Source organism: Uloborus diversus, chromosome 3 (genome assembly GCF_026930045.1).
Source record: "Uloborus diversus isolate 005 chromosome 3, Udiv.v.3.1, whole genome shotgun sequence".
NCBI classification, from domain to species: Eukaryota; Metazoa; Arthropoda; class Arachnida; order Araneae; family Uloboridae; genus Uloborus; species Uloborus diversus.
In genome coordinates, this window is record NC_072733.1 from 43,931,667 (window position 1) to 43,994,189 (window position 62,523).

The 62,523-nt window shown below is 33.1% G+C and overlaps 1 protein-coding gene across 1 annotated transcript; it reads left to right on the forward strand.

Annotated features, from left to right (window-relative positions):
* The first annotated feature begins 29,175 nt into the window (after positions 1–29,175).
* LOC129218637 (uncharacterized) lies at positions 29,176–60,688 on the forward strand. Its single transcript, XM_054852955.1, has 5 exons — positions 29,176–29,319; positions 34,262–34,436; positions 45,684–45,783; positions 55,275–55,433; positions 60,424–60,688. The coding sequence occupies exons 2-5, from the start codon at positions 34,263–34,265 to the stop codon at positions 60,477–60,479; spliced, it is 489 nt and encodes a 162-aa protein (XP_054708930.1). The 5' UTR covers positions 29,176–29,319; position 34,262; the 3' UTR covers positions 60,480–60,688.
* The last annotated feature ends 1,835 nt before the right edge of the window (positions 60,689–62,523 follow it).

A 62,523-nucleotide genomic window follows, 5' to 3' on the forward strand; every position in this document is an offset into this window, starting at 1 on the left:
AAAACTAATTAGAAAACAGTTTATTGTATATATGAAAGCACTACTTAGTTAAAAAACAAATGCAAATGCTTGATAGTATTCAAATTTTACGAAGGATAAAATGAGAATAGCAAACTTCAAGTAAATTGCTAAGAGGGACAAAAAAAAGTTTACTTTAAAAAAAAACATTTTTTTAAACATCTGTTTTATTCTACATATTCTAAAAATTAAAACTATTTTTATAAGACAAAATATTCTGAACTAATTAAACAACATTTAAACAGGACATTTAAAATTTAATCAACAATAGGAATTACCAGGGATTTCAATAGAACTAATTAACCGCTAAATGTTTATTTTTATCAAAATTTAACTATAGTTCACATTCAAAATTTACATTTTGATTTACATTCAAAACAAAATTATGCATGGCTTACTTAAGATTAAAAAAGGGGGAAGGGGGGAATTCAAGTGGCTAACTAACACCGTAATATGTATATTAAGATCTATTTTTCTTTTGTACTAATGGCAGTATCTATGGACACACATACAAAATGTGGAATGATTTTAGGAGTATCGATTTGACACATTTAATTAGACTTATGCTATTTTATGTATAATACTTGTATGTATACATTTTTAACACCGCTTCCTTATACAGTAAACTTGCTGGAAAATCGATAGAATACATGTTGTGGACAAGGTACAGAAATGACATTTTACCTGCATTTTATTTTTTAAAACAAATTTTAAAAACAAAATGAGAGTGATAAAATATTTTTATCACTCGTTGTGAGTATTTTAAGTAAAATATACCAGTATGTATTTTTTATTGAATGCTTAAGAAAACTAATCTCAAAAAAAAAAAAAGAAAAAAGAAAAACTAGATTCTATTCATTCCTTAGATTAGTGGGCAGATAGGTGATATTTAATGTCAAAAAAAAAAAATAAATAAATAATAATAATAATAAGAAGAAGAAGAAAAGAACTTCAGTCTTTTTACATTATCTGCTTTGAGTGGACCCTTTGTGTAAATATTGGAAGTCTGAACGGAATAGAAATGGTAGTACCACACTCATCATTCATGGTTTACAGTGGTGTAGCCATGGAGGGGATAGGGTGGTCAGAACCCCCTCCCCCCATGAGCCCACAAAAATCATTTTTCAGTTGAACCTGAAGGGTTCTGTTTATAAGCTAAAAGATTTTTATTTAATATAATAGCTTTTATGATGGTAAAAAGCTTGTCTTCCTGTTTTGCGCAACATTTTTTTCTCTTGGAGACAGGGCTTTCCTTCTTATGACGACAGTATTGATCAAGGTATTTTCAAATAAGAGAGATTCGTTTATAATGTCCTTTGTTGTTTAATTGATAAAGAGTAATATATATATATATATATATATATATATATACACTTCAGAAAAAATTACCCCCCCCCCCCAAGGATTTTTTTTCGCTACGCCACTGATGGTTTAATCGATATTTTGTCTTCAATAAGACGAAAATAGTTACAATAATGATTTAGTAAATAAAGATGAATTTAAAAAAAACAAAGATGAATGTACAATAAATAAACAAATGAATAAAACAATATAAAATAAATAAACATTAAATAAGGGCAATTCCATGGTGTCAGACATAAAAAATAAAGAAAAATTTCTTAGTTTTAATTCCATTTACCAAATATAAATAAACTGTTTCAAAATGATCAAATTTATTTACAAGATACTTACTACATCCCACGGAATGAAAAATCATGTTAGTTTTTCACAATAGATCCCTGAAGTACAAATTTAAAAAATGTTAAGAGTTGGTGTCGGACGTAAACACACAAATAGTAAAATTGATGGTTCACTCAAAAATTATCAAAAGTCTGTGAATTGGCTTACATTTTAATTTTAAAAACAGCATAATTATAAAGTATACTTATTATTGAAGCATATTTCACAGTTTTCAAATGATATCATAAGGAATAAAATTATTTTAAAAAATATTTTTAGCTTGGTGTCGGACCTAAATTGTTCATATTGGACGTAAACTATTGCTCTTAAATGTAAATACATAACAATGATTACAGTTATAAAATGTAAATTGTAGGTTACATATACTGAAACAAAATTTACCAAGTAAATTCAAAAGTAGGGTTGATTGGGGGAAATGGGACTCTGGGGTAAGAGGTTAACCCCCAAAAACTGAAATATCCATATGGTTTTTACACTTTTTTACATTGATCATGTTATCGTTCATCACAGTGATTAGTTTTGCATATACTTTGGTTACGTGGCATTTTTTTCCTAGGTCAGAGAACTTAGTCAAAAAAAAAATCTGAAAAATATTTTTTGGCCAGTTTAAGCAGCATTTTTCAAAGAAGTGTTTCCCGGATAGCATTTTTTTTTTTTTTTTGTGATCATTAAACACTCATGTACAGATTAACTTATAGTGCCTACTGCAATCAGAATTTTTGAGTAAAATATCATTAAAAATCGTTTTAGAAGGAGGGGCCGCACTTATCCCATAAATTTTTGCTATAAGAGGTCCCCCACTATGGGGTAAGTGGTTCCCCCCATAACAGTGAGGATTTGAAAATCAAAAGCAACTCTGATGAAATATTTGTATTAGTGAAATACAAGACAACTATGATGACTTAGTAGGAATTGATAGTTCAGCTACAAAAGCTGGTGATTAGTTATTTGTGAAACTTAACGGATAGAAAACCATCAAGATTTATACGGATTGAATGTTGATAATGGTTCTTCATTAGCCAACTTTAAATAGACGCAGTCATTTAGTGTTTCCAATTGCTATTTCCAATCATAGTTTTGGCAAATTTGCCAAAATTGAACTTAATCAATTGTATTACATTCATCCTACACACCTTTTCTCAAAAGGGGTCCTACTTACCCTAGCAACCCTAAATGTTATACAGTAAATTCACTAAGTTTTTTTTTTATGCATGTTTCACTTAACTTTGAAATCAAAGGCAAAAAAAGGAGAAACACATTTTAAAACATATGGTGTTTAAAGGAATGTAACAGTGTCGTACGTAAAACATTTTTTACGTCCAACACTTAGATTTTAGTAAAAAATATTCACTTGTTACAAAATAAAAATAGGTTACATCAATGAGATTGAAAATCTTACTTCGTACCCAAAAATACATGTATGTTGTTTTAAAATTATTAGCTCAGCATAATTAACTGCACATTTTGGTGTCGGAGGTAAAACACTTAATGTACCCCACAGGATTTTTTACAAATCAAAATGAATTATATTTTGCCACATTTTTGCAACATCACCAGCAACACATTGTATCTTTAAATGATTATTCATCTCAATTCATATTAGTATGTATTTTTTGGGAAAAACAGAATTTCTTTGACAGTCGCCAAATACGGTTTAAAAATACTCAAGATGTTGACTTGAGTTTAACCTCCTGTAACTTATATATAACTGAAGTGATCAAATTTTAGACAGGCATTTCAAAATATACAACTTTTTACCTTTACAATGACACCTTATTTGTTTAAAAATCTCAATTTTGAAAATTTAATCATCTGGTTGACCTTGCTTATAAGCACATCTCTTGTACAGGATGCTATCTTTTTGAGACAGCAGACCACAAAGTCGGGATCCTGTCGAGGTAGTAAGGAGGTGTCGAGGTAGTCAAGTTTCAGTAAGGTTCTGTGAAAAGCATAAAAGAGTACAACATATTTAGCGCAGCATTTGGACATAAAATGTATCTTAAAATGGAGTAGCTAATTAAAACCCAGATAAAGATAATGGGGGGAAAAAAAGAAATAGAAATGCAAAAAAGGGCAAAGTTGGAAAGCAACAGGTATTACTAAGGTGACCATATGTTCCGCTTAAACATGACTCCCGTGGTCCCTGGACATGCTCAAATGTATCGTTCTCCGAGGTGACAATACGGAAATCTGAATGCTTCAACTGAAGGTCATTCGTACAGCAATTTAAGCCTTTTCAAGGCGATAATTTAATCATGAATAACAATTGAATTTATTTTAAGGTTCCTCGGCCCTCATACACCTGTGTACGCAGGTTGAAATTTCGCTTTGTGGAAAAGGGTATCTATACGATTTTTTTATGAACATAACTATTATTTTAGACAAATTGCTTTAACCCATTTTTTAACTTCCTATTACCGAATTTAAACATAGAACTGAAATTTTACTGTATTTAAATTAATGCTCTGTTATTGAATAAAAATACGGTTAGAATGCACAAAATCAATGGGAGAGACTGGCATAAAATTTGACGGTACATATAGTATGTAACAATAATAAAATGCAGTACTACAATAGTATTGTACAGTAGATACAGTAATTATATTTGAAGCACTTTTTAGTTGTTCAAGCATATCGACATTTTTTAAATTTCTTTAGTTGTCGGAAACTTTCAATTTTTACTTCCATTTAAAAAATTTAGATAAACAGCCCACTCATGTGAAATTATGCTTCATCAACTTCATATTTAAAATGAAAAAGATGCGGAGTGGCAATTTATAAATTAACAAAGCGATGTTTCAGGCTAGTACAGTGCAGGGTACTTTTGCTTTCAGTGATGGTCAAGGCTAAGTCCATTTACGAAACTGATATTTAGTACCCAATAAAGAAGGTGATACCTAAGCCTTGCGATTCCCTTCCGTAAACTTTCGTGTTGCGGGATGAGAAATTTGCGTGAGCTCCAAAATTCGTTATTCGAGAAAAGTTCGCTATTTATCCATTTCGAGTAAAGTCGAATCGCGTTGGAGCGCGAGTCCACTGCAGTTTAAAATTGCACATTGGAGTAAAATAAGCATTCTTAGTTATGTTTCATCTTTCATATTGGTTTTTGATTATAAATACTGGAGTACCGTTTGGGATATTTTCCCCATTTCTTTATTTTCTCTTTTTTATTGATTGAGTGTTGATATATCAGTTAAATAAAAGTGAATTATCAAAAAATTAGTTTTTGAGGTCATTCGGTAAAATTGAAAACTGCTCTTACTTCATTTTATCAGCAGCGTAAAAAAGGAGATGGTGTCCAGGTCCGAATCCTTAGCTTGAAGCTCAAAATTCTGCAAAATATTAAGACTGGATATATAGATAGACAGCTATATATAGATAGGAGCTTATATTTTGCAGGCTCCTGCAAAATATAAGCTCCTATAAAATTAACTCCTATAATGAAAATTAAAGTTTTTCTCTCTTGTTTAAAAGACGTTTTTCACCATCTAAATCAATTTTATGTAAATATAGTATGTATGCCTATATAACATTTTAATCAAATTATGAGCGCATCTATTTACATTTTCTTTGCACTTCTTGAATGAAATATTCACTGTCAGGAAAGGATTAAAAACGTGAAGGTTGAATTCCTTCAACTTTTTCAATCCTATCTTGCAGCGAATATTTGTAAAAATCGTAGAAAATGTTTGGAATGACAAAGTGGCTCAGTATTGGCTCAATAAAGGAATGAAAGAATAAATAATTCTTTGTTATATTCCATGTTCAAATGAGCCACTTTATTAATCTAAACCACTTTTTGAATTTTTTTGTTCAATCCTCAAACGGTGTATATGTGCATGCTTTTATTTATTTATTTTTTTAAAAGTAGCGAAGTAGCGACTACTTTTCAAAAGTAGTTTGTAGCTGCTACATTTTGAAAAAAGTAGTTGTAGTTGAAGTTAACTACATTTGTAATAAAGTAGTTGTAGTTCTCTCTACGAAAAAAAAGTAGTTTTTCCAACCACTGTTCAAACCATGAGTCTACAAACAGGCACACACTTACTATAAGCAAAGCTCAAAATATAATACAGCTAAGCCTAAGCGAATCTTTAAATGCATTACTAAAGTCAAAATAATGAAGGTTATACAAATATTTTACAGTCTAAATTATCTGCGTTTGTGATATTTAAAATATGGAAACATAAAGTAATCATAGTAACATCAAGTACATCAAAATATTACAAACCTTCGGATTGCAGCTTTAAATTCTGCGCTGCGCCCATTGAGCTCAATGGCTGCGCCGCGGAAAGTAAATAAAGATACACGAAGGCCGGTGAGTAACTTCATTTCACTTCGTTAGTTGAACTGAAATACGGTGAGATCCGTAATTTCGAGCGGTTGCACCAAGATTTCGAGCCATCATCGCTTCTGAAAAATTTTAGTTGAACCTCTTTTTCGCGATATTTGTACAAGTGCACCATAAATTGGTTCAAAATAGTACGGATATTTTTTACAGTGCACATGTGGCAAGGAGTGACCCTAAATCTTGAATTTTAGTTCATGATGCAAATTTTTGTGCATGAGCCGCTTTTACGATGCAGATTTTTGTGAAGGGGCCTCAAAGCTGACCCAATTCCAGTCGGGGATCGACCCTATTTTGGTGAGCGCAGGGCCGCATAGAGCCGATGCGGGCCCATTGTCATTTCGTTCGCCAGGTCTCCATCTTCTCATACAATTTGAACATTTTTATGTCTCAGATTCCAAGATGGGCCCTTATTTCCCGACTAGGCTGACATGACTTCTGGGCGAGCAACAAATGTTGTTCGTTAATTTTGTGTTTCTCCCAATTAATAATGTTGAAAAAAGAGCAATTATAATTAAAAAAAAACATGCTGGTATCATTGTGGTACACTACTCACTGACATTTTTGCTGTTGGTTATGATATGGCACTGGAGACTCTGGAGAAATACAGCGGTTTTTTGAGAAATTTAAGAGAATTTGAATTCACCGTTTTAAATTTTATCAAGATCTTGGTTGAGGTTGTATTCTACTGTAAAGTATTGTTTCTGAATTCAATGAAATCCATCAACTTAAAACAGCAAAACATGCAACAAAAAATTCAGGTAACTTCAATTGTTAATGGAGTTTTTTACAATAACAACAAACAATATCAATAATCCTGATTATTACATTACAAAATCAAATGAAACTAATGTAAAAATTTGAGCATCAAAACACCATAATTGAAATAACATTGGACGAGAACTATTCTTACCTACCTGTCACAATCCAAAAAATTGTAGCTTACAGAACAAAAAAGTCAGCAATAGAAAAGTATACTAGCACTCTCTTTTGCTGCCCATTTTGTTATCGATGTTTACAAAACAAAGTTCGTTTGATGCAGTAGCGTAATATACAGAATAACTTTATATTCAAAAAAAACGATGCAGGAATGACAACAAAAAAGGCTTGTAAACATTTTTTTTTAAAACCTTTCTTTGATTCTGAAGCCCTATTATGCATATTCAATAATATCAAAAATAAGAACTAAATAGAAGACCACAGAATACTTAAGACGAATCCGATTGACTTTTTACATGCTTTTTCTTAAGACTATGGATCGAGCAAATGTCAGGTATGGAAGCTTCTACATTTTACGCTACAACATGATCTTCATTCCCTATTCCCACATTCGAGTGCCAAACAGAAGCGCGGCACAATGAAATCTTTCTCCCAAACCAAAAATATAGCATGAAAGCAACAAAAACATATTTTTAATCCTGAATTTTAACGGCGAACTTTTCCAGTACTTAGCATAGATATTCAAAATGTTAACTCACGGAGCACGTGATTCCCCTAGCCTCGAACCCAAATCGTGAATAGACCCCTTTTCCCTAAAATTTTCCCTGCCGTTAAGAAAAACCCCTAAAGATTCAGTTACGGTTCATTGATTTGCAGTGTTTCCCCCTCTCCTGCAAAGCAGACACGCCGCCTTCTTTGTGAGCGCCGTGGATGGCGAATATGCGGAGAGGGCGAATTTGGGGTAGAATCATTACAAACTTCTCCCATGAGAGAAAAAAAGATACGAGCTCCTCAAAATCAAGGAGCTCGTATCTTTTTTTCTCTCATAGGAGAAGTTTGTAATGACCACCTACAACTTAAGGTAGCTATGGTCTTTCTCTTCTCCTGCTATTTCCCTCGTCCTTACAATCCACCCACTTTGAATTCCTTTCTGTTGTCCCTCTTATCAAAGTCTGAAACCTGTACCTTTCAGAACTTATCTACTCGTCCCCCACCATTTTTGAGGTGTGTCTGGTCTGTCTGAGTCCGAAATTCCTACAACAAACATTTCCACGGAAATGTTGTTTTCCTTATTTTACGGAAAATTTTTCAATTGCAAAGAAATATTTGATCCAATCTGCGCAGCTAGAAGTGTCGTCGTAACCGGAGTTGTTCAAAAAAAAAACTGTCGTAAAACCCGGAGCCACTTAATATTTAAAACTGAGTTGCATATGTTCGGGACTTTGAAATGTGACGTGACATCCGGAGTGTTGTGAAATTCGGGTGTCGCGACAACGAGGTTTGACTGACCATTATGAGTTATTTCTGACTATTAAAGATAGTTTAATCAAGATTTGTTAGATTATTTATTTTTGAAAATAAATTACAGAATGTTATATAAAGGCAACACTCATGAGAAAAACGGTGACTTTCCAAGAAGTTTTTTTTTGGAATTGCTAAAATATAAGCAAATTTACTCATAAATAATATCCTGGTTAGCAAGCCATAAATTGTAAGGAATTTGAACCTAGGAAAGTTTTAATGTTTATAACAGCAAAATTTCTAACTTTTGTTGAACCTAATGTGTCAATTCATTTGAAAATCACCCAATAACGTGTCTACTAGGGTGGGTCATCGTCCTATGGTAGAAAAAAAAGTATCCGATTTCCATCCGGCAGGGCGAGAAAAATGTGCCAAATGATGTTTTAAGGTTATATATAAAATTTCAGTGGATTGAGAGTTCATTTTCTGTCTCCAGATTGAGTTTGAAAAACCGGTATCTAAGGGGAAAAATCTATTTTCATTAAAAAACAGAAAAGAAAATTACAAATATATATAATTACATAAGGTGGTCCAAATATTAATAATTTATTTAAGAACACGTTTACGATAATCATTAATTTTCAAAATTAATTTTATTCATCTTAAAATTAGCTTGAAAGTCCTTACTATCTAGTTCTGGCATAAGTTTCATGGACTCCAGTCTGTTCTTTAAAAAGCTTATCTTTTTACACAATTTAGTTGAAGCTTATGTAATTTTAACTAACCGTCCACAGGGGTGCCCATCCCTAAAGGGTATGTATGATGCAACCCCCCCCCCCCCCAATGCTGTTAAGTATCCCCCAGAACGAGAGTCCCCCCCCCCAAAAAAAATAAGGTCAAAAATCTAAAATCAACCCTCTTAAAAATTTTAATGCCGCAGTCTGCGCCATAAACTCACCTGGTGGCCCCCCTCTGCCTTTCAATAGCCTGTGTGTATGACACGGCAGGCATAGTAAACAGTTCTTTTTCGCCTGAAACAAACAGTTGAATATCTTCTTCAGAGATTGATTTCAGTAGTGGTGGATCAGATACATTTTTCCAGTCATTGAGATCAATGTAAGACTCTGCATCAAATTAAACAACAAGAATGTGAAATGTATTTGTCTTTTGCGAGTCTATTTTGCTGAGCACTACGAGCTTCTAAAATCCAACGGGCTTCCGATTCACGGATATGCTGTTCCAAGTATGTCAGTATTGCAATAAAGTGATTTTCAGGACATGCGAAAACACTTGTTTCTTTGGATTACGGGGATTTATCTATTTTGCACTTCAACTTAGTGGATAAATATCTAGTTGCAGTGATTTTGAACAACTGCAGAGCTAATCTGCACATAAAAGGTAACTTTTGATAGCAAACCAGATTAGAGCCTGAACTTTGACGACTTCTATTGCAAGAATTTTTAAATATTCAGAAGGAGATTCCACTGATACACACAATCGTCGAGTTCGATTAGCACGAGTTAGCCAAAGAACATGAGACATTTTGCTAGACTTTGGCTCTTGCCAGGGCAGACAGACTTCGTGCTATTCTGCGCTTTCGACGAAGCATGTTTTTCTCAATTTCTGAAGTGGTGGGGTAAAGTACTGTTGAAGCAATGGCTACTCCAGCCAGGAGCGTGCAGAAAAATTTCGGGGCCCGTCACAGATGACATTTACGGCCCCCTCCATGTTGTTTACCTCTGTATTTCACCCCTTATACTAAAAATATTGTGCCCCCTTCAAGCTCTGGCCCGGGCCAACAGGTGCCCCCCCCCCCCTCCCCCCTGTGCACGCTCCTGACTCCAACGCTGTCATATTTCGTATCTATCACATGCCCGTGAAAGCAAATTAAAGTCCAGTTGTAGTAGTAAATCTATCGATAGATAAGCATTTGTAGTTTGAAGCTTGTAAAGTGCCCTTGAATTCATCCTCACTGTTCATATCCGATAGAAGAGATGTGATGAAGTAATGATACTAAAACTCTCTTGCCTTTCTTCTTGAGGCTGAGAGAGAGAGAAGCTGCGATTTCTCTCCCTCTCTTATTATTATTGTTTTCCCGGGCAAATGTAGTCGTTAATATCTTTGTATTTGCAAGATGAAGTGTCAAATAGCAATTTAATCGTTTGGTAAAATTATTCTGATTATTTCCTTAGTTTTTTTCGGATAGGATTTCAAAAGACAGCTGCTGCATTTCAAGAGGTAGATTTAGCATCTCTTACTCATTTATGTTGCACAATAGGCAGGGAGCGTTTGACCAAATTCACACATTTCAGCCAATTTCAACACCTAAAATGGCAAGTGTGAATTTAAACCAGGTGCAAATTGAAAGTTTTATCACTTTTTATACTGTAAACTAAGTAACATTTACTATTATTGCAATCTTACATGGAACGCATCCTATTTGGGTAAGGAACTCAATCCGGAGCAAAAAGACTTATCAGAATGGAATAAAATTTCACACATGTTAGTTTGAGACCATTTAGCACCTTTTTAATCCTCTGCCCCTTAACATTTCGAAAAAAATTTTTTTGACCCACCCTATGTCTACTCCGTATTATGTAAAATCTGTAATTATTTCTTGTTTAATAGTATACGGCGAAATTACTACTAACTACCAGTCAGAAGTGTATGAAAATTACTAGCGCAAAAGGCAGGTAAACAGCAGTATCTGTCTTAGCCAAAATTTTGATTGCAAAATCAAAATAAAACCTACAACCCAAAAAAATTTTCAACATACAACAGTATCTGCTTTAGCCAAAATTTTAATTGCAAAATCAAAATGAAACCTACAGCCCAAAAAATGCTTCAACTTAGAGTCGAATATCGAAAACTGGAATATTCCTTTGTCTAGAAATTTTCATTGGTCCCAAACTCTTGAGACTGTTGTGGAAACTTTCCGTAACTCGAGCTACCAATAACTCGAATGTTTTAGCAGGTTCCTTGAGACTTTAAGTTATCGTGAGTTAACTGTAAACATATACATAGAATCGTCTAAATTCAAATTTCAGTATTTTATTGATGTTTGTTGGGGAAATAAAAAACTCCTTTCTTCAACTATCTTGAAAACTCACTTTTGTATATATTGCCGTTTACCTGCACGCGGCAGTATATTTCTGAATCTAGAGTTGTCAGCATAACTGAAATGTCTGCATTTAACGGTATATGATACTAAATAAATGAGCTGACAGTTTTTTAAACTCAAGACGTATTTTTGGAATGTATTTTAGCATCAAAAGATTTGACTTCTCATTTAATAGAATTGTTACGTCACAGGTAAACCTTAAAACACAGACACACACACACACAGGGAATTAACGAATTAATTAAAAAACCTGGGAAATCCTGGTAGTTATGAAAATGTCCTCAAAAACCTGGAAAATGAAGGGAATTTTTAAATTGAAGTTGCAAAATCAATGCCCAAATATATTAGCAACCAAAATAAATAAATATAACACTGGCAATATTCTTACTAAAGTTCATAAATAAAATAAGAAATGGTAATTTTACTTAGTTTTTTTTTTTTTTTTGGTTTTTATGTTTTTGTAAATATAAAAATATCTATCCGAAAAAGCAAAAGCTATCGTTTTATTTGACATGCATCTAGAATTTTATGCTAATTTAATTTCGGGAGCATGAAATTAGTCGTCAATATTCATTGTTCCGCTAAAACTTTTACACTTTTAACTTATTAGGTCTTAGTAATCAATGATTGCGAGAAGGCTTTTTTTCTTCGCGTATTAAAAGTCCATATATTCAATCACCACGTTATTATTTCAATTAAGAAATTCTTTAATATCCCTTATTTTTTCCCTTGTGATGAAATTATCAAGATATATTATTTCTTAAATGTCAGTGTACGCTTCTTTGTAACGTTGCATACAGGGAAATTTGTTTTTTCAAAATTGAACCTCTCTGGTTTCGAATTCAATGGAACGTAATATGTGTCGCAATTCATCCATTATTCTTCTTTGATAGAATCAATAATTAACATTTTTAAAAAATGTGCAGCGGTACTAAAAAGAGCCATTTTGATCCAAGAAAACTATTTACTAAACAATAGATTTCTTTTCAGCTTATAAAAATGCTAAGTGAAAAAAATCACAGGGTAGTTTCTTGTCAAAACCACATTAATGGGAACGGCATTTAGTATCAAAATATCATGGTTTTAAGAACAAATCAGCTATAACCTTTGCCCTCGTATTATAATTATTATGACAATGTTCTTAATTAAAACCGCTCATTTTATAGCATCTCGGTGAGATTATATAAAGTTTAGTATTTAATTGGCTTGAAATGTTAAAGGTGTATTACCTCCACATTCAAAGTATATTATTGCACAGTATTTATGTACTCAAAAGTAGATTAATCAGCGTCACGGGATCCTTAAAAAAAAAATAAATAAATAAAGTAATGAAAACTTTATCACGAAACATTGTTTGCGAGGGGAGGGGTGCGTTTTTAAATTTTTGGACCTCCTCCAAAAGTTATTTCTGTATCCGCCCCTGGCGGTCAGTGCCGCCTGGGTGACCCTGGACGGTCTAGGAAGATTGGGCACGGGAACATTGAGCTCCCAGTATTTGTATTTGGGCGCGTAAAATTTTCCAAAATGAGATCTTAACATTCCATTTTCAGGCGATCTTTGAAGAATGATGTCTTTGTAACTTCATTTTTAATATCAATAAAATTGAAAATTAAAAGAATCTTTACCTTTTTGGTCCCCTCCTTGCGGTGCAGTCGCCAGCGGCAAATTTCACCTCGAGATCTCCCTTAATCCAGCCTCTGCAATACTTTTTCAACTTAATGTAATAAAAAACCAAAAAATTATAAAAAGTGAAAAAAAAAAAATACGAATTTTTCATATAAATTTGTACCCAAAAATGGAAAGGAGTAAATCATTGAAAACAGAACACTCATATGCATGTTTCCATGTATGCATATAAAAATAGTCGCAAAAAGGATATCCGTTGAACAGAATACTTATGACTTACATTGAAAAAGCTAATAAATAAATAAATCGAAGTGATTTAAACAATAAAAAATGCACTTTTTAAAGTCCCATTTATTGTTAACATTCTGTAGCGTAGTCTGTTTCTTAACTTGTAGTGTCTTCAAAAGAGAGTTGCTGGCGAAAACATAATATGAATTTTTGAGTAATTTACAAGCAAAAAAAAAAAAAAAATCAAAACTGCATTGTTTGAAGCAATACTACAATCTGGAGGATAGTCCACTCTTGGACATTCTATGCATTTTTAGGAGCTACGTCATATGAAAAAAAAAGTCACAAAGCACTTATGCAGTCACAAAGATCCCTCGTGCTTAGTCAAGGCTTAATTTAAGTAGGATCTCACGGAACCTACATCCTGCACTTTTCCATTTTATAGGACTTTTTTACCTATAAAACGGAATTCAAACTAATTACGCATGAAGTGAATTATTCAAGACTCGGATACCTGTACTTAATTTTTAGAGATTTTGTCATGTATTCTCCTAAACCATCTTTCGCTACGCTACTCCTTGAAAATGGATTGTTTGGGGGGGGGGGGAAGCTTGTTTGATCAATATTTTTGCTTGGGCCTCGGTTAAGCTCTCGACTGCCCTTTTTAAGTAAAATTCGCTGGTTGCATCATGCAAATGACATAAGTCTCCCCCCCTCCAGATTTAGTTTTTGATGATTTATTTTTGATGATAATGTGGGAATTATTTTAAAGTTCCCTGGGAAAGAAGATGAAGGTTTTATTGACTCTGATCAAATTAATGAGAAATTAAAGAATCCGGAAATTGTAACAAATGGCTCAGGCAGTAGAGTTCCATGTAAATTTGAATTTCAGAATGTTTTACTAACTGAATAAATCATATTAAATTGAAATCTATCAAGTTTTATTGCTTTGAACCTCTTGTCCTTCCGTTACTACACTGCTGTTTTTGAAAATTGCAACACCACGAAGGACTTACGCGAGTGAGCTGAAAATTGTAGGAAATGTAAAGTAGGGCATGATATGCAAAAGATTAGAATTGCAGACCAGTACCGCATGCGTATGATGAGCAGCGCCCTCTGAACGGCGGATCGAACCGAATATAAATAGACGGCTGTAGCGAGGCGTGTATTACGAGTATTATTGGTGATGGTTATATGCTAGAGTAAACGTTAACTAAATTTTTACTACGCCTCTTCGATGAATGAAAGCGAAATTTGAGCAAATTTCGGAGTTTGAAAGGGGCAGAGTCGTCGGCCTTTGCAAAGCTGGATTGTCTTATCGTGCATTAGCCGCTTGTGTGTAGCGTAACAGCAGCACAATCATGCGTGTTTAGAAGCAGTGGACGGACGAGGGCCGGAAATCCAGAAGTGGACCCCGAAATGTGACGTCAGTTCGCGATGACAGACACCTGGTGCTATGGCGCTGACGGACCGCACAGCTTCTTTTATACAATTGGCAGCACAGTGGTCAACAGCTACAGGTGTTTCATTGTATGCTTCATCAATTCGGAGACGTTCTGCTGCCTCGTGGGGTGCGCCCAAGGATTCCTTTATACAGGATTCCTCTCACGCAAAACCATCGCCGCCTGCGGCTACAATAGGCCAATGTGCGTAGGAGCTGGCGTGCTGATTGGCAGCAGGTCGTCTTTTCTGACGAATCCTGCTTCAATTTGTGGCACCATGATGGCCGAATTCGTGTCAGGCGCTATGCCGGTGAACGGCACATTCCGGAGTGCATTATCGAACGCCACAGTGAACGAACACCCGGAGTTATGGTCTGGGGTGCCATATCATATCATGGACGATCACAAATACTACGAATTGTGGGCAATTTGAACAGTACCCGATACATAAACGAGGTTTTACAGCCCCAAGCTATTCCTTTCCTGCAAGGATTGCCAGGGGCTGTATTCCAGCAGGATAATGCCCATCCACATGTCGCCAGGAGTGTCAAATCCTACCTTGATTCGCAGCAGGTACAGCTTCTTCTTTGGCCTGCATATTCCCCGGATATGTCGCCGATTGAACATGTGTGGAATTTCGTTGGGCGGCGCACAGTGGTTCAAGGGCGGAAAAAATAGCCATTTTTAAGTTTTAAGATAAAAAATATTTCATGCCGTAATTACTTAGCCCTTGAGTTGTAGTAACTTACTCCATAAGAGTTTTTTGAAAAAAAAAATCCTTTTTCACAAAAATAAGCCAAGATTGTTGAACAATTATGTTTTTACTTTTTTCGGACGTACGCCTTATACTTCAGTTTTAATTCATTCGTTCAGTAAGGCGGACTAAAATTTAATAAAAGTCATTTCTGATTGATTTTTCACACTTATAGGATGCATATTACATCGTAATTAAAAATTAAAAATTCATCAAAATTGAAAACTACCTGAATTAAAAAAACATTATTTTCTTGAAAATCTAATGAAAAGTATTGTGGAATATAGTTTTATCGGCGGCTTCCGGTGGGCTAAAATTTACATATATCGATAGTTTAATCCTTCCTGTAAATAAGCAACAACATTTTAGCTGCGACCACCTACGACTGCAGTCGTGGCAGATGTGTTTATTTGATCTTCGCTATTTACGAATACCAATATAGTAAGTTACAAATAACTCGTAACGGTATGACGGGGGTAAATTGCTTTTTATCAAAGAAATTGGTCATCAAATTTGACATGCTCCAGACTAACGTATGTCACACTTTCACTACTTTGCAGGAGAGCCTAAAAACGTTTGTTTACTGTTTCCGAAAGTTGGGGCTTTTGAAACATTCATGAATAAATATAGAGGATTTTTTAAAAACAGATTTACGTTGCTTAATGCAGAGCATTATTCTACATGCAATGCAGTAGTAACCTGAAAATAACAATTTTCGGACCCGTTTGGCTTTAAAGAAAATACATATAAGAAAGAAATTTTTAAAATTCATACATAATTCTATGTAAAAAGTTAAATAACCATTCTGTTCGTAAAACAATGAAATTAGAAAATCATTAAACGTTTGAAATTTCTGATTTCCTTTTCGAAATCATTCTAGTATAAAGTTGTTCTCAGTTTGTCAACATTGCCAGAAAATATTGTTCGAGGGTATCAATTGCAATAAATAAACCTTCCGTGTGGCATACGACTGATTTAATTTATATTTTTCACTAAAAACAGAAATGAATTTGAACTACAGAGAAACCCCGATTTCACGTTTCTCAGAGGCCTGAATCAAACGTAAAATACATAAAATATGAGAAAACGTCAATTCAAATCCAAAAACATAAAATATGGGAAAACGAAAAATACGGGAAATGTATAAAAAACAAAAATTAGATAAGGAAACAAAAATAGTAATAAAGGTTGCTACGATGATGCTTATAAAATGTAAAAATACGATATTTTACGACAAAAACATTATTGTACACACCAGTTTAGATTATTCTAACACATTAAATAACGAATTCGGGCGTTTAGGTTGAAAATAGTCAGTAATAATGAGTTATTGAATCCAAAGTAAATACAGCATCTTCCAGGGGATTGGAACACTTTGCAAAGTTTTTTCCTGTTCTTTATGATAAAGAAAAGAGTCTTTCACTATTAGTAAGCTATTAAATGAAGTATTGAAAGAAGAGACGAGTTGTGTTTCCTCTTCTTCTTGTTCATCTTCATTGGCGGCTTAAAAGTCCATAAGGTCAGCTATGGATGGAGCAGAAGCGTTTCTGTTTTCATGGTTTAACTTTCAACAGAATGAATTAGGTTTAAAAATGCACAGAGGGAAACACTTTTCTTAATTTTAAAACACTTTTTCTCTTTTTTTTTAACTGCCAAGGGAAAACGTAAAATGCGTGAAATTCATAAATAGCAAACTTTCCATCCGGGTTTAATTAATATTATTAGTGCACGGAAAAACAGAGACCTGATGATAAAAAACGTATAATGTGGGGAAAACGTAGATTCGAGGGACGTAAAATCGGTGTTTCGCAGTGAATACGATCAACAAGCATGAAGATAAATACCATGCAACAATTTTAACAATTTTCCAAAGCATTTTTTGAGAATATTCAAAGTTATTGAATTTTTTCCGATTTTTTGTCGTTTTGAACCACTGTGCGGCGCTCGTGATCCTCGTCCTGTTGCTTCGACAGACGAACTTTGGTTGCGCATACAAACAATATGGAATACTCTTCCGCAGGCAGATATTCAAACTTTGTTCCACTCCATGCCGAAGCTCTTACTGCAGCGCGTGGTGGCCACACAAAATACTAATTTCTATCTATTTTTATTGCTTGTTTGGTTTAAAAATGTAATCATTTATTTGTACCATTACCACTCAACTGTATTAAATTTCATTCAACTATGATGCTTCTTTCATGGTGTTGCAATTTTCACAAACAAGAGTGTATTAACAAGTACGTAATTTCTTTGCTTGAAATAATTATTTTTAAAAACTAAGGGTCAAATCATAGTGATCAAACACTCCCGTTAAGTGCTTTTGTGATTTCAGAATTTTCTCTTTAATAGTTCAGCTGAAATTTTGGGGGAAAATATGATAAAGAGAAAATCATGTGGAAAAATGTCCTTCCGTTGCTGTTTTTTAAATTTTAACTTTAAAAAAAGTTTACAAACAAAAAAATTCCTAGCTTTGGCTTGTTTGCCGTAATGTGCATAAGAATTTACGTATACTTTATTTTTTGAAAAAAATACGTTTTTTTTTTTTTTTTTTGTTCATAGGTATGTGTATGTAATAATTAATTATAATTATGACTGCTTCTATTTACATGTTCAAATAGCTGAGTTGCACTTCTGGAATTAAATATTCGCTGTTAAGAAAGAATTAAAAACTTGAAGGTTGAATTATTTCAACTTTTTAATTTTTTCTTGCATCGAATATCCGTTTTTTTTTTTTTTTTTAAATGATTTAAAATGACAAATTGGCTCAAACAAACATAATAAAAAATGAAGAAATAAAGAGAAGAGACAACTCTTAGTAATATTCCTTGTTCAAATAAACTAATTAAATTAAACCACTTTTCGAATGTTTTTGTTCAGTCCTCAAACGGTGTGTGTATGTTTATTTATTTATTTAATTTTATTTATTTATTTATTTATTATTATTATTATTATTATTATTATTTTTTTTTTTTTTTGAAGTAGCAAAGTAGCGACTACATTTCAAAAACTGGTTTTAGTTGCTACGTTCAAATAAATGTAGTTGTAGTTGACTACATTTGTTATAAAGTTAGTTGCTGTTGTGGTTCGCCGCTAAAAAAAAATAGTTTTTATAATCACTGATTTTAATTATTTTTAGTTTAAAATAGTTAATGTTGAAGAAGTGTAAGAATACATAATTTAATTAAAACCTAGCGACATAGCTCCTGGTTGAACGAAAAAGCGAAAATGAAACGCGAATAAAGCACAAATTTTCAAAAAAAGGAACAATTTCTCTCACAAAAGACAAACACATTTTCTTGACCGTGCGCTTTTTTCACAGTTATTTCACGATTTTTCATTTGAATCATATTTTAGCACAAAATATTTTTGATCACTTCTCATTTGACCTAATTCCCCTGATAGAGAGAATTATCCATTGTTAAACCTTCCACCATACCAAGTCAAAAAAGTTTCTAATAACGTAACTAAGAACCCAGAGAATTTAGTTCTCAGCAAAGAATGGTAGTTTTTCAATTCCAGTTTTCACGTAGCTAACACCCCAAATTGACATTTATTTTTCTGTATAGGATTTCGCGCCATGATTCTCAATGGGATTCAGAATAAACGGCTTTTCTCTGTCTCCTTATCAACCGATAACGAGCGTCTCATCTTTTGGGAACGGGTGGAGAATTTTCCAGAAAATCTTTTTCTGCTGTAATCTTGTTAAAGTCGCGTTTCCTCTACCCGCCCCCTCCTCCTCAGCACTTCTTCCCTTGAACTTTCTCTCTGCTTTTGCCCAGATACTTTTCAGCCAATTTAAAACAAAAAAGCTCGGAAAGAAAATTTCAGTGTCATACAAAAAGAAGGTAATTCAGTTTTATACGAAGAAATGCTTCAACTCTCCCAATTATGTCAGACAGCAAGCTAAATTGATTTTGTCTCTTTACTACTAACAAATAGGAATCGGTTTGAAATAATGCTCTACAAAGGATTTGCTGTATTTATTTTAAGAGAAAATTTTTTACGAACGCTAAATGGAATTTTTAACCGAGGTTTTATTTATTAAATTACTGTTCACGGTAATTATTTCTCATAATCTATCAAAAATTAGGCTTTTAGTATTAAAACCAGCTTAATCTACTTTTAAAATATTTTAGAGGAAAGAAAAAAAAAAGAAAAATCACTCTTCTCTTGCCGTTTTAGAATGCAATTAAATTATTATGGTTTCTCAATTTAATGCCCAGTAAAATAGAAAATTGGAGTTGATTTAGCAATTTTTTATAATTCTGTTTATGTTTGACATGCATTTTTAGAGTGACCATTCAGTAAAGGCACATTGGTTGAGCTGGTTTTAAGCTAAAACCGTTTTCTCCCCTTCGTGTTTTTTTTTTTTTTTTTTTTTTTTTTTTTTTACGTTGTGCTTCAGACAGATCCATCTGAAAAATGCAAATTTGTTTTTTCAGAAAGTTTGAGTTAGGTTTTGAAGGTACAGTCGAATTCGCTTATAACGAGACCTGATTTAACGAGAACTCGGTTTTAATGAAGAAATCAGAAATATTTGGTTGGTACCATGTTTAGTCTACTGGAGCAAAACTCACTTTTAACGAGAAAACACCACTTAAAGCGAGCAATATTTTTGTTTTTCATAAATTTTCTGTTGACCTGTAGCAAAATGATGAGGCTAAAATTCTTAAAACAAGCGATAACGGTTTTTTTTTTTTCATTTGTAGTTCGAGAAGCGTTGAACAATTACACATTTGTAGACATCAATGTTATCGCTTCTGACATACTTACTTCTGATTATATTGTAGCTCACGCTCAAGCTAATTTAAATTAGAAAATCAATGAAAGCGGCGATGATAACAAATATTGTGAAGAGTTTGAAGCTGAACTACCATCAACATACTCAATGTCTTTTGATATGCAGAAAAACTTCAACCGTTTTGCGAAGCCAGGAGTGAAAATGACTATGTTTTGAATAATCTTGGAAAAACATCAATAGCTCAAGAAAGAAAGAGTAAAACAGTTCAAAGGAATTTACTAATTTCTTTGGCACTGTAGAGAAACTGAAAAGAAGCAAAATCAGCATGTAAGAATTCCAATGATTTTTTTCCCGAACCCACTTTTACGAGCACTCGGTTATAACGAGCAAATATCGTGATCCCTTCTCTCTCGTTATAACGTTATAAGCGAGTTCGACTGTATTCACGAAAACTGTGCTGTTGGGAATTGAAAAATTAATAGAAATTTTGTCCTTCATCTTGTGAAGCTACACTGTAATTTTCAGAGAATACCTTTTTTCATTTGGAAATATTAGTTACCATTTTACAACTCCCATCTACTTAAGGCTCTTCGATACCGTCCATCTTGGTTTTCGACGCTAATACTTTATCTACGGGAAAATCTGCTACCAATTCCAAGCATAATACGAGAAATTATTGGAATACTTTCATGCAGTTTGTTTTAAACGATGACTATGAAACAGAACTAGCGATGCGCTTTTTTTTTTCTGTGGTGATTTTGAAACATTTTTTATAACATTTTAAAACTTTAAATGACTATTCTCACACGTTTTAAAAATGGTATGGAAAAACTGAAAAAGGGGCGCAAAAGATTGAACATTTCTCTATAAAAACATATTTTAAGTTTGTTTCTGAGACAATTTGTTTGTTTAATATTCTCCGCGTTGTAAAGCCCTGTTTTCGAAAAACTGAAAAACTGTCAAAATCACGCCTTCCATCAGACTCCACCCATTTCGTCCCACTTTGAGGGACTCTCTTCTCCCCACCGTCTCAAGTGATAGGACAGGCAATAAATTACTGAATCTCTACTGATCCTTCATCCTTTTGTCGTTTTGCGGTTTCCGTTCTTACCAATCAAGTTCTTTTTTGGAGGTCGAAAATGCCGACTAAAATGTAAACACTCCTAAGAAATGCGAATTGAGATTGAGATGAGAAAAAGGTTTGATTTAAGGGACCGAAAAGTAATGTCGTTTTATTCAAACACTTTTTTTTTTTTGAAGTTTCTATTAGTTCGAAGTCAATGTAATGACAAATTAATGAAAAAAAAAAAACTATATATTTTATATATTTTGCATGAAAAACAAAATTATATTTTATATATTTTGGATGAAAGAAAAAAAAAAGCAGATCTGATCATTTGAGGCTTGCAACATAGTCTCGGCAACATCTTGAATTTTATCCGACTTCTTTTACTACATCGAACTTAAAGCAAATTTTTTATTTATTTATTTTCTTTTTCGAATTCTATTTGATAACTTTCCGAAGTTATTTCATAAACTTTTATTAATGTATTTATTTTTTAATACTTTCTTAAAATTAGTATTGAGAATGTTAACACATAAAATTTAATCCATGTTTTTTATGATTGGCATAGGTTTCAGATTACATGCTCAATTATGTGATTTTAAACAGTTTTAACCAGTGGCGTACACTGTAAAAAAAATCCGGAAACGTTTCTGAGTATATCGTGCAGCTGTGGTTCATGAAAGTTTCAAAAACGTTTCTGAGTATTTCGGAATCCTCTTTCTGTAATGTCCAGAAACGTGTCTGAGTATTTCGGAATCCTCTTTCTGTAATTTTCAGAAACGTTTCTGAGTATTTCGGAATCCTCTTTCTGTAATGTCCAGAACGTGTCTGAGTATTTCGGAATCCTCTTTCCGTAATTTCCAGAAATGTTTCTGAGTATTCTGTGCAGCTGTGGTTCATGAAAGTTTCGAAAACGTTTCCGAGTATTTCGGAATTCTCCAAACAATTTTCAAAAACGTTTCCGAGAATTTCGGAATCCTTTTTCCGTTATTTTTTCTAAAATATAATTCTTTATTATAGTATTGCATACCATATCAGTTTCAATTCTTTCATATCTAAGAGCAATAATACAAGCAATTTTAGAATCATTCGTGGATTTTTTTTTTTTTTTTGGAATTTCTAATGACAAATAGCAAGGTTAACAGCATAACATATGCACAGTTATAAATTTTTGAAAAATTATGAAATAATCTAGTAGTTTCATTCCTAATCACAAAATCGTCGGGGAATTGGAGTGGGGGTACCTTCTGAAAAGTGGGGATTGTTTGTTAAACAATCTTAAACTTCAGTTTTTCTCTCAATATTTTCAAGACAAAACTATCAACATATTGTATTTTTAATGCAGAACTTAAAAACATATCTTGTATCAAACTTGATAGCTTTTATCTTCGGATAAAATTTGACAGGACTTACCTACCCTTCGCGTTCCTAAATTCGTTCACCTCAAGTCAATTTCTCTGACGAACAAAGTGTACCGAAAAGTATCAATAGAGAAATTGATGAATTTAAATATGACACCAAGTCCCCCTGCTGGAACCATTCGGGTTGATTCTTCTGTTCTTGCCCTTTTCCATCTCATCACAAATATAAATACTTATTCAAAATAGGTTACTGATTTTATTTTTACAGTGTGCGCAAAATGCATTATATATTTTATTTATTAAAACATTGAACTCTATTACATGATTATTCCACTTCATATATACAAGAATACCCCCCCCCCACCATAAGAGTGATGGTGCACCCATAAAATGCTATGAAGCGCCCACCCCCCCTTGAAAAAGCAACATCATATACATTATAAATCAAAGTATCATATACATTATAAATCAAAGTATCATATAAATTATAAGTCAAATACTTTAATATGGTGTAAAAATACAAAATTATTTTATTAAGTCTTTTTTTTTTTTTTTTTTTTTTTTTTTGCTTTTGGTAAAATTGAGGCTCGTAAAACGAAAAAAATGAAGACACTTTTAAATACATATATGTATCTATTTGTTAAATAAATTAATACACATTTAACTAATTTAAAGCGTTTCGCTAATGCAAATATTTAAAGAGATATCGTCATTTAGATAATACTGAAGCACTATGTTCCTAATTACAAGAGATAGTTTTTTTTTTTTACTTCATGGGGCATTCCAAGGTATTTTTGACATTTATATAGAGTCCGTAACGGGACCTTTTTTGCCATAACTTTTTAATTTACTGTTTGATTAGCATATTATTTTATTTTGATCTTTTCCTACCAACACACCAGCTCAAATTAAAATAATTTGCAAATCTAACGGTAAATTAAAAAGTTATGGCAAAAAAAGGTCACGTTACGGACTCTACATAATGTCCAAAATACCGTGGAATGCCCCTCATACAATCTAGATACACTGTTTACAAGAGAATGAAAACATGCAACCTTAAAGGCGAACTATCAAACCTGACAATTTGCATATTATAACATTTAATTCATAATGCTTGATACATAAATGTTCAGCCAAATATTAACTGAGATTGACACATAAAAACAAAGTACACAATAACACTTATTTAAATTTTTTTATAATCTTCAATTCATAAATTTTACAGAATAAAACTAGACACACTTGCACTTTAAATATGTGTTCTATATAATGTAAAATATTTTCAAATTGCAATAGTTCACAACAAAAAAATAATACTGAAGAAAATAGTTTTTTTTTTTAACGAGATTTATATGAACTAAATCTCTTTAAAGTAATAGAGTTGCAAAGCGACTTACCTATTCGTCGGTGGTGGTCTTTTGCAGGCTTTGGTCACCAAAAAGGTGATTTTTATGACAGAATAAAATTCTGCCATCAAAAATTACCCATTTGGTGTAGAAAGAAGAAAAGTATCCAAGAAAAAAGTGAATTACCTACACAAGTTATGCGACGCAATGAATTTAGATGGCGTCCTCTCGGCAGTTATTTGGTTTTTAATTTCAGTTTGTATTCCTTCCGCGAGCATGCGTCGAGAATTTGCACTTCGTACTTAAAAATAAGTGACATAGCTTCAAATTCAATCTCATGACGATACATATGCAAGAAAATATAAGACTTTAAAATTATCTTCAGTGAATTCAAGCGAGGAACAAAACTTCTACTAATCCCCTTGATGAGTGTTACTTCGCATACATGAGTCAGCACTTGTTTTCATTGCGTGCTTTCGAAAGTTTCAGTTTAGTTTTGCTGCTGGACTATAAAATTGCCGTGAGAGCTGCGCATGCGTCGACTCTTACTTTCTTGCTAAACGGGAAACGTTTTTGATTATAGCAGAAAACTGCGGAGGGCGTACGAATCTGTGTATTACGGAAAACTTTTTTGTATATTCAGAGAGTTTTCCGAGATTTTTTACAGTGTAGCTAGGGAGGAGCGGAGGGGGCGGTCCACCCCGGGCGGCACTTTTCGAGGGGCGGCAAATTAACCCTTTTGATGTGGGAAAAAAACGTATTTTTCAAACAAGGAAATTATGGTTTTAATCTGTTACTGCAGGCAAAAAGAAAATATTCGAATTATAAGACTTTTGTGTCACTACCAAATTAAAATTACTTATATACAATACTTTTTGATTTCTTTAAGAAACTTTCAAAGGTCTTTCTTGCTAGCATATCAGTACAATTCCTTGTTTTATTTCTGAAGGGGCGGCAGTGGATCGTCATGGAACCAATGTTTTTTTTAGACTGTAGAAGTTAACTCCAAGAAGAAGAAAAGAATGAAGCTTTCCAATTTTCGTTATAGGAAAGAGTTAACAATTTTTAAAGTTTCTTGAAAACCTCCTAATGAAACAAAACCTTTTTTTCTAACTTCAAGAAAATGGTGACAAGAGTAAAACGGGGAGGGGAAAGTAAAAAATGGTACACTTTATTCCTTAACATAGGGGTGGCTTATGTGTTGCAGGATTTACTTTGATGTCTCATTCATTAGAAGAGTTCTCCATTTCCAAAAAAGTAAAAGGGATTTCTGTTTTCTCGCGCTTGAGAGTAGAAAATCCATCCGACAACTTTGGATCACATGTTCGTCTATTCCAAGTGAAAGTTAAGCGAATTTCATTCTTCAACATCTGGTTTGGTCCCCCAACTTGGCCAAGCATAGTCTTTTTTTTTTTTTTAGCGTATTCAGCTTCAAATAATTCCGGTTGGGAACTTCTCCCACCTCCACTCTGTAGTCTAACAGCGTGAAAGATAGCTTCAAAATGTTTTTAGAAAGGAGAGCTATCGAATCTTTCTTCTCTTTTACTGATATCATAACAAATAGCTTAGAAATACGGTTTTGGATCTCAATGTTTAAAAATTTCTGAGTAGAACCCCGAACCCTGTGTTTTCCTCTAAAGTAGCAAACACAGCTAAAAAGGACATATTTAAAACTTTATTTTGAAAACTTTCCTGGAGAAAACTCCTCCCTCTCTCTTAAAGTCTAAAATTACGTTTTTAACACTTTGGTACTTCAATATCAATTTTAGAAAACAGCATTTGAACTTTGGCTATGCTTGATCTAAGCCTATTTTTTTTATCCTAGCGTGATCAAAAATAGCTTAAAATACGTTTTTAGGACAAAAGTTTTGGAATTGTTTCAAGAAAGATACCTTAATTCCCCCCCCCTTCATCTAAGATTAAAACTGCGTTTTGAAAACTTCAACTTTGAAAATTTTCCGAGGAAGAAAAGCCGAAATCCCAGAGCTTTCCCTAACATTCCCAAAGATAGCCCAAAATTTCGCTCATAGAAATTTGCTCGTGTGTGGGTGGGAGAGCTCGCTAATTCTTCCTTCTCAAAGATAGCCTAAAATGAACTTCAGGTCAAATAAAGATTTTGGGAGGGAAGCCACCCTGTACCCCTTGTTGCTCCTAACATTATAATCATTATATCAAACAAAGTCTAAAGTCGGGCGTCAATTACGGAAAGTTTCCATTAGAGAGCCGCCTGGCTTCACACCATTTTTTGTGCCATTAAATGTTAGAAAACCCTTTAACGTCACCAAAGATATCCTAGAATTGCGTTTTTGAGACTTTGGCGCTGAACAAATTTCAAAGAAAGAAACCAAACCTTTCCCATTCCAGTAAATCGCCAAAGATACCCTTACTCAGCGCCCCTCCTTCACCTAACACTTACAACAATGAAAGGGCGGGAAATCGAAGAACCGCCCGGGGCGGCAAACACTGTAGCTACGCCACTGGTTTTAACCTGGTTCAAAGTTATCCTGACGGAAAGAGTGAGTTTGAGCTATGTGGAATAAATTATTTCAATAAAAGAAGTGCTATACATCAGAAGAATAAAAGTGTTAAAATATCAAGGCGTCAATGATATAAATGAAGTTATTTAAATTGGTGGTTTTAACCCTAAATGATTCTCTTTTTGCCAGCGTGAGAGAATTATATCCCCGAATATCTTATAATCCCGAAATCCCGCGGGACTGAATTCAGCGCGGGATTGAAAACCCCAGTTCTCGTACTTTTTCGATCTGCGGCACTCTTTGAAGAATTAGAATTTTCTTACGGCAATCTAGTCTCTCCCTAGTTTTTAAAATAAATGCCTAAGTTTCAAATAAGTGCCGAATAAGACTCTGACTTGGGTTTTCGCACAACATTGTACCCACTATACGTTACGGTTGCCAAACCATTTGTTTCCTACCTCGGGGGGAACTACACGACAGGCACCACTCTCATAGTTTACCCATAATCACATGTCATTAAAAATTAGGACTTAGTACCACTAGCTTTTCTCCAAATTTATGCATTTTTAACACTCTTTTAGATTTTTTGTTGCAAAGATGCTACGTAAAGATCATAGGAAGGTTGGAGGAGTGGGGGCGCGAATATCGGAAGTTCAGTGATGAACTCCTTGAAAGAATGTTGACTGACATCAGGGAGAAGAGAAATTTCCGTACTGGAGGGGAAAAGATCTTGAAATTCATCCCAACTCACTTGCATTTGTCTTAAGAAGTAAGAAGAAAGCTGAAGAACTGCAGAAAAATCCACGGAGCCATGATACGAAGTTTTTATAATTATTTTTTCTTTTTTAGCCTTTTTTTAGCAGCTATAATAGTATGATGCTTTCATTTGTTTTGTATGCCATATTTTTTTACTGTTAAAAATTATAACTATTATTAGTTTTAGTGTTTTATTTTAAACCTAGCTTTAGCAACAGATATTTATTAAAGCTTGTTTTCATTGTTTTCCATCATTTTTGACTTTTCAATTTATAAAGGAACGTAAATAAAGTTTTGAAAAAAATGTTGGGTGAAAAGTTTGGAAGGGTTTTAGCTTTTCAGAAAAAGAAGAATATCTAGCATCCAGCTCCTGGTATTAATTTCCTAATGACGTCTTGAATTCATATTACGATTTTCGCAATCACAAACTGCAATAGGACCCTACTCGTTGGGTTTCTTGTTTCTACTAGTGGCTCCTATTGCAGCCATGCTTGCGATAAACAAAATTTTGAATTCGTCGAAATTCAAATTAGTGCCATAGACTGGATGATAGATTTTGTATGATGGATGTTGTGTGTTAGATGCTGAATTTTAAGTGCTGGATGCTGTTTTTGTTTAAAGAGGATTGTGTAAAGTCGAAAGGATTGGATATAAATGAAGTCGATTCCAGAGGACATGGACGCCACCACCCAGGAGGAGGTTCCGCTTGCGGAGTCAATGGACAGTGCTGCTTGTGGAGACCGAAGACTTAAAAGCACCTGGAACGTTAACTTCAATCAAGTGAGGACAGTTAGCAACTCGTGATTGCTCAAAAAAAAAAAAAAAAAAAAGTACTTTTAACTTTTAGTTTTAGTGTATTAAATTAATAGGAAAAAGAAACTTTTTTAAATGTTTGATGTAAAGAGAGTAACAGATAATCACCACTTGAAATCCAACGCACAATTTCTTTTCCTTTCCCAGAAGCGATTTAATTTTGCGTCACAAATATTTCCCCATTGTATACTGCAATTTAAAATTTTAAAAACTTTAATATGATACTCAAAGTCTTTACTATTAGTTTTTGTTTTTAAAATACTAGCGAATTAAATTAAGCTTCATTATTAAATTAAGTTTTGCTTAAAAATCAGACTTTTCTTTCTCTCCATATGTTACAATTTTATTTCGAAATGAAGCGGAAAAAAGTTATGTTTTAACTTTCAAACTAAAGAGAGCAACATATAATTATTACTAGAAACAAAACTCAATTTATTTTCCTTTCCCAGAATCGATTTAATTATTATTCTTAAATTATTTCTCCTAGTAACTGCAATTACAAATTTTAAAGTATTTGATCTAATTTTTATTGCAACAAAGTTTTTACACTTACGATTTTTATTTTTGAAATACTAGGGAATATAATTCTGCTACACAGTTTATCATTATGAATCACTTTTCTTTCTTTTCATGTGTTACAATTTTATTTCTAAACTAACAGGATTTTTTTTTTTTTTTAACCCTCAATGGAAAGAGAGCAAAAATATAATGCACAATTTCTTTTCCTCTCCCAAAATCGATTTAATTATGCTTCACAAATTATTTCTCCCTTTTACAATGACAAATTTTTAAAACTTAAACCCGATATTTATTGTAGCAAACATCAACTAAACGCACGTAGGATAATTTACGAATTTTCGTACATTTCCGAAGCTTTTCGCTCAGCCATATGGTCGGTGGTCTGAGGAAATGAATCTGTAAGTTCACTTTTCATTGGTTTCTCAGAACGCGAGGTTATTACGAAAATAACCGAGAAAGAGTAATAGTTTTCTTTTTCCCGGGTAAACAATCTACACTCATTTCCCAGACCCAGTACAGTTCTATTGTTGATTTCAAAAAAGAAAAACAGCAAGCGGCTATTCTTACTCTCGGATGCGAGAAGCTCTCCGGAACTACATTTCCTTCGCAAAAAATCCTCTCTGCGCACTTCTCCGCAGCGCGGAGCGATACGCGAGCGCTGATTGGTGAGAATCCGGAACTTGCGGCGAGCTTCAACGTTTGTAAACACATGGTTGCTCACCTGTTCGGCATTGCTTGTCAAACCGACCGAATCGCAAGATCACTGATTGAAGCTGTCATACAAAGATTCATCGGATCTTAAACTCAACATCAACTGAAGGGAGGTAAGATTGATCCGGAAACTATTCACGTTTTCTGCTTCAATCATTGACCAGTGCCTGCTGATAGTCGTGGCTTATCTGTCAAACAGCTGGTGACTGGCACAGGCTTTAAAATATTTAAACTTTTGAGGGATAGAGCGTTTTGCACTTATCATATGAAATTTATAATGATGTCACATCAGATTTGTACCATATGGAATGTAACAACCATATGGTGCATCGTTTTGGTACGTCTCTTGTACCATATGGAACCAATTATCATTCGCTAAATGTAAATATTAGTCTGAGAATATAGTTTGAGAAAATTTATTTTGATTTTGAAATTTTATGCATGCAGTTATGAATTTCTAACAATTTGGAAGATTAATTGCGTTGACAATTTCATTTTAGAGTACGTATGCTAATTGTATGCTATATTTAACCACAAAGCTACTGCAATTTATTACTCGAATTTAAAATGATGTTGAAAAAACTATAACCTTTGCTTGTCATTTAAGTTTTTACCTGTGAGTAAATAATTTTTATTTTTTTAAATATTACGATGCGATGACAGTTGATTTAATGCATGCGGTAATCAACAAAACGTAATCTCAAGGAAAAAAAATTTAGATAACAATATTACTGAAAAATATTTACGCTTTCTGATATGTATTTTTATTTATTTATTTATTTATTTTTTTGCATTAAATGTGTTCAGATTTTAGCTACTTATTTGTTTTTAAGATTTTACAATAGTTATCTGTGTTGGTTTTATGAAAAATTTCTAAAACATATGGCTCCATGTCAAAACCATATGGTTGGTAGAAACAACGTGGTTATTATTTTGTTGCAGTTTAAAGATACTTTTCTCGTATTTGTGTGTAAAATGCAAAGTTGTTTCTTTCAAATGAAAATTAATCCTGCATTTTGTTTGACTATTATGCGGAAAAAAAGATTGCATGAAAAATAGTTTAAAATAGTATATTTGAATTTCTTACCGCGCTGCACTGAAACATATGGTAAAATTTTCAAAGCCATATGGAAGAAAATAATTTTATCCAATATGCTTTCGTGGCTTTTAATTATTCATGATTACTTACTAATAAAAATGTCTTGCGTTTTTTTAAATAAAAAAATAAAGTATTAAATATTTTGTTTATGCTTAAAAAAAGGGCATAAACATTGTCAGGTGCTAAGTATGGTTTATGAAATACTTTTCTTAACAAGCTATAAAATACTATTTGATTTTTTTTCTTAGTACGATATTGTGAATATATATGTAAATCTACATAAATTACTCTCGTGAAAATGTTTTCTCAGAAAAATATGGTTATTAAATTACAGGCAGCGATTATTAACCATATGTTACACTTTAAAACACTCAAACACTCGTCACATTTATTACTTTACTAATCACACAGATTGTATACATAGGCATTTAATGTAAAATCAAACTACGAATTAAAGGAATTAAGTGCATTTGATTTCTCAACGTGCGTGCTAATAATTTATATATTTGATATTTATACACTGAATCCGAAAAAATTTTTGCGCTTACACTAATCCTTTTGTCAACTATACACATACACACGTGGTCGCTTGGTGCGTATGGGTTGTAAAAATATGCTCGTACTCAGACGTATTGTAAGTGGGCTTCGGAGTCGGATGGAAAATGACCGACTCCGGGAGTTTTATAACCTCCAACTCTCTGATTCCGCAGAAAGAAACAGTTTTGCGGACTATGAGAGAAAATGACCAACTCTCTTGGAAGTTTTTAAATCTTTAACTCCGGACTCCGACTTCTTTACTTCAAAATTCGTCCGACTCCGCAGCCCTGATTTTTAACGTCTTTTCAAGCGTATTCCATGCGCATGCATTGAAAATCGAAAATACTCTTTAAAATTTCAGTATTTATATTTTAAATAAAAATTTAAAGTCTTAACAAGTTAGAGGGGGTTGGAGCAATTGGAATTGACAAACATTCTAAACGTTAAAACACCAAAATAGTAAACATCTTTTCTTTACCTTCCATCTTCAATCTTATCCTTCGGAAGTTAGTTTTTCGTCGGATTTAGGAGTTTCATCGAATCCTGATTGCGGCACCACGTGTTGTTTTTTGTAAATGGTAAGAGGAGTGGAGAAGAAAAAATAAGGGGGGGGGGGAGTATATTTTCTCGGATGAAGAATTAAAATTTATAACACAGCTGAGCGTCAATACAAAGTAAATTCCTTCTCAGTCTTAAAAATAAATAAATAAATAAAATAATGATAATAAATAAATAAATCATTATCTATATGAGTCTACTTCCTCCTAGCTCTCTCTCTCTCCTTGTTCCCTTATCAGTTTATATTCACGTATAATTTATTATTTAAAACAATTTTCATCAAAATTTTTCTCTATGTCATTGCGAATGATCTAAAGTAATCTAGTAAAGTTGTATATTTGGACATTTTACGAGCTATATGCCCAGTTTAATGTCATATAGCTCGTACATTTCAATGGTTTGATGTTTACTCCCACTTACACTTTCACTTGATTTTTTTCTCGATGTTCGCTTGGTTTGATCTCTTTTTATAATTCCCAGTAAACATCTCTTTATATATCACAGGACTGTAGTGCTTTACTGTTACAAATTCAAACTTCTGCTAAATTCGAGAGTAAGAATGTTATACACCTAATAAAAAGAATTTTTTTTCAAGCGAAATGAAGCATTAGCATACATTTTTAATCTAATTTGCATTAAAAATGTATGCCACGAAAGATTTTGCTTCAATTAAGAAAATAATGAAATCTTTGTCAGTTTTAATCTTTTAGCAGTCATTGTAAATGTATTGTGGACTGTCATATCAACTGTATTGTGGCGTAAACAATTTTCAGTCGATACTTTTTATTCATGTGTTTAAGAAATTAAAATTTATGTTGATTTCATAAAAATAAAAATGCTCTTTAAGGCACCAATTTTCAATATAAATTGCATATTCTTTTATACAAAAATCGAGACCATAAGTTAATAATAGTTTGAGATATATAGCTGTAGTTTTTAATTTATGTGTATGTCTTAAAAGAATAAAATGTATTTTGCACATTTTGGCAATAAAATGCAATTTTTTTCCAAACTTGTGCCTGAAAAATTTTAATGTAAATTGTAAAGATGTGAATTCAAAAGGAAAAAAAAATCACATAAAAGTGGCAAATTTTTAGTTCTCAAATTAAAATTTTTGTCCAAAATCAAAATTTATGCAAAATTAAAGTTTTATTTTAAACATACAGCCAGAACAATCGAACATAGCCAATATCTATCAAGAAAGTATTTATTTTGATTATTTAACGATACTTTTTACTCAAACTACTTACAAAGAGTGATGGAAATCAATATAAGTCACACGTTACCGTTAATTTACGTTTTAGAAAGATAAATTAGGCGAAATGAGGGCACTTTCCTGACTCCAAACGGCATTTCTAAATTTCACAACATATTTTCTACAGTATAAAAGTGATGTAAAGTGATGCGTAAATGCATTTATGTAATAATACGGTTCGACGGTTAGCTAAACAGAATTTTATAATCAATTTTCTTCAAATAAAATTCATTTTTCATATTCTATTTCTTAAGTAGGGGAATGTGGGGGCAAAGTGAAATGGTGAAATATTTATTATGCTCTTAGCAAGGCCTATCTGATATTTTAACAATGAAGTAAGACATGTAGTCTAATCCAGTCAAGAAAAAATTACCTCTGAAAATTAAAAAAATATTATAATATGAGCAATTTTACAAAAAATGATACTCATACTGTAGTCAAAAAATATATTTTTTATTATTGAATGATAAAGTTATAGTTGTTAACATTTTAAATATTAATTGAGACCTTATATTATTTGTTGCAGTATTTATTTATTTAATGTTGAGTTTATTTTTATTTTAAATGTTGTGTATAATGTGTTATAGTGCATGCGGATCAAAGTGGATGGGGCAAAATGAAATGACTCATATCGCTTATTTATTGAATCATTTATTAATTAATTTATTTATATTCTTTCATTCAATAATTCGCTTATTTTCTTATTCGCTCACTATTTTATTCACTTATTTAATATTTCTCATTTTAAACTATTTTATTCATTTACTAATTTCATTTTCTATTAAATTCTTCATGGATTCTTTAGTTTATTGATCCATTAGATTAGACTACGCATATTTCTTATTATTAAGTAAAAAATATTTTATTAGAAAAAATTTTATTTCTCACTTTGCCCCATGAAAAAAGAATGAAAAAGTAGTTTCTTTTGATGGTACAAAGTTAGGAACAAAATTAAAAAAAAATGTTTAAACATAAGTTTTACTATAAAATACATTGTTCTTTCTTTGTGTTTCGTAATTTTCAAAACAAATTTCCAATTTGTTCATTTTGAAAAAGTAAGCTATCTTAACCATTTCACTCTGCCCCACATTCCCCTACTTTTCTTAGTTTTTGTTTAATTATTACTCCACGTACAGGAAGTGCCAATAAAAACAATAAATAAATGACAAACAAGGCAGCAAAAAAAATTTCCGGGGATTGGGGAACAATCCTCTCGACATTAAAGCAAGGTATAGTTATTGTATCGTTTTCCTAGAGCCTGTGACAACAAGACCATCTTTAAAATTCAGGGCATGACTTTATTAAGCGAAACTAGTTTCTTCCTATTTATCTTTCACGGGATTGTAGGTTAGTGAAAACGTTTTAATTTTTATGAAATGTTATAGCCCACATTCAGAGAACACGAATAACTGAGGTAGAGAAACTTAAATTTTTGATAAGTTAAACCTAAACTAGTGTTTTGTCCCTGTAATTACAATTTTCTCTATTTCTTCAAAATTCCGAACGTAATCTATCTTATTTTTCTTTTTACATTCTTCTTCTTTTTTTTTTAATCATAATTCGGCAAAAATTAATTTTTCTTCATACTTGTTTCGATTTTTCACAGAATGGCTTATCCTGTGATATCTACTCAAGACGTTTCCACTACGAAAAAAGACAGGTGGCTCATCAAGAAACAGAAAGAAGACGCTAAGAACCGAATCAAGAGTATGAAACGTAAAGAGTATCAGAAGCTGAGAGTGATGGTGCCGTCCATAGCATCCAAACCAAATGTATCTAAGGTTCGTTGAATTTTTCTATTAAAAAAAAGCAGATGATGTAATGAAAAACAAGGCGACAATTAAAATAAATACAGCTCCGAATAAAAATTACAAGCAATTAAGTGAACATTAGGGTGGTTCAAAAACACATGTAAAAAATAAAGTTTCTCCTAGATAACAGGACACTCCTCAACATTTTTAGATTGGGGATAGTAATATCTGGAAGAATATTAGCTTCCTATTTCAACTGAAAGAGGGTGCTCAACCCCCTCCCCCAAACATCATAAGTATGGGGAGAGGGTTAAAAAAATACATTGAACTGAAAAAACAATGCTACATATTATAATATACACGAGTAATATGCATATGCATTGCAAAAGAATAATTATTTACAAAAAACAGCTGGGAAAATTTAATGTTTCTAAATTTGTGACATTTTCTATGCTACAGCTAATGTTAAAACAAGGGATTATTGAGCACCCTCTTAAAATTTGAGTAAGAAGCTAAAACTTCTACAGCATAATACTATTAATAAGTCTAAAAACAATAGGGGGTGACCTGGACTAGCTGAAAAAAAGTTTTCTTGAATCACCCTAGTGAATATTATTAAAGTGCAATGTTTGAAAATATATCCCTTACACGTATGGTATATGTGTTGTATATTTTTTGCATATTTGGGGTTTTAAGATACCAGAGGCGGCGATCGAGACTGAAAATCGAGGGGGGGGGGCAAAAATAAAATAAAACCCATAAAACTTTCAATGGCAGCAAAAAAAAAAAGACAAAATTAAGATTAACTCACGTTTTTATTAAGATTTTGATGAATTTTGTACACAATAACTTTCCTTGAAGAAACACTTAGACATGAATTAGACACATTATTTACCTCAAAGTGTTTTGGAATGTCACAAATACTTGGTATTAATTTCATTGAACAAGTATGGCTTGTTTAAGTAAAACAATTGATTTACTAATATCTAAACAATGAATACATAAACTAGAAGTTACTGCTTGTACTAAATAATGTTTTGCAAACAGATACAAAACAAATAACTATGGTCTGAAATTTTTAACATTTCTGTTTTTTTTTTTTTTTTTTTTTTTTTAACATTTTCTACTTTTGATTTCTAAATTAGAAAATAAAAAACATAAAATGTGTGGGGGGGGGGGTTGCCCCCTTACCCCCCCCCGCCCGAATCGCAGCACTGTAGGATATCCATTTTTCTGTGCAGATTTTTAGCTTCAGATGCATAGAAAGCAGCCACCAAAGAAGACTACGCGGATGGCAGTGATTCCACTTCTCCCCCGGGGAGTTGTGAAATCTTCACTGGGGCATCACGAAATTTTCCTTTAAATTAAATAATAATCAAAGACTTATTAATTATGAAACTTATGCAATATTTCACGGCACGCCTGAGGTACATAATAAAGAGCTATGTAAGGCAGGTACAGGAGTTTTATTTACTTTTGTCTACATTTATGATTAGTCATACTTTTAATAAGGTATTTGAGGAGTGGGTTAGAAATTGCAATACCGGGCCAAAAATGCAATGTCGGTATTTGGTATTTTTTAAGCGTGATACCGGAATACCGGTAGTAATACAGGTATTAGAAATTTTTCAAAAAATGATCCAAAACATATTGTTTCGTTGCCATATATCTATATTTTGTGCAAAAATTTAATTATTTATAAACAAATATAAAATGGTGGAACAAATGTCATAGCTTGAACTCAGTTTAAGGCACAAATTTTCGACAGTTGAAAATTATCACTCTGAATTCACGCAGGTCGTGGTACTGTTTATGCGCGGTACACCTCCTCTAATTGCCTCAAAGTCCTTCATCTTCAAAAATTCGGTCACTTGTGCGTTATGTTTGGAATAATCCTTTTGCGTGAATCTGTATATCTTTTGTATTGAGTGTATTATTATTAGTATTATTATTTTTGAATTTTGTGCTAGTTAATTGGAACTAGCTAGCTAGTTTCCAATGTTAACAACATCTTCAACAATTTTCTCTTGATCACGATAGGTTTGTGTTTGCTCTTTTGGTTTGATATTTACGGTGAACTTAACTACATTTGATCGTATTAGCTTCTTTTATTCGTTTTTTTTTTTTTTTTTTTCAAACGTTTTGCAATTATAGTTATGTAAATGTTTCAAAATATGTTCCAGTTGATTATGCCTTACCTCTATGCAAATTTTCAAGGCACTATATAATTTCCATTCATATTATCTTGTCAAGTATAAAGCTAAATAGCGAGACAGGACAGCAAACCAATACCGGGGACTAAAAATTACCACTTGTTAAACAACAAAAGTTTTTCTCAAAATTCAGTACAGGTGAGACAAATATTTTAAAACTTTATATTATAAAGTACTATTATAATTGATGGTCGGAATAAATTATTCATAGGACAAATACATTCGATTTTACACTTGAAATTAACTTTCGCATAAGGGAAAGTGAGTGGTCAGGAAAATGGAAAAAATAAACCATGGCGCACATAAGCTCACGAAAATGCAATTCATCTCACCATGTGTAGTTGAGGCAAACCTAACTCGGCAGCGTCGTAATACTGTGATTAGGATTCACGCAGTCTTCACAACGCTGCCAGGTTATGTTTCCCCAACTATAGTGATGAAAATATCATTTTGCAATCTTGCCACTACTTGTATTTAACGATATTCTTTTAGCTCGTGTTTTGAAACCTAATTTTTCCATCAATAGATTTCTTTTTCCATGATAAAGTACCAAAATCAATGTGCATTTAGTAAAAGTAGATGTCTAATAAGATAAATTGAAAACTTTTTAATTGAAACTATTTATTATTTTCCGAAAATACTGGTATTTTCTCCCAGTAAATACTGGTAATTAGAAAATGCAAAATAACTCGAAATACCGGTATGCCGGTATTGCAATCACTAGGAGTGGGAAAAATCTCCAAAAAATCACCTTGTCTTAGTAAAGGGGGAGGGGGACACTGACGTATGCAATAATTTGGTGATTTTCTGCTGTAACAATGTTGATTTTTTTTTTCGTGCATTTTGTATGCGTAGTGGTAAGTTTTTGTTTCACGTAAATACTGTTTTACGTTACGCTGTTATTTACTTTGTCTACATGAAAATTAACGTTTCTATTTCTTAAAGAAAGCATGTTAACGTAAAATAAAGTCTATCTGCTCTAAGATATAAAACAAGGCAATGCAGCATTAATAATGCACAAATAAATAGTAACAAACAAAGCATCGGTTGAAGAAGTTTTAGAGAAAAATTTATAGATAAGAAAGCAATAATAAATAAGTATTATGAAAATATATAACATTTATTCTTTTACTTGCACTTTATCAACGCCTTCACAAAAACAGTGATAACATTTTTCACACGGAACTCTAAGAGCTATGAGCTCCGTGTAGGTAATAAATTAACAAACTATAATTAACGATGCTTTAAGTGGACACTCGATTTATGAGGTAATTGGCTTGTAAAAATCTTTGCTAAAACATTATTGGTTCGAACTTTAATTAGTAGGTAGGGTCATTTGGAGTTGGTGGAAATAAAACATCAATGCTTTAATTTAAAATTATTTCCCACATCTTGGGTGGATAAACTTTGACCTTCGCATTCAAAACTAAATTATCCGGGAGGAACAGTACACTAAAAACTCTTTATGGTTATTTGTTAACAAACGAAAAATCTGTTTCCATTTACCGCTGCCTGGTTTACTTTACGCCAGAGACTAACAAGGAGAGGTTACGGTCTCGGAAATTCAGATCGGGATGAGATTTGGTAGATTAGTAGTATCCTTTAAGGGTACTCTCAGGGTAAAGTAATAAAGCGCACTATCCATAAAATTCCGAGAAAACAGCCTTTAAAGATTTACGCGCAACTTATAAACTAGTAGAGATTGTTCGTAAACAAGCGCCCGGTGGTCATGTGGGCAGTGCTCTGGGGTTCCATGCGGCCGATCCGAGTTCAAATCCACTGCAAGTTTCTTTTTTGTTCATTTTATGAAGTGACTATTACCGCTTTTTGCAGTTTGAATTGAAGGTAATACTTAATTTAAAAAATATTATGTATTTTTAATGTGTGATAGTACATTAAATTTCTATTTACTATTCTCACAAACAAATGATTACACATTTTTAGATATTATAAACTTTGACGAAGTAAATGATTTTTGCAATAAATGCATAATCAGTTTCTTTGTGGATGAGTAAGAAGAATGTTGTTTTATTGCATATAAGCAGGTAGTCAAATTTTAAAAACCCTAACCACACTTATCGAGCAATGGTTTTGCTCCTTGATTCTGTTATTTGTAAATTTGTCGTCTGCTGTATTTTACATTGAATATTCAACTCTTTATTTTCCATCTAATTATCGTCTGCAATGTTCATGTTTGTTTTCATCATTAAATTTATTTATCGTCTGTGCTGTATATTAGACTGAAAAATTCTATACCGTGAAAAAGGATTTGAGTTTTTTAAATATTGTGAATCGAAATGGTCGGTTATTGAAGTAACCCTGAAACGAATAAAATCTGTTAACAAAATGGATAAAAATTCATTGCACAGTGAAATGTTGAAGCAGAGATTAAAAGATGCTGTCGTTTATTACGAGAGCTTGCTTACTGAAAATCATTTGATTGCATCAGAATCATATCAAGTTCAATTTCTCGCTTCCATTTTTATAGACAGGTAAAGAATTTAATAAAACGTATACAAAATTGCGCGTATCTCGTTGAAAATAATAGAGAAATGAATACCCGTGAAGACTGCATAAAATACAATCAATTGTCCATCATCAACTGTCATCACCAATTTTTGATAAAATGATTCGATGCCTGGTATACTTCTAAACTTTCTGACAAAAGAGAAATTTTCCTGAATGTAAATGAAGTATGTTCCAACGACTCTTTTACAAAGAAGTTGTTCCTGTAAGCAATCTTCCTTTATAAATTGTGCGAGATGTCAAAACAGTTTTTGTTTTCCATGTTTTTATGATAAATATAATTCTGGTGTATGTATATAAATAACAACTATATTGTTAAAAATCATTTATAAATTAAGCTCTACAGTGATTTTGTAGCCGTTGTAATTCAAATTTTAACTTGTATCGATTTAATTTATTTCCATTTTCTCTATTAAAGTGCTTTACGTGTTCAAAAATTTCGCATTATCTTCAATTTAAATTGCACAAAGCTGTAACAGTCACTTTATAAATGAACAAAAAAGAAACTTGCAGTGGATTTGAACTCGGATCGGACGCATGGAACCCCAGAGCGCTGCCCACATGACCACCGGGCGCTTGTTTACGAACAATCTCTACTAGTTTATAAGTTGCGCGCAAATCTTTAAAGGCTGTTTTCTCGGAATTTTATGGATAGTGCGCTTTATTACTTTACCCTGAGAGTACCCTTAAAGGATACTACTAATCTACCAAATCTCATCCCGATCTGAATTTCCGAGACCGTAACCTCTCCTTGTAAGTGGTAAAAGGAAACGGTTAGTTCTTTCCCCATGACGACCATTACGCAGTTTCGGTTTGAGATTTCTGTTGGAAAGAAAAAGAAAAACCAATTTAGCTTTGATTTGTACTTAGACTGGACTTGAAAAAAATCAAAACTCAATAGCTTTCATTTTTTTTTACATTAAAAGTTACATTGTAAGCAAAGGAAATCACACTTATTTTTTTTTTTCAAACAATAGTTCATGTTTAAAAGTCAAAAATTACAATTATTATTTCAAGTTTTGAAGGTTATCTAAAACAGAAAATGTAATTGTTATGATTAGACTCACCTTACCCAATATTATTGGTTGAACGACGAACTGGCTTATTTTTTGTGTTTGACCAATAAAGCTCTCAGTTAAGAAAAACAAAAAGTTTTTCTTTCCTAGTTAAACTTACATTTGTGTGTATTTCTGTCAAGCAGAAAAAGACGTGTGGATTGCATATATTTTTTTAATGCTCAACCCTTTATATGTTCCAAGAAACACAAAGCTATTAAGAAGCCCTATTTTTTTTTCATAAAAAAATAAATTTTTCCAATTTTTCCCGAAAAACCTCCGGTAAAAAACTGGTTTTTTCTACCACTTCAAAATTTCCGGAAATTTTACATCTCTACTCACACATAAAATCCAACAGAACGTAGTCACAAACTGAAGTAAGGCTTTTAAGAACTATATAATTTTCTAGCACAGATAATTCTCTATTATCTTAACGGAAGAAGCAGCGACTACGAAAATTGAAAATTCATTGAATGGGAATGAGTCCCACCCTCTTTTTTTTTCTTTTTCTTTTATTTCAAATGTGCACCGGTCACATTTTTAGACGCGAAAAGAAGCCTCTTATAGACAACGTTCTGTCTGATTTGAAAATATTAAAAGACAATTTAAGCATTAATCTTTTAACTTTTTGAACAATTTATATCTATTTTCTTTCTAATAATAAAGCTGAAAGTCTCTCTGTCAGGATGTCTGGATGTCCGGAGGATGTCTGGATGTCTGGATCTCTGTGACGCGCATAGCGCCTAGACCGTTCTGCCGATTTTTATGAAATTTGGCCCAAAGTTAGTTTGTAGCATGAGAGTGTGCACCTCGAAGCGATTTTTCGAAAATTCGATGTGGTCCTTTTTCTATTTCAATTTTAAGAACAAAATTATCATAAGACGGACGAGTAAATTACGAAAGTATCATAACGTGGAACCGTAACATGGGTAACAAGCCAACTGGCGAGAAAATTCACCATACATTATTTGTAAATGTACAGGCAAACCAAAAGACCTTTTAATTTTTCTATTACAGGCAAAGCCGTGCGGGTACCACTAGTTATTAATATATTTCAAAAGAAAAGTACATTTAGTAAACAACTATTGGGCTTAGTTGGAGTTCTGGTTTAAACATCAGAGCATCTTTATTTTTAAAAATTTCTAATAGATTTCTTTAAATCTTCATTTTAAGGGTGTTTTTCACTAAACTTAAGCATAAAAATCCCGGCATTCATTATATTTTCCACAATTTAAGGTTATAACGAATGCCTACGTTGTTTTTTATGTCTCAGTAATTTTTTCATTAGGAAAGACTAACTTTATTGGGCTTTGCGTCAAAAGTAAAGAATTCCTTTAATGTTGACACGATATCTCTGTACCCCAGAAGCTGAGACTGAACTGGATTTTGTGTTCGAATTATTTGTACATTTTACACTATGTGGAAAAAAATAACATTTTTTTCTGGAATTTCACACCCTGGCAGAGCGAAAATCCCCCTCGCGTGACCCTCACAAGCTTTCACCCTTTTTTTCCCATCACCCGAGTTTTCGAGACTCTACCATGGTTGAATGTCTTTTCTACGTATCTAGCAATAGCAATTGCCAGAAGTATGGGATTTCATGCAAAAATAAAGTGTGAGGCATAAACGGCCAGTATGTGTAATTGTGAAAGCAAAAGTCGTAAAAATATATTTCGTAAAACCAGAGGCGGCCTTAAGCCAATCAGAGCAAAAGAGCGCAATGGGGCCCCGCGCCAGTAGGGGCCCCGCTCAGGGGTGGATACAGAAAAATCTTTTGGAGGGGGCACGGGAAATTGAATACCCCCCCCCCGCCTTCGATGTTTCATAACGAAGTTTTGACGTCTTTATTTTTAAATGTGCGTGTTTATTTATTTATTTATTATTATTTATTTATTTTTTAGGATTCCTTAAGGTCAATGAATCTACTTCTAAGTACATGAATATTATGCACTAATATACTTTGAATGTGGACGGAATACATCTTTAACGTTTCAAGCCATTTAAATACTAAACCCAATATAATGTCACCAAGATGCTCGACAATGAGCGGCTTTACCTAGGAACATTGTCATAATGATTATAACACGAGGGCAAGGTTAATAAATAAACCCATACCTCTTTTGAGTTTTTTAAAATTAATTTAATCATAACTTCATAACATAGACAAGTTTCACTGAAGAATTCAGAAACTATTTCTGTGTGAATTTCAAAGCAATTTCTGATTTGTTCTTAAAGCCATGATACAGTTGAGATAACATATTGATACTACATGCCGTTTCTATAAAAAATCATGGTTTTTCTAAGAAACTACCACATGATTTCTTTCATTTTGCATCTTTTATTAGCTGAAAAAGAAATCTATTATTTCGCAAATAGGTTCCTAGATCAAAATGATTCTTTTAGGTGCGGCTACACATTAAAAAAAATGTTAATTATTGATTCCTTCAAAGAAGAATTAATGGACCAATCGCGATAATGCGATCTCTTGAATTTGAAGCCAATGAGTTAAATGTCTTCTGCAACTCCAGTAATACTTCTTTAGCAAACAAAAATGCTTTTATCTAAAATATGCTGTGTGTGTGTGTGCTTTCTGTTCTTTTTAATTAGCTACGTAAAAAAAGTGTAAAGGAAAGGTCAGTTAAAAAGTAATAAATGAAATAGTGAAATTAATTAATCCTTTTTTGGGGGGGGGGGGGGCACGTGCCCCCTGTGCCCCCCTAAAATCCGCTAATGGCCCCGCTCTAAAAAAATGTTTTCTCCTCACAAAGATAAATAAGAAAATAAAGGAAGTAAAAAGTTCAAATGAACTTAACTGATATAATTCATAATATGCTTAATCTGGAGTTACGGAACTACTTTCAGTGCGATTAAGGGATAGGGGGAGTTTCCCGAGGCTTTTAGCGGCCCTATTAAAGTTAGGAAATATATGTCCAAAACTACTAGTCTCAAATAAATTTCCAGAAGAAAAAAATAAAACATATATTGTATTACCCTGCATTAACCGGCATGCCCGGAAGTTCAGATTTTCCGGCATGCCGGATCGTTCGAGTTTTATTTTGCAGCAAATCAAAAGTAAATTTCCCCATTCAGTTCCAATCAGAAAGTAAACCACCGTAACGCAAGGAAAAAAATAAACCAATCCCGAAAGTAACCTTCTTTTAAAAAAATTGTGTATTGCATTAATATGTTCTTGTTATTAGGTCATTATTAAAGGATTTAATTACATGTCAATTAAAGTAATCAATTCAGAAGCAATCACTGTTACTGCGATTTGTTCGTAATTTTTTAAAATAATTTGTTTTAGGTTTCTTTTAGAGAGGTAAGTTTAATTTTTATTTATTGAATAGCTATGGTAAATTCTTTAGCACTAGTTAGGGGCAGAAATGTTTTCTTAATTAAATTTACTTTTTATAAAATTATTCGTTATTGATAAATATTTTTCTTGTTAAATTAACAAATGACATAGTTAATAAATATTTTTACAAAATTAAACTGTTTATTAATACTTATAAGATATGCATAGAACTTATATTCATTTTTAAGATGAACATATATTTTTTATAGCATTTTATTATTTTATTTTTCTAACCTCTATTTTTCCGGCATGCCGGAAAGGACCAGGTAGGTATTTTAGAAAATACTATCATGAGAAAACCCTCGAACCCTTCCTTCCCATGGATAGCATAAAATTGATTTCAGTTTCGAAAAAAAATCCGGGAGGAATCTCCTCCCTTTTCCTCTATCGTAACCAAACAGGGTCTAAAATTGAGTTTTTAACACTTCAATGTCGAAAAATTTTCGAAGAGTCACTGAATCCCCTAACGTCACCAATGATAGTCTAAAATTGCTCCTTAATGCCCTTGATTTTGAAAGTTTTCCGCAGGAGATCACCAAATACCTTTCTTCTCTATTTCATCAAGCATCACCTAATTGGGACTAAAATTTCGGAAAAAAATTCTGAGAAGAGCCCCCAATTCCCTATCGTTACCAAAACTAATCTAAACTTATCTTACTTTTTTAAAACAATTCGGTGGGCAGGAAACCTTCGCCTCTCCCCCTTTCCCTTCATTTTACACAAAATTGTACAAATTTGCGATTTTAGACGTCAGCGTTGAAGTCTCTTCCGGGGACCATGGGTGGTTTATCTGACCTCTAACGTCCCCCCCCCCAAAAAAAAAACCTCATCTCCGTAGCAAAACTGCTTTTTTAAACTTCAATTTCAAAACATTTCCAAGAAGAGCTTACCCGTTCCCTGCAATTCCATTCCACTTCTGACACCCCAAAGACGTCTGTTTTTTTTTTTTTTTTTTTTTTTTTTTGGCATGAAGTCTAAAATTGCTTTTTTAGAACTGATAAATTTTGGTGCGTTTTCCTTTTCCATCTAAAGAGGGGGCAATCGATCGCTCACTTCCAACGGTGAAGGAGCTTTCCCCCTCACTTCTTGAAGTTGCACAATAATGATCGATAGAAAAATGATTTCTTATTGGGTGGGTTGATTTATTCCACGAAAATAAAACTAAAATTTCTAACTAAATGGGTTTTTCTCATGCTATTTCACGATAATCGAACTTTGAATTGGAAGAGGGAAGTCTACGGTGGCCATCCGTCCCGGTTTTAGAGGCCATATTCCATAATTTTTGGAGGTTATTTAATCAGTCATGTTAAAATTATAATATCGTCCAGTTTTACAAAAAAAGAAAGAAAGAAAGAAAAAATTAAAGAAAAGGATGAAAGAATCAGCATCAGGGGCGTCGTTCCCTAACCCCCACACTTGTTTTGACACCCTAATTTTCTCGTGGACCAACCGCATGTGATTGGGCATAAAGATTCTTTGAGCTACTTTTCTTACACTCTTAAAATTTACACTTATTTTTATAGCCGTTCATTCAATCATTTCTTAAGAAAAAAGAAGTAAAAATCAAACGTGATGTAGAAATTTGAAGGAAGACGGATAATTGCGGCAGTTTCGAATCCTTGCCCGAATCAGAAAAATCGGTCGGCACTTTTCGAATTTGTACAACCATTCTGTAAAGGGGACCTCGTCATATTTCTTTAATCGGACCCTGCATGTGCTAAGGCCGACTCTGCGTAAAACTAATTCTGATGTCCATTGAAAGTTTTTTTTTTTGTTCATTTATTTATTTAATTATTATTACGTATTATTATTTTATCATTGTTGATATAAATGATTTATCAAAGTATTTTATAAAGGTTGTGAATTGAAGCACCTTAATTAGTGGTTCGTATTTTAGCTAATTTTCTAAGCTTAAACTATGCGTATCAAGTACGGATGACATCAAGTAACTCGCGGGTGATTTGGTTCAGGTTACACTCTGATGAAAGAGGTAGAAACTCAAGTTGCACATTATTTCCATAAAGTGTAAAAGTTACCACATCCTGCGATTATTGTTAAACTTTCAGAATTATCTTCCCCTAAAATTCCTGAAATTTGATTTTCAGTCTTTACGTTCTTTATTTTTCAGGTGACGGTGATTGAAGAGGCTGTCCGATACATTGATCAACTTCATGTAGCTTTGCTGACTAAGTTGGAGGAACAAGAGTCTTCATCCGTTGCACCAGAAGGTATAAACAAATAAATATGAATAAATTTATATCGAGGAAAAAACTAAAGAAGAAATAACTGCAGAAATATTTTTTTTATTTGAACGGTGACTGTAATTTGAAATATTTGACTATAGTAATAGGTTAATCATAAGCTATTAGTAATAGATGACTACAATTTAGGGATGGGCAATGTCGTTCTTTTTAATGATCGATCAACAGAGGATCGTTCACTTTTTTATCCGTACATTGGACTCGTTCATTTTAACAACTTCATTCATTTAAAAAACTTGCGGGTGATCTCTCGACGAGAGTTACTCACGTATACATTGAAAATGTTTTGTTATATCAGTGATATTCTTTTAAGAGAAGCAACTAAAATTATGTAGTTGGCAATAACAAAATATGCTGATAAAAATTTAATCAAAAAATATTTTATTTGGGTTTAGATGTAGAGCTATTATAGTTCGCTTTGTTAGCAATTTCTCGGTGACCAAGTAGAAAGACATTTGTTTTCCGTTCCAAAAGTCGCAGTTTTCTTCCAGTTTGGTACAAATTTAAGTAAATGAATTTTATTTAATAAAAAACTAAATAAAATTGGCGGAACGTCAGAAAATAAGAAAAAATAAACTTGAAAAAAAAAATCGAATACCGTCCTCTAAAACATTTTCAAACAAAAATAGTAGTAAAAAGGAACAAAATATGAACTTACATGAAATGGTGAATGAATTCTTAAAAGAAATATCCTATGTCTAACTGTAGCATGGCCACAGGTGGGAAAAAAATGATTAGAATGTATTAAAAATGAAATTAATACCAAAAGACAAAAATAAATAAATAAATGAGAGGAAGCGAACTATAAAATAAATATACTTGTTTAAAAGAATGGTCGTTCATTTTTTCAGAGATCACAATGCACCGTTCATTTGAAAGAGTCGGTCATTTAGTCACGTTCGTTCACGAACGACACATCCCTACTATAATAAAACTTCATCTATATACATCGTCATGCAAAAAAAAAAAAAAAAAAAAACGCTGAGCGGACAGCCACAAAATTTAGTGGCCGACGAATGAACTAACTTTTGAACGTTTGGTGGAATAAACTAACTATACACGAGATGCGCTTTAGAAATTTCGAAGAGAAAAGTTTTAAAATGTCCGCTAGGATACGCTTTGCATGAAAAAAACTAACCAAATAAAGAAGGCGGTCAACAAAATTTGCTCAGAGCTTGAACAACGTATCCCTTTGAGGACCATAAGTTTTGCTTCAGAGTATAGAAACTCGTGATGTTTTCAAAAAAAAAAAAAAAACACTTATAAACTAATTTTGCTTTTTAATTAATTTTGTGCGCTTTATGAAATAATATGCTGTTGCATTCCAATGTTTAAATGTGTTTCGTTCTCTCTCTTAATTTCAAATCTTTAATATATTTTTATAACTACTCCTATCTGATTTTAAGTGCGAAAGATAGAATGATTACTTATTTTCTTCAGATATGACGAATATCTTCAGTGAAAGTAAAAGACATGTTTTTTTCCAGCTGATAAGCAAAGAAAAGAATAATTGAGCCTTACAAGATTAAAAAGAGCGTAAGAAAACACGAATAAGAAATCCCCGCCCTTTCTTATCTTATTCTTATAAGAAACATTGTAGTATTAAAACAACGCTGACGATAATTAGTGGTGGATGAAAATGTCATTCTAGTGACTTTTAACCTTTCGCAAACTCCATTTTCTGACCTGATAACTAGTAAAATTTGAAAAAAATTTCACGGCATAGTGATATTCTTTATTCAATATTTTTGCAAATAGTCAGTCTTCTGATTGCTACAAATGTAATTCTGTAATTTTTGTTCATGAGAAACATATTGTTAATTTAAAAGATTGCTGCTGTTCTTCAATTAAATTTCAACTGCGAACTTTAAAAATTATTAGACAAGCTGACTAGAGAGTCGAAGCTGTGAAACACCTGAAAAACGATTTATTCTGATGGGAGGGCCCAGCTCATATATAAAATATATGTTGTACATTTTCTTTTCTTTGTTATCATTTCAGTATTTCTTAAATGTTATTTTATTTAATATTAATTTTTTAAGTCCAATGGGATTGTTGTTTCTTGCTGAAGAAAAAACCCCCAAATTTTCCCCAAATATTTCTTTATAAACCGCAAAATGTGTGCAAATATGTTCTATCGCAAATTTTTGGCTTATTATGCATGTTATCTCAGTTTATATCAATGCAGCGACGTATTCTTAAATTTAATAATATATATTCATATCAAAAGTTTTGAAATTTTAATTATTTACAAATGTTGATTTTTTTAGCTTAAATATTATGTGCTATACGATAAATTCCGAGCTTAGCAAATTATAGTAGTCGTCATATTTACAAATTGTTACTAAAAGCATGATAACTTTTGCGAAAGATAATTTAATAAAAGTTTTCTACATAAAAAAATTGATTGCGAATTTAGCTTAACCATCTGTATAGATAATGAGCCGAGCACATTCCATAAATTGAAGCAACTATCTTTTCCTGAAAACTACATCAGTTTTATAGTCAATTAATTTACAATGGAATTGAGGAAAAAAATCACTAGGTAGAGATTTTTCCTCCAGTGTTATCATAGGCCAATACAAGATATACAATATATAATATTATAGGCCATACAATATTGTCCAAGTATTATAGTAGTCGTCATAGTTACAGATTGTTGCTAAAAGCATGATATCTTTTGCGAAAGACAATTTCATAAATTTATCGACAGAAAAAAAAAGCGTGATGGCGAATTTAGCTAAGCCATCTACGCAGATAATGAGCTGAGCACATTGCATATACTATCTTTTCCTGAAAACTACATCAGTATTTTGGCAATTAATTTGCACTGGTATTGAAAAAAAATCAATTGATAGAAAATTTTCCTCCAGTGTCTAACTGGTATTCCTAATTTAATGATTTATTGTTAAATGATGTCAAATAAAAATTGCAGTCAGCTGCAAATTGAAAAAAAAAGCAAGTAAAATGCATAAGTTCTTGTTAAAATTAATGCTAGCAGAGAATAATGCATCTACAGCACAAGCCTCCTACAACAGCTCCGATTAGACGCCACAGTGATTAATGAATAAAAGATGCTAATTGTTCAAGTTCGAAATATTGCAATGATCAAAATGTTTTAAAAGTTGAGCTCTTAGAAGTGATGCAATAAGATTAACCCACACACACATACACATACTTTTTAAATCATTTAACATGGCTGTAATTAAAAATATCAGGATCAAATTCAAGTTACATCTCAATAAAACCAGTTAATTAAAAATAAAAGAATCAGAAATCAAGGTGTTATTCCGCAGTCAGAGGGAACGAAAAGTCTTCTTTGATCATTAACTGGTGAATAATCACAACACGCAACTTGAAATTAATCTAAAAATATTAGAAACATGATTTGGAGAAACATATCCCAATAAAATATGTTCTTCGGAACTGGAACTAAAATTTATTTCAGAAACTGATAGCAATCACGGCGCTTTGTGAAAGGAGTAGAAAAGGTATTCATTCTACGATCCGCAAGCCGGTGAGGGTCTGATGATCCTACAGATGACCAAACCTTCGTCGAAAACGAACAGGTGGCTGACGTTGAGAAAACGCAGGGGCCTATTAATGATGATATGTCAATAAGAAGTTCAACGAAAGAGAATAATTTGCTGCAGAGGAATGCAATTTACATTTGTTCCAGTGCTAAAAGTGTTGCGTTGTCAAAAATGCTGTAATTATATAGCAAAATGACTGAACGAATTGTTTTGCATGATTGGGCGTAAAGGGATTTTTTATTTATTAATTTTTTTTTTCTCTCTGTGATTATACTTATTTTCAAGTTAGTGCATCGTATTGCAGAACATGTGAGATAAAGTACACCTTTGTAAAATACATATATTTTCTTTGTTGTGAGGGAATAGGTATTTAGAATGAAAGAATTCTGGAATTATGTAAAATATTAGTCGTTTTCTCGTATAATCTATTAATTGGAATAGCTAAGTCTTTACATATCTATGTTTTTTCCTAATGCAGAAACAAGACAATTGACGTTTCAGTTAATGTTAATACATTTTGCTCAGAACACACACACACAATATGCAAAAGAAATAACTTACGACGAAAACCAGTTTAGCGAAATTGATGACCATGCACATAAAATTCTGTACCTAAACAACATTCAAGCTACTTTTCTCAGCGAATAGTAATTCATTAAAACAGTTTTTTTTAAATATGAATTTTGCAACATGAATTTTAAATTCGAAAAAGAATTTTTTTTAACACAGATGGAAATAAATTTTTACATAACCTGATACAAAAATAAATAAAGTTACAAAAAAAAAAAAGTGAGTCTGTAAGGTATGAAATCAATGATTATTTTAAAATTTAGAAAACTCTATATTAAAGCCGACGACTTATCCGCGGTTTTTCACACTTTCAAAACATTTTTTTTTTCAGCGAGGATTAGTTCAATACAGATAAATGCACTTGTTTTTACCTAACAAGTGAAAAATCTATTTTTATATAGACGCTCATCTTTCTTTCATTCAATGATATCAAACCTTCTAAGATCACCGAAACCTGACTTATTGAATCCATAAATGTAGTATTATCTAGATACAGAATGAGAAACCTGTTCCTTTACATGAGCAACCGTAGACCTTCTAGTAAACGAGCAAGCGTTTGAAAAGCACATACATGCAAACATCTAACCTGGGAGCCGTAAACTGATGCGATGCAAACAGCGTTGTATCCTCGTAGGCAAACGCTTTTGCCCGTTTAACTTCAAGATTCGCGCGTTTAATGGCTGCAAGTACGGAGTTGTGCATCTAGTTATGTTACATTCAGTGGATCAGCGAAGGGGTGGGGAGAGGAAAAACACCCCACAGAGCCATTGATTTTAACATAAATGCAAATTCTAATGCAGTTGATTATGCATATGAACAGGCTGTTTTGATTTAAAAAAAAACAGAACGTATTTTTCATCAAAAATCCTTTTAAGAAAATATTTTTGATCAAAGAATTCCCTTCAAAAAGTATTTTTTATCAAAAAAAAATCCAACAGAAGGTATTTTTATCACCCGCCCCCCCCCTCCAGAAGGCATTTTTCATTTAAAAAAAACCAGGAAGATATTTTTCATTAAAAAAAAAAAAAAACCCACAAAGTATTTTTCATCAAAAAACCCACTCCATGGGTATTTCTGATGCGCTATAGGCTACATTTGCAGTTGAAAACTGATTTTTGAATTTACACAAGATACTGTTTTTTATATCTACACTACTTACACGAGAAACAAGTAACCAGATCAGTTTTTCTTGAAAAAATTTCCCTCTCTTCTACAGTACGCTTTTAGCGTAACTTAGCTCGATCTGTTTGTACGATTTGCTTAGTATGTTGTCTGTTTGTACGTATGTATGTAATCCGGTTGCAGCAATAAACACTCCTTGTTTTTCTTTTATATACATTTTTTACATTTACTATTATTATTTTTAGTTATAGTTTAAATTTATGTTGTTGATTTTTTAAAACTGTTGCATACACTACAGTCGTCTTTTGCCTATTTTGCGGATTATCCGCGATATTGGCATATCCACCGTTACAGCGCTACCCCATTCCGCGGATAATCGGGAATTAGTTGCAATTTTATTGAAAACTTTAATAGTTCTATGCATTAAGAGAATAAAATTTATAATTTGATTTTTAAAGCTATTTCAAATTCATTTTTGTGCTTTTTTTTTCTAGTTAATCGGTGGGGGGGGGGGACGCTTGAGGTAAAATATAAAAACGGCACTTGCGCTGTCGTTAGGCTTTCACACGACTGCACCACTGTTTGAAAAAGTCTTTTCACATCACAAGAAACATTTGATTTTAAGGAAGGATAATGGAGGCATATAGTCTATGTCTATGCAGGCGGATTTACTTTACTAGCAGCGGAGGTTTTTGAAGTTAAACTATGTTAAAATACAACAAATAGGTAAGTTACAGGCAAGTTTTTGTTTTTACTAAAAAACTTCCATGTCCGCGATAAAGAATGCCAGAGATGGCAACCCCGGGCGCCATTTCTCATTTGCAATTTTTGACAAATACTTCAAACTACTTCATCACCGAAATGGTGCGCAGTATTTTGCTAGTCGTTTTTTATTTGAAAGATAATAATTTTCTCTTTAAGACAAGATGCACCATTTGGAAAGATGGTTTTTTTTTTTTGCTACAAAAAAAAGTTACTTTTAAATCATTTTTTGATTTTTCCCCTAAAGGCCAACTGCAAAAAATTTGATTGTTTTTTACTGTTGATCAGGATTATTGGTTACTGCATTTCTTGAAAGGGAGAGCTTTCACTTTTGAGTTTAGCAAATTTCAGAGGCATTTGAAAAACTGAGGATTTTTCAGGAATTCTATACGTAAAAGTAGTCTTGAAAATTCAAAATTTTATTTAGCAGGAGCTGGTTAGAAGACAATCTCAATTTTGTTTTGCTGTCACACGTTCATGTTTACTTGCCACTTTATCCAGGATTTTTATTTTAGGTTTCGGTCGACAAATCAGTAAGACAGAGTTCTTGTTTTCGTAAAAAATAAATTTCCTGGATGAAGTTGGCTACTAAAAATTAAAATGGACCTGAAATGACTGAATTAAAAGTGTCTACTAGCCACTTGCTACTAAATAAAATTTTGAATTTTCAAGCCTATCTTTATACAATAACAGTTTCTCAAAAACCCTCATTTTTTCAACTGCCTCTAAAACCTGTTAAACCTAAAAGTAGAACCTATCCTTTTCAGGACATGTAATACTCAATGATACTATTCACCTGTAGAAGAAAAAAAAAGGGCAAGAAAAAAGAAACGTATTTCCAAATTGTGCTAATCGTCTTAAAAATAAAACGATTATCTACCAAATAAAAAACATCGCAGCAAAATATCGTGCATCATTCCGTAGATAAAACAGTTTGAAATTTCAGTTTAAAAATCGCAAGTGACAAATGGAGCCCAGGTTGACATATTAGATGGACTGTATCTCGGACCAGAATTTGTTTGGGTAAAACAAAATTATGCCGGTAACTTGTTTTTTTCTGCAATTTAGCATATGTTAAATTCAAAAACATCTTACGCTAAGAAAACAGGATTCTTTGCCTGAGTTGAAATGTAGGGGAGTCCGGGGTTAGCTGTTACATTTTTTTTCAATATTTTTTTACGCTAAACTATTTCAATTATTTACACGCGTGAAACATTAAAATGCATCTAGACTGTTTAACGTTCATAACATGTTTTTTAAAAAATTATTAGAAGCCATTACTCCGAAATATTTCAAGTTTTTTGAATAGATGTAGATTGTAACAACTTACCCCACCAAGGGGCATGTTACAGTATATGGGGTTAGTTGTTACATGAGATATATTTTAGTAATGAAATGAATTTACACATTTTCTTGTTTACTCTGTTAAATTTTAAAAATTCTTAACCACGTTAAAAATTAAAATTTTTTTGGCTTTACAGATTTACTTCATTACTGACGTATTCATTGATGACTAATAAACTATCATCAACATTATCATTGTCCGAATTAAAATTTTTGCAAGCATATAAATTCATCAAACTTAGCACATCGGTCATGTATCCATTTGTCACAATTACGACATTGAAGCCGTTTAGTTGGTTTTTCGGATTCTGAGTACGGCACTCTATGCAGAACCAGTCTTCATCATCTTTATCCGAAGGACGCACTGTTTGGACGCACCTTTTTGCTTTTTTTTTGCCTTTGTGTCTGTTGATTTCTTCTCTGTTAGACGAAATTTCCTTTTCACAGATTTTTTGTTTTCCAGCTTCGGCTTGCAAAACATTTTTTTACTGGTGTATCTGTTAAAGAGACGCTGACCTATGGTTTCCGCTTGCGAACCGTCTTCACTTCTGCACTGCCTGCAGCGTTGGAGAAAGACCTACATTCGAATAATACATTATTTATTATTATTATCATTGTTGTAATTATTCTTATTATTTATTCAACCATACATATTAACAATAAATTTAATCATAGAATGAAGGAGATCATAATTATTATTACTATTACTATCGTCATCCAACTACAGTATTTTATATGAATTGAATCATGCAATAAAACAGATCAGAAATACTACTTACTACCACTAGCATTTTACATCTTACTGCAGAATCTCTATAGTCATCGGCTGCATTTCGTAATGAACTACCATGCAATTACTTCTTTAGCCACATCCAGTTATGTTTCTTTAGGTGTTTTGCCCCTGTCTGTCTTGTTTTTATAGTCCCCCGCCATATCAAATTTAAAAAGAAAACATAATATTAAATAAAAACTTACACGGGGCAAGTTGTTACTTGTAACAACTAACCCCAACAAAATTGTAACAACTTGCCCCATACGACGCCACTTTAGTTCTTGGCACATATTACTGGTATTATATCTTTGTACAAAACTTTTAAATATGTTAGCACTTACCTAAAAATGTAGACTTTCACGTGGTATAGAAATAAATTCGTTATCTACAACGGCTTCGTCACAAATAGAAAAATAACAGCGGAAAGAAAAATTACTTCCAGACTCAAAAAACCGTTTTCCTTGAGCACTCTCCATGCTACTGACTGCAGGCCCTCTGAAAATTGTCAGAGTATGCAGATGGGTGAGTATTATCATCTACTGCAAGGAAAGTCAATTTGTCCTGGCGGTTAATTTTAAATTCGAATGTAACAACTTACCCCGTGTAACAACTAACCCCGGTCTCCCCTACTATGCCATGAACGAAGCATTCTGTGCTTAATCCTTAAGGCTCGTTAATATGATGCGTTTAAGGTGTGGTTGCGTTGTGTTAAAACCATCCTTGGTTAGAATTACGCAAGTTGCTCTAACCAACGCGGTTGTAACGCATACCAAAAGTTCTACGAGATTTCACATGCTGAAGCAAGGCCTCGTTCTTTTGATGCGATTGCATTGCGTTAGCTAGTGACATTCAAAATTTATACTTTGTAATAAACGGGCGTCAACATGTGAACACTCACAGATCGCTTTTTATTACGCTAACGCGTGTTAGTTCTAAAATATAGATGGTTGTAACGCAGCTCAATCGCCCTCCGATTCTACATTGTTTATTGGAATCATTTTTGATTTGAACCCTTTTCCATCGAGAATGGTATGTACATATATATTCGTTAGTCATGTTGTTAGTATTAGTTATTCTTGATCATAATCACATGTGTGGGCAAGTTTGAGGATGACGCATATATATATGTTAACTGGCAGTAAGGAAATTTTAATGTGAGCAAGCGTAACAGCTAATAGCGAGTTATAATGTTGTTAAAATCCATTAGTTGTTAAAGTCTATTTCATGGGACTTATATGCCTCGCTGGTTTCAACGAGGTAATAGAAAGTTCATCAACGAATAACTACTTCTTCAAAAATGTCAGTTAACTATTTCATCCGATAGCTTCTACACTATTTTTTTATAATTTCTCTAGGTTCATCAGAGATGTTGAAGCTGAGTATCTTGGACGAGGTGCATGCACGTGCGTTGGGAGGTGCCGCTCTAGAACTTATGAAGAAGGCAGATTTCTCCCTCTACAAGAAACTGCGCGAAGAAATGGAGAACTTTGCCCGCTGGAAATTCGACATCATTGGTAAAGACCTTAGCCTCAGACACTGCAAGTTTGCGGAATTAGTGGCAATCAAATGATCCCGTGAGAGGAATTGCGGAGCTTATCTACTTAGGGGAAAGTGGGGTAAAACCGGGACCCTAAGGTTTGCAGGTTTCTAGAAATCACAGTTTTTAGCATAAAGGAACAAAATTTTGCAAAAGTATGCACTAGTTATCTATTAATGCAATCACAGTTTCAAAACCATAATTGTTTTGTTTTTTTTTTTTAATTTTTATAAATCATTTTGTAAAAAGTCATTTTACCCGGTTTTGCCCCACTAGTGGGGTAAAACCGGGCAGACATGTTATTGCAATGGGAAAATAAAAAAATTTAAAAGTTTACACAAAATTCTAGTTTTATTTAGTAACATATGTTAACTATTAGCATACTAGAATAAGTATAAAAGGACACATATTAATGAGTTGACAGTAAATTCAGATGTCTTTACCTTTAATTTTTTGCTGTAATACTAGGCCTATTAACACCAGTGGCAAGTAAAATAGTTATCTTCCTCTTCAGCTCCAGAGCAGCTTTCATCGGCCCAACGACGACATTGGATGCATTGGATCCCATCCCGCAGCACCCGTCTAGTCCAAATAAAGCTCATTGCAGTAAATGCAGGCAGTATTGTCATCCTCTTCACTGGAATCATCCCTCATTTGCTCCTTCGGGTTTCCTTTTTTCTTGTCCTCTTTCGGCTGCGTCTTTCTCTCAGTGTTTGAGGGTAGTACCCGGTTTTGCCCCACACGTACAGCTTTAATAAAAATGCCGTCATATGACTATACAGAATGCTACAAACAATTACTTAGGATGACAATGAAGGTAATTAAATGTTGTGCAAAGAGAGTTCATACCTTTACTGTTGCAGAAACAGGAACGTAGTATAATCGGTCTAGTTTTGTTCAAACATTTTAAGCAAAAACCACTCAAACAGAATTTTCTTCATAGGAACGAAAGAAGCGAGTCCATTGCTTTCTAATTAAATGGCCACTGCTTTTTTTTTAATCAAGGTGGAAGGTAGTTCCTACTTTGTCCATGCGATTGCAGCGCTTACAGGAGCTAGAAGGGGGTACCCGGTTTGCTCCCGACTTCCCGGTTTTACTCCACTTTCCCCTACATATTAAAATTCGACGGCTCAAACCAGAAATGGCGACGCATCTTTCATATAACCTTATCTCCTCAAGAACACTAGTGATTTGAGGGTCGAAGCAAGTATAGAAAAAATTTAGAAATTCACGAGGATCCTGAACTGCTCGGTCTCATCTTTTTATGCGACCTTATTTAGTGGAGATATTAATTAACCCGTTACGATTCAACGATTTCTCACCCATTCTAAAGACGCGTAGTAGTTTTCCGCTAGATAAGAGTGAGTTGAGTGGGAGTTGATTAAGTAAGACGCGTATTTGATGAGATGCATTACCTTTTTCATCTTTTTCATTGAAGGAATGCAATGACTCAACTTTGTATGAATTTAATTAGCAGAGATATTTGAAACGTCAATTAATTTTTTTTTTGCTAACTTAACCGCCACCAGCGGCAAGAATTAGGTGAAGTCTCTCACCCCCCAGACGGGTTAAATAGCCGTCTAGGCAGTGAGGTCGAGGCAACAGCCTCGCTGCCTAGTTGTTTATAGCATCCGTAGCTTCAAATCTAACTATGGAAGAAACGGCAAATTGTTCCAGCAGCTCTTTCCTGCCACAGCCGATTAGGCAAAGCTAAAAAGTCTTTCGCAAATGATGTGAACTTCCTAATCAGATCACTTGACAAACTGATAGGGGGTCGTGGTATCTCCATCCATACCTAAAGTTAGTGGTAAAGACCGCAAGCATGAGCCTTCTTCTGACTTCCTAGAGGGATTTTCAACGGGCATGTCTAACGCTTCTAACAGTCATATTTTCACATTATAGGTATCTGTAGTTTGCCTAAACTGCAAAAGATGATGTCAAGATCTGCGAGGGTAAGGTGAAAAGTTCTCAGCCTGACAATGAAAAACTGCGATTTTCAGTTCAAAATTGATTTTGTTTTTCTACATTATATCTCTTGACATTAGCAGACTTAATCCAACGCTTCTCCAACATTAAACCCCGGAAGTACTTGGAAGTAAGAGTCCGGAAGGTTGGGAAAATATTCATCTCCAGCCCTCTCAAGCCCTTCCGAGAAAGAAATATCTTCAAATATGTTTGCAGATCAAGAAGATTAGAGTAATATTTGCCCGTGATTGCTTTTCCCTTCTTTAGGCAATCAACTAATAACATGATCCTTTTCGCGCCCCAAAACACGTTGCTCAAAACCTTTCCGACAGATGGATCGACTTATCTCTTTTGGCGCTTGAATCCCAAATCTCTATTGAAACGATCCAAACATAGCTGAGAAAATCTACTTTTGATCGGCAAGCAGCAAACGCGTTACCCATCTTGAGTCAAGCTTTCGCAGCCCTAATTCTTTAGGAAAGATGTTTCACACCCTTTTTTCCCGATGTCCTCACAGCCTTAGCTTTCTCACTAACTTTCAGTCGTCTATCCTCCAGCTCGATATTATGCACTTTTTCGATAATTTCCGCTGTGGGTGCGGTTTTTGGCAGTGACTCATACGGGCCATCTTTGGCAAACGTGAGAGACTTCGGGGGAGAGTTGTTCACTTTATAACGGTTGACAAGGAATAAGTAGAGTCCAAGTAAACGGTTTTCAATGCAGGAAGAATTTCCTAAGAGGTTAATCTAACCAAAACAAAGAATTTCATGACCACATGATATTCACGTTTATCCATTCTAAAAAGAAACACGAGGACGTGTACAGCAAAAATTAGTGTAAATAAACTACTTGAGAGAACGAGTTGAAACTTTTCATACCAACTTACGACAAAGAAAGTACACCCAGGCAGGAAACTTACATTTTTGCTGTTTGGAACGTCATTTCTGCGTCAAGACGAGAAGTTTTCACCTTACCCTCGTATGTCGACGACTGGTGGTCAATGGAAATTGAAACATAGTGCCCTATTTCTCAAAAAGTAGTAAATGTACTATATAGTTAAAATTCGCGAATAAATGCACGCTAACTTTTGTCATAGTATTATTAGTTGCAGCAAGAGGAAAGAGTGAAGTGGGAACAACTGGAGAGCAAGAAAATACAATAAATTTACACAAGTAACAAAAAAAAAAAAAAAAAAAAAACTCCCCACCCCCCCAAAAAAAGACGAAAAACTAATTTAACGAATTGCAAGAGCTTTTTATTTGAAATTAACACTAGGAATAGAACTGAAGTGCATATTCAAAAAATAAAGATCATTATTAAAAAAACTACCCCAAGTTTTTGAGCTTCAGACTACCCTGCATTCATTTTGTTCCTCCTTTATCCTTCCCGTTTTTTCAAACCCTTTAACCCGTAAAATTGTGCTTGTATGACAGTGGGGGTATATTTACCCTTGAACTAAGGGTTGGTTTAGTGAAATTGCCTCTGGCAGTTTTAACAGTCCAGTCTGACCCTGAATACATTTTGAAAATTTGAGAGTCATAAAATTCTTTCGTTTTTTGTTCCTAAAATGTTTTTCTACTCAATTTTTGTTTTAAAAGATCCATTTCCTTCATTTTCATATCGTTGCATAAAGCATTTTTGTACAGAGGAATGCAAAGACGTCTACTCTAGAGCACTCTTCCTTATGAATTTTTTTTTTAACAAATTGTCTTCAAAGTTTAAGTGTGTTACAACCTCTTAAAGATTTCAGAAACTAATAAAGTGACACATGTCCCTTTTCAGAAGCTCTGGAGAAATAAAAAATTCAACACTCCTGCCCTGTGCGCCCCGGATTTTAAAAATTGAACTAGACATCATGTTTAAAAGTCAATAAAAGTTCTATCAAACTTTTCCCCGTGAACTTAACAATGTCTCTCGCAAAAGGTATAAAAAGAGAATATGAAAAAAAGGAAAGATAATACAATTTTCGGTATAAACCAATTTCAGTGGCACTGCAAGAATTATTACTCTGTAGTGAAGGAGCACTTAAGTTTACTTTCATGCAAAACTTTTAGCAATTGCACCCTTATTTCGGATGCAGACGAATATCCATTTTTACTTTTAAATTTTATAATTGTTTTGTTTGTATCGATACATGTGTTTTTAAAGTATGTATATTTGTTTTGTTTGTATCGATACATGTGTTTTTAAAGTATGTATATTGAACGCGTATTCATATAATTGTATAGTTAAGTGATAATATTAATGAAAAGACGCAGGTTTTATTTTACAGTATATAAAAAAATCATTTACCATTTCACTCTTTAAGAACTGAGTTATCTATTTTTTAGTTGTATAATATAATTGCTGAATTAAAAGAGAAAGGAAATAATCAAGTAATTATTCTCCTGTTTCTTAACATTGTAAATTTCCGTAGAGTTTCATGACACGAACAACAGAAGAACACACGAACGTCCCAAGGCAGATTAAAAATTTAGTACCTATGTCAATAGAGCATACACTATGAAGAATATGAGAAAAGGATGAATCGATTAAACATTTGGCATGTGGTTAACAATGAAAAATTGTCGTTCGTTTTTTTTTTTTTTTTTTTTTGTGAGCAATCACGATTGCTTATTGTTTTCACTTGACAGTAGTTGACGTCCTTTGATTTTATTTTCCTATGCTTATAATGCAGTCATCCGAGTGTCTTGGAATCAAACTGATAAACGACCTTTTCGACCTTAACACAATCCATTTTACGCGAATACAGTAGCCAGTATCCAGCACATAACATCAGGCATCCCAGCCCCTGGTATTCATTTGATTTTGACGATGACGTCTTGAATTCAAATTATGGTTGCGATAAAAGTCAATCGTAAGAACAAGAATCCCAACGAGTGGGGTCCTATCTCAATTCGTGATTGCGAAAAACATAATTTGAGTTCAAGATCTCAAAATTCAAACTATTTGTATTTTTTTTACGTGTATTTAATGTTTTTCCTATCCCATGTATTTTACAGATCAAACTGACAAGAAAAGCATGATGGACGGAGGCCTCTCGTTCACCAAGAACTAATCAGCATCCTACCATAACCGGGAATCATGAAAAATATTCATGGAAATAAAGAAATAAGGAATCATTTGATGTTTTAACGGTTTATTGTTTTTATATTTGATACCGGTAACCTTCCCTGTGAATGATATTCATATGCACTCTCACATACCAAAAATATACTGAAGAAAATGTATCATTGATAAAATAAAGATTCCAACTGCAGAGAGAAATCTACTTGTAATTGGTTTGTTTGAACTATAAAAAGATCATATTTTTCTTATTGCGCAATGAAAAGTCAATAACTGCTTTTGAAAAGGCAACAGGCTCATTTTTCTCTTGCGTTTTATAGGAATAATTTAATTCATTTTTGTACATACGTATTTTGTCTAAATAATTCTTTAACGAGCTTTCTATTTATTGAAAGAATATTTTTAGCATCATCATTCACTTATGACGCATGCGAATACTAAACACATTTCATATCCTTTTTTTAAGTGAGAACTTCTTATGGGAGGGTAAACCGATTTGTGCCATAAGGCGCGTAACGGGGTAAATTTAATTATAATATTGAATGCTAAGAACGCAAGATATGCGTAACCACGGTGGCTCGACCTGAAGATGCGGGTATTGCGATCCAGTGGGCGTAGGTTCGAGTCGGCCATGAGGCAAATCTCAAAGGCACTTTTCGGAGAAAACCTTAAACGTTGCTAAAAATGATTTGTAAAAAACAAAATATGTACGCATCATTGTCATATTTTTCTTATAAATTAACCAATAATCCTTTTATATTATTTTTGAAGCCTGTTTTTTATTCCTACGCTAGATCTTCCTTATTTCTTTATCGATTTCTCTGATTTACCCCTCATTTTAAAGCTTATCGTGCAGGCTAATGACGAAAAATACACCCACGTTCTTTTTTTTTTTTTTTTTTGTTGCTGTTGTTAAAAAAACTTGTTTTAAAGCACCGGACTGAGGTTTTCGGTTAATTTTATAATTTTAACTTGCGCTGTGACTGACAGAGCTGAATGGTTTGAGCGGCAGAGCGTTCGACTGAGAACCGGAAGAATGAGTGTTCGGGCCCAGCCCGGACTGTCTATATCGAAAAACCGAACTAATCACGCATTACATGAACACTTAAAATACAATAAATAACGCGAGTCAGGCAATAAAATAAACGAGATTGGAATGCTATTTGCTGTTACGAAAACTTGATGCAACCTGTAGCTAAATTGTTTCTTGATTTTCTTTCTCTTCTGTTTTTTAAACTTAGGGTTCCGATCAGAAAACTAAAGCATAATATAAGCGAAAATATAAGTATCAGGTTTAAGATTTCAGACTACAACAGAATAATTTTTGCTCAGAAGAAAAAATCGTATACTAAAATGTAGATTCTTCTGATGATAGTTTTTGACCCCTGGTACAAATAAAATAATTACTACCCCAAATTGAAATTACACTTTTCATTTAGTTAACCTATGAATATTAATTAGAATACGAAGCAAAACATTAAAATTACAAACAACTCCATGGGTAAAAAAATATTTTTTTTTTTCTCTTTCGGGAAAAACAAATAGCCAGTCACATTTTTACTACAATAGAAAAGCTACGCTTAAAAAACGAACTTAGTTCAACTGATTTTGTATTTAACCGTGCAGTAAATGGCCTACATTTTTTTTTTTTTTTGGTTTTTTGAATTTGATAAGTGTCCTTAGCTAATGCGAGCATGCTGATTCTGAATATGAACTTGGTTTGAGCCCATCATGCCCAGATTTTTCACAATATTAAAAAAAAAAAAAACCTTATGAGACATTTCGTACTAAAGCAAAAAAAGTACCTTCTTGAATTACTTTGAAATTATTTCTTCAAAGCGTCCTACCTTCAAGTAAACAAAATACTGGCCACCAACAAAGCCAAATATCTATCACCAAGAAAGACGAAGGAAAATAAACACGCGACTAAGGACAGTTTACATGACAGAACAAGTTAGGTTCTTCACCCCTCGTTGGCAAATAATGTAAGGACATTTATGCTAAAATTTTTCTTTTAAGTCTTATGGGAGATACAT

Bases quoted from the DNA above. Each gene is read 5' to 3' on its own strand.
- LOC129218637 (XM_054852955.1), top strand. From the start codon at position 34,263: ATGGCTTATCCTGTGATATCTACTCAAGACGTTTCCACTACGAAAAAA. The intron at 34,437-45,683 runs GTTCGTTGAATT...TTTATTTTTCAG, and splicing joins CCAAACCAAATGTATCTAAG to GTGACGGTGATTGAAGAGGC. The intron at 45,784-55,274 runs GTATAAACAAAT...TAATTTCTCTAG, and splicing joins TTCATCCGTTGCACCAGAAG to GTTCATCAGAGATGTTGAAG.